Source organism: Chanos chanos, chromosome 13 (assembly GCF_902362185.1).
Source record: "Chanos chanos chromosome 13, fChaCha1.1, whole genome shotgun sequence".
Taxonomy (NCBI): Eukaryota; Metazoa; Chordata; class Actinopteri; order Gonorynchiformes; family Chanidae; genus Chanos; species Chanos chanos.
In genome coordinates this window covers 18,012,727-18,077,043 of record NC_044507.1, presented here as the reverse complement: position 1 = coordinate 18,077,043, position 64,317 = coordinate 18,012,727, and the positions used below count along the sequence as shown (strand labels likewise).

General features: G+C 40.0%; 1 protein-coding gene across 1 annotated transcript; it reads right to left on the bottom strand.

Moving 5' to 3' along the window:
- Positions 1-17,922: 17,922 nt before the first annotated feature.
- Positions 17,923-42,579, bottom strand: shisa9b (shisa family member 9b). The gene is given in 5 exon segments (XM_030790932.1): positions 17,923-18,317; positions 24,173-24,319; positions 40,322-40,443; positions 41,953-42,507; positions 42,509-42,579. Coding segments are annotated over 5 exon segments (1,290 nt in total).
- Between the last annotated feature and the right edge of the window lie 21,738 nt (positions 42,580-64,317).

Genomic DNA, 64,317 nt, shown 5'->3' with positions numbered 1-64,317 from the left:
AATCCGCTCCTCCCGCGAGCACGCAACATGCATTGCACCTTGACGTACAAAGAAACATGTGGAGAAGCTTTGCCTTCAGAGTCGATCTCTATCTGAGTAATCTGGCTGCTCTCCTTCCATTGAAGGGAGACTTTGAGATGCTTAGCCGCTTAATCCTTCAAAAGGTCCCGCGATTGGATGATCAGACTTCCATCTGACTCTGTCTACCTTGTATTCTACCCACCCACCCCCACTCCCCCCACCTCCCCAGGGATTATTCTCCTTCTCACTCTTCACAGCCGTCTCTGTGTGATGTAGTTTGCCCTCCTCTTCATGTCTGAGGCTGGAGATCCATCAGTGTTCCCATTCTAGAAGAAACACACCGAAACGACCTCGGAGAATCAACGCTGGGAATAACTGACAAGTGGTCATAAACCCAGAGAGATCTTCACTCGCACGAGGGGAAGTGAGAAAGAGCTTTTCACCAGTTGACCAATCTGTCTTCTTTGGACAGTTTAAAAACGATTTACTTACCTCAAAGGGAATGTCCTGGGGAACACGCGCGTCACCTCTGTTTACGACGAGCAAGTTAACGTATTTTAGCATTTTAGTACGGCTTCGCTCCTGAGAATTCTACTAGGTGCCTCATAGTAGACTGAGTGTTTTGTGAATGTCACCATGGCACATCTGAATAATTACACCCATTAAATGTTTCTGCAGTCTTAACAACTGTAATTAGTGCTGTAGGTACCAGAAGTCTTCATCAGATGATTTAGCGCTAGCCGACACTCTGACTGTCATTAATGACAGCTCATAATTGCATTCTGTGGGGGGAAAAAAAAGAGAAAAGAAATGCTTTTAGTGCTTGCTGCTATACTTGTCAATTTCATTTGTTTTGATTAGTACTTACATTATTCGTTGATTATCACTTGGAAGTGCATTGCAAAGGGCTTGGTACCCAGGGACCCAATTACTTACCCAGGGACTACTACTTTGTGTTACTGATCATCTCTGTACCACGTCAGTGTAATTAATAAAGATACATCTTTGATCTTCATAAAATTATGATAATCCTTTGATCAGATACTAATGGTGAGGAATCAGAATATGTCAACCTGAGATGAACTGACCATTTACAACCAGTCTCTCAACACCTGGAACAATTTGAGGTGATATGCGAGCCAGTTATGGTATCATTTGATTGGAGTGAAATCCAACACACTGATTGTTCCGTGAACATTTCACTGCCGTCTTCCTTTGGTGACAAGAATTTTTTTTCCCTCAGTGTCATTTTTTTCCCTTTGACTTTTCGCTTTGGCTCAGATCCTCCCAACACCACCTGTCCCCTTTCAGTCCCATGCACACATTTGATCATAATTTCTGTCATCGTATTATCTTATGATTCAGACGTGACGGTTTCTGATCGTGTTTCGTTTTTATGATTTTAAAGCTTCTCCCCCCCCCCCCCCCCCCCCTCTTTGCCTGTGTCACCATTCATCTCCACCTCTGTTATCAAAACTACTTTTTCCCGCGACCCACCGATAGCTAAAGTATCATTCCGCTGTTGACACCGCTTCCACGCGTCTGTGTTGTGATCTTTTGCCTTTAGGCTGAGCATTCAACTCCTGGATCTTAAAACCGCTCATCCAAGGAATCCTCCCTCCCGGAGTAGTCTCGGAGGATGTCCCTGAAGGTGGCGTGTGGAAGTGGTTGAGCTCAGATGAAATGATAGATGTCACTTAGGAATGTCAGTTACATGGGATGGGGCTTCCAATGTGTGCATTAAATGGAGCAGAACGCCCATCTCGCTCTGAATCAGACGCTGGCCGTGCACGAGTGCGTTTTGGGCAGGGGCTGGGCCCACCAAGCATGTGGGAGCTTGGGAGGTGGTCTCTGGGGAGCCTGCCAAAAAAACTATTTCTCTCTCTTTATCTCTCTCCATATCTCTCTCTCTCTCTCTCTCTCTCTCTCTGTGTATATGTGTGTGTGTGTGTGTGTGCACGCGTGAATGTGAGTATTGTGTGTGTATTATTATGTCAGTTACTATCCTAGATACTCTCTGGCACTGAATTAGCTTGAAATCTCTGGTTTTTCCATTGCCTATGTGCATTTACATCAACAGCTGAAAGAGACCCGCTTTGTGATGACATTGTGATAAAACTGTACATATATTTCTGTTGTTTCCCCTCTCCCGTTTTTTTCAAGTGTGATGTTGGCGTGAGCTGAGGATTGAATCCTCTCTCATACTTTGGTACCACATAAGGTTACCATAGCGCTGAGATCTCCAATCAAATCTCCTATTAAGCAGGAGAAACAGGGGAAATGACAGATCCAGAACGCCAATGATGATAATTAGACTCCACACACTGATACACTCACTCCTCAGCATGTGCAACCATGAAAGAAACTGTGATCATGATACACCATACCCAGTGAACACAATGAAATATTTTAAATATACTCTTTAAATTATTTAACATATACTTTTAAATTTCAAAATATACTCTTTGTATAGTTTTGATTACGCCTTCCCCTTATGCTAGTATGATATTGAAACATACTTATACTATAATGGAATTACAGAAATATTCATAATGTGACCGTGATATGCCTCTAGAAACATATAAGTAACTTTCTGAAACTACATCTCAAGACAGTACAAACATGTAAAAGGGAGTATATCTATATGCACTCCTTGATTCTAATTAGGGATAAGGTGATATGAAAAAGGCGATACCAAAACTACACACACTATGCATAGGCACATTTCTGTAGTCTATCCATTTTATTTCACTCTGAGAAAACAGCTCTACTGTATACAGATGTACTTATTTCCCAAACCACATTATGTAAAAAATACCTACAAGCTGCACCCATTATACTGTGATACGTTATGAAGCCGTTTCTGTGGAGGATTAAAAAAAGAGAGAGAGAGAGAGAGAGAGAGAGAGAGAGAGAGAGAGAAAGAGTCTTGGGACACATTTATATGATAAAATGTTATAAAATGGGAAAGAAAAATGGAGCAGAGAAGACGAGACAGGACCTGATGTCAGTTTCTCCATATGACTCATTTGTGGTGTACAAGAAATGCTCCATCGCATATCAGAGCAGGACCTTGTGCAATCAACAGTGAAGGGCAGTTAATGGGGTCTCACAGAGAGGGGCAGTACAAAGATCGAGGGTCGCAATACACTCACATTTTTATTAATTGACCACCTGGGGAGATTGTGACCTCCTTGTCCAGTTGTCACAAACCAGTTCATTTAATCTGTGACACATCCTCGGGCCTTCAATCAGGTCTCTCAGCAGTAGTCCAGACTTCTAACAGCCAGGAGTAGTCAGCGAGCCAACTACTGACAGCGGATAGGATGCCAGCTGTAGCCATTAAGTTATAAAAACATGAGAACAATGAAGTCTCCTGTGTGAGCGGTCCAATCACACCGTTGTCAAAACCTGACTGATTCCACCCTCAACTCCCAACTCAGGGTGAAAAATGTTTTCTCCCTCTCCCCATTACACTGTGAGTTTCTTTCTCTCTTTCTTTCTTTCTTTCTTTCTTTCTTTCTTTCCTTTTTTCTCTCTTTCTTTCTTTCTGTTCTCCCTTCCTTCCTTCCTGGCTTCCTTACTTCCATTTTCTTTTCTTTTCTTTACTTTTCTTTGTGCAGATTTGGGTAATGGTGCTTTATTTTTTGCCTTTGATGTCCAATTTTGTTTTCCCTTGAACGTCCAGATTAAATCTCATTTGTCTCTTCCCTCAGGGTTATGTGTGCATATCTAAACTCGCAAATATGTTTGGATATACATTACTATGTCTGTTTGTGTGTAAGAGATTTTTTCTTTTCTTTTTCGTAACAATATTGGGAGAGCAGGCGTGTATAACATGGGTACAAATTGCAAATAAGATAAGAATGCATGCTATATCAAATGCTGATTTTTTCCCCCAAGTTGTTTAGTCCACAAAAAGCACAGAAGAGCACACAAGAAACGTCACACTGAATACAGTGAGTGTTGTATGACACAAAAGGAGTATGGCTCAAAAGTTAAACAAACATTCGCATCCACATACACACACGCGCACGCACACACACACACACACACACACACACACACACACACATACACACACACACACAAACACACAAAGACATGATGCAAACACATACACAAACACCACATATACCACCTCTGTGATGTACTCCTTTCACAAAAGATCCTTTAAGAGAAAATAAGCAGATGCGGAGGGAATCATACATAGTGTTTCCCAGTCCTAACATGGAAACCTGCAACTCTGACCATATTAGGACTTCCCTGCTCTGCTCTAACACACATCATTCCACTCATCAGCTAATTACCCAGTGCCTCATTACCTGAATCAGGTGTGTTGCAGCAGGGGGAGACTTCTTAAACGTGCAGCCCCATGGGAACTCAGGAGCCCAAGAGACGCTGCTCTATATTTTGACTGGTGTCAGTACAGATAACAGTTTAAAGAATTCACCTGTGTTTTGATGCATTTTTTACTGAGTCTTTTACACGGCTTTGCGGAGGCTCTGATGGCTGACTTTTTTCCTAGATGCGTACAGATACTGCACACACATACATGCACACATGCACGCACATGCCTGCACACAAACACACACACACACAGACAAACACACACACACACACACACACACACACACACACACACACAAACACAGGCACAGAGAGTTGTAGTGGAAAGTGGGTTTTTTTTCCGACCACACACACACACACACACACACACACACACACACACACACACACGCTCACCAGAGCATTAAATGGATATTGGAAGACTCTGAGGTTCTGCTGGGTCGTGCTCTTTCCTGTTCATGAAAAGGTGCTGTACTTTCGTCTGTCAGCAGTCAGTGAGATGTGTTTCTACATGACTGGGTAGTCAGTGGGCCTGATAAATGATCAGTGTTCACACTGATGACTCTCCCATCATCATCGTTCCTTCGAGATAGCCACAGAACACACAGGTCCTTCAGATGGTCTGCCGCTTTCCGGAACAAACCCTCTTCAGTGGCTCTCACAGGGCAGGGGATAAAAGAGTAATATATACATTTTAAAAAAGAGCACGAAAAATTTGAGCTCGACTCATTTTTCATCTTTTCCGGGAACATTAGCGTCTCTTTGGGGCCATTGAGAATCTGTGCCCTCAGCTCAGTTCCACACACTTATGGTTGGAAATGGGTTGCAATTCATCCTCTCTTAATGATAATGACCAGTGTAATGACATTCTCCTCACTTCCTCCTGTGCCCTATGCCCTTCAGCTATCAGCGCACCATATGTTTGGAAGATTTTCCAATCAAGACAATATTCATTCGATATTACAGTTTTTATTTTTGTTAAGTAGAACAGTTCAGATCTGTACTGTTGTAAAAATGGAAGTTGTGTGACATTAACCTTCAAAACAAAATGCATCATTTTTATTTATTTTATTTATTATTTTCAAAGCCTGTTTTGGGACAATTTATGTCTTTAATAATCATGTTATGTATATATATTAATCAAGTTATGTCTTTAATGTCTTTTTTTATATTGTACTAATTGCATCACTTGTGTAAACATATTAAGCAAATAGATAAAGATCTGGATTTCACCTATGTTATGATATCTGTAGGAAAATTCTGAGACAGTCGGTGCAGTCAAATAGTCTTTTTTGCTTAGGAAGGTTCCCAACTGAGTGAAATGGCCCGGAAGTATCTAAGTGGCAGCCACGATAAGAGCTGGTCCAATTCTCTAAATGTTAAGAAAAGGTGCTTCAATGCTTCCTTTCTTATCTCCTTTAGCATAGGGTACACTGTGACCATCCTTAACCGAAGGAAAGGAGATAATGCCTTCTCACAATTCCTTGCGGCAGCAACATTTAAAGCGACGCACCGTTCGGCCGTTCACGAAAACAAACGATCAACATTACCGACAAGGGACGCAACACCGATAAGGGGCGTCCCTCTCTGTGTTCAAGGACCTCTCGAAGACTCACCTTTTCCGAGAGCACCTCCTCTCCTAACAACTAACACCTCTAACACCCCTAACACGTCTTACTCACACCTAAGGTGATCTTCTGTACCTACTCTCCTGCCGCTATCTTGAAGGAAACTTGCACTTATTACGTATCACTTATTGCTCATGCTTGGCGCCTACTCTCAGGTCTCTCACTGTCCTGGAGCTTGAATCGTTCTTCCCATTTGTAAGTCGCTTTGGATAAACGCGTCAGCTAAATAAATGTAATGTAAGTGTAAATGTAAACCCAGAGGGCTGTCTTTCAAGAAAAAGGGATATGAGATGTTTTTAGCCAGATGATGTTTTTGATTCAACATGTTTTAAACTTAAGAATGATGATATGTACAGTGGTAGATCTGTAGGCCTGGCATGTTATGTCTGTCTTGCATAAATTTAACAATTACTTTCATACAATCATAATAACTGGGATTCATGTCGATAAATATGAATGGACAGAAGGGTGAGCGTGAGCAACCATTCTCAATGCGACAACATTTCATTTCTTTTCAGTTTTCTGACTGGTAGCTTATGTTCCTTTTTTTGTTTCAATTCCAACCTTGGTACAGTAGTAAAATTTTTCACCAGGTTGTCCACGTTTATATAGCCTGTATGCAACAGCACTGTAAAAATGCATGGGGTGAAGTATCTAAGATGTACTATTAGTGGTCCATCTTCAGAACATTGTAGTTTCACCACGGCAAAACCCACGTCAATAACATCCGACATCCCATAATTACGTAGCCTAGTGTAAGTGCAATTGGATTCTCTTAGCATCACGGTTGTCTTTTCCTAAGTCCTGACAAATTCTCCTTCACATCTTTCCTTGACCTCATGACGTTTTCCATCGAGGTCAAGGGAGAGTGGTTAAGAGAAGCCATAGGACGTAATTTCTTTGACTATTCGACCGCAGCCGGTGAGTGACACAAAGCAAGGAACGCGGAACAGACTGACGTCGAGTCACCAAAATAACCGTAAACCTAGCAAAACATGGCTAAAAAGGCTCGGAGTGTATTTATAATTCATTTAACACTCAAGTAGCAGCTTGTCCTCCCACCCATCCATCTGCTCCCTGGCCCCAAGCCCTCTCCTCAGGGCAGCCGGCACGACCAGGTCTGCCCACCAGCACTGTGGGAATCTCGGGCTCCTCAGCCAGCCACACGCTGACTCCACACAAAATGGCATGTGCTGTTTGTTTCCCTTTTCAGTTTTTCTTCGAACGTGTTACGGACGTAATGAAGTGTTTGCACGGTTTTGCACCTCTTATGGCACAAGAGGTCTAATCTTCACCAAACTTGTAGATTATAAGAGGCCCTCTGATGAAAAGAGGCGGATTTGATATGAAAGATGAAAGTAAAAAAAAAAGACCAGAAGCTCTACAGAAGCTCTACAGAAAGGTTGAAGGGGTTTTTGAAAGGTTTGACTGAAATATGTTGATGTGTCCATATTCATTGAGGATTTCAAAACACAACACTAATGCTCTGGTACCTTTGGGAAAAAGCTTTTTAAAAAAGAAGAAGAAGAAAAAAAAAGGCAAATCCATACAGCGCTAGATCTGTTGCATCTCACTGTTGAAGCTTTACTGGCAGGCTATTGTCAGCCCAGTCTCAAAGTGCATGTCAAATCCTCTGGTGATGACACTCTGGCTGACCTGCCATCGGGGGATTGTGTTTTGATGAGGGATGAAATGTTCTGAAATACCAAAAATAGAAGCCTGAGGTTCTTGTAGGTTTTTTTTGTTTTGTTTTGTTTTGTTTCGTTTTTTTTGTCTTGCCTCGCGCCACGCAATAGACTTCAGAGTCGCTATCTGATTCACTTCATGAGTTTGGATTATGCTTAAACTGGAGATCGGTCTAAAATAGATAAATAACATGCCAAAAGATCTTCAAAGACAAAATGGCCTATTTAAGTCAATCCCTCTCTTTCTTTAAAGCTTCAACAATCACTGTACCAGTTTTGCCAGTGTGATAAGATTGTATCTAATTTTAGTCGTCCAAACAGATCACTTGTTCAGACCCTGTTTGGAATATGAGTGACATGCCATACATATTTCTCCTAAGCTCTGCTGAATTTGCCAGCTAACTTGGACATCTCTGTTATGTTTAGAAAAGACCTGACACAACAAAGAGTTTCGATTACAATGAATATTACATTTTTTTTTTTAAAAAAAAAAAAAGGGAAAAAAAAATGAAACCGCCCTCAAGTTTGTAAAGAAGATGGTGCTCACTCTTTATGGCTCTTCCTTTTTGGAAATGATTTTTGTTGTCAGCACTCATAGCCAGAAAGGCAGATTTGACATTGAAACACAGATAAATACACACACTCTTCCTCAAACACGGCAACATTTGCTTTCACAGTGTCTTTGGAGTCCTCTCTCTAAAATAGTATGTGACCTATTTCTTAGCACACAGAGTGCAATAACATTTTGTCCATACAATGACATTGCCACGTGGGATATTCTTTAATGTAAGCCTGAAAGATTTCAATACACTCTAATTCACTGATTTTTTTTTTTACTTAGGTTTGTCATACAGAGAAACAGTTTCCTCACACTTTAATGGTGAACATAGAGTGCACTTTTCAGTTTGATGTTGACAAGATCTTTAAAATAAGATACCACTTCTAGACCTATGCATCACGAACCATTGTTTTTCAGTCTGACATTCTTTTGTGAACATCAGACCGAACATGTACCAGGATCCCATGTATGCTTGAGACTGTGCATTCTTGCTTGGACCTAAACAGTTCTTCATTTTTGTCATCTCTCTCTCTTTCTCCTTCTCTCCCTCTCACTCTGTCTCCCTCTAAACATACTGGACTGATGAGACTGTCACAGGGAAAGAAAAATAATTTTAAAGAAATGGATGACTGTTTTTCTTATGACATGAGATTCCAGCGTTGGCACTTTGCACCTGTGGACACGCTCTGTCAGATGCTGGGGAATGTATGTTCTCTCCCTCCTTTGAGTTGTGTCTCTGTCTACGCAGCTGTCAAGGGGGGGAAAAAAAGATTTTCCTTAACGAGCTGTTTCAAATTGTCAGTGTCAACACTGTCTGCATTTGCTTCATCTCAAAAGACAATTTGAAAATCTCAAATTCAGTCTTTAAACTGACCCATGTTGAACCTTAATTATTATTAGGGTGGGGTTTTTTTTTCCTTCAGTTTTTGGTTGTGTTGTATGATGGTCAATGTGTGCAAACTGACTGAGTATCCTGACTCTGCCCCATTAGCCCCAGTAAATTCTATTCTGAGGTGCAGAGCATGTGAAAATTGTGCTCCATGGGGAGGTCCTGTCTGCAACAGCAGTGGTAAATTATCATAATTTTTAAACAGCTTTGCTCTGGCCTTAATTACTGAAGGGCTTTAATCAGCTACAGTAATGAGGCCATGCCCTAGGCAGGTGAGACAGACTTTGACAGCTGCAGCAAAGTACCATGAGAGAAGTGGGTTTCTGTCATGTCCTTGTCACTGACGAGAATAAAATAAAATAAAAAAAAAAATTACAACAGGCGGTCATACTGTTGATCCACAGTTTTACCTTAGTTTCTAGGTTAATACTCAAGTGGCTGAGGCAGAAAATAGCATTGCTTTGGGACAAAAAAGTTTCTTTACTTATTAAAAATGGGGGATGCATTTGCACACATTCTGTCTGTCTCTCCAGAATGAAATGACTTGAGGATATGAATGTTTGTGACATGAATTTAGAGAAGACAAAGTCTTGCATTAAGCTCATACACTGTATATTGACCACAGTGGTTATGTGACAGAGGTGTAAGACAGAAGATCACATATATTTATTTGACCATACCCAGGAAGACATCCTTCCTATTAATAACTCCATTGCTCATCTGTTGCCTATTACCTTAGTTTACTTATACTATGAAAATGATCAAAATTAAAGTAATGGTTGAACAAAAACAAAAACAAAAACGCGCATTAAATTGCAACCCATCTTGTCAAGGGTACATGATAACTGAGAATAAATTTGATAAGACTGTAAAATATTTACGATATCAATATATTTATGACATAAATATTTATTATGGGATTAAGGAAGCACATGAAGTCAAAACAAATCAATGCTCAGTATGCTTCCTTACATATTTACAAAAAAGTTTAAAGTTGGAATTCCAGTTCTGAGCCAAATATTTCCCCAGTTAAAACAACTGTTCTGTTGTCTGTCTTACATTGTTGTCTCACTGCGCTGCCTTGATTCGTCGGAAGCCAAGGACGGAAGGGGATCACTTTAAACATGCAGTGGTACAAAGCTGTCTGCTGATACGATTACTCAGGGAAGGTGTGCTACTTTAGACTGAAGGACTCTACATCCATCTCCTGTGTGACCACCAAGGCCAAGCCAAAGAACGGGGAAGCATGTGAATTTACTCCACAGCACCACAGATCAGTTATTGCACCACCCTCTCAAAGTCGAGAGACAAAACGTCCAGAGGGTCCTTCAGAATAAAGGACAAATCTTTAACTCTTTCTTTCAGGATCTTTCTTTCCAATTCGGTCCCATGAAAGGAACGACCCGACAATCGAACACCTCTGTTACCGGATTAAAATCAAACCATTTTCCCAGGCCTCCTCCATTTTAAATTGTTCTAGCTGCAGAGAAAGATAAGCCTATATTGACTACATCCTCTGAGTCTCCCCTATCTAACAGTCAGGTAAGAGAGCTGGACTCTCTCTGCATTGAGATTCCAGTCAGTATGTCAATAGGTTAATCCCCTTGCACCATCTTTCGCTTTGTTGCTTGGTTAAAAATATGCCCAAAGCCCTCTCATCTCCCAATACACTGTTTACACAGAGGGAAGTAAGAAGTGTCCTTTTTTTGTGTAATATTTGAGTCTGAGATTAGAAGTACAATATATTGTATTCGCTAAAGGATTAAGTTTAGGCAGAGAGTCACAAATAAAAACATTTTGTTGGTAACATTTATCTCAGGTTTAAGGTGTGACATTTAGGAGATATTACTTTTTTTTTTTTTAATTCTAACAGAAGAAAACAATATCAGGGCAGATTTCAGTTCATTTTCACTGAGCCACAGACTGTGAAATCTCAACATGGGTGTGAATATTTTGACCCTGTCGTGTCCACTCAGAGATACAGATTTGATGATTCTTTCGATGCTCATTGTGTGTCATATTCATTAGGGCTGCACTTCAAAACTGTCTTGCGGCTAAACAGTAAATTTGGGCTCTAATGGTGAATTTAACCAAAAAAAAAAAAAAAGAACCAAGGAAAGAAAGAACTTATACACAGCTGACTGATGTCTTTTGGTTCAGAGTTTGAAAGCAGAGCTTTTAAATCTGCCCTCATAAAATTCCATTTCGTGTCAGGATTACAGAGCGGACACTTCTGCTTGAAACCCCTTAAAAGCCCACTTTGAATTTCAGACCAATGTCTAAATGACATGTCTTCAAATCCAACGAACATAAGTTTGACATGTTTTTTGTGTATCTTCCAGAAAAGAGCAGTTCTCCATTTCTAAACAGCGCTCTCTTTTTGCCCCTTTTGAATTGTTGTGTCATTAAAAAAAAAAAAAAAAGCACTTCCGTTCCCTCCTGTTTGTCTGTGTAAACATTTGCAGTAACATGTTTGTGGACAAAGCACTGATGAATTAGGTTAACGGAGGCAAGAACAATTTCCCTTAAAGGTCAGTGGAGCACCCTCTTCATAAAACGGCTAGAGACAAATGTAACTTTAATTAAAGGCCTTTGCCTGTGGGAGAGAAAGGCCACTCCGGTGAGAGAGTTGACACATATGCTAAAGGATTCTTCTGGACCCGCAGGTTATCTCTCATTACGAGGAACATGTGACAGAGCTGACAGTTTTTATTCTCTGATTGTGACCACAGTCAGATCTGGAGAATGTTTCGTATGTTGTCTTAAGAACAATCACACAGAGGGGAAAATTCAGGGTTGATTTCACCTGGAAACATTCAGAACAGTAAGCTGCGAGTACACCTGGACCTGTTCCCTTTTGACCTTACTTCTGTAACAAAACTGGTACTTACATCCACAACTGTACAGCCTTACATTCACACACACACACACACACACACACACACACACACACACACACACACACAAAAAAACCCTCCAATAAAATATACTGTATTTGATTTAATTGAAATCTAGATCTTATATTTTTAAAGAAAATCTGCCCTTACCTGAGGATTAATTACATAAGGAAGCATTACATGAGCACTTTCTCTACTTCATGAACTGTTCCCAGTGAGGTGTGGAAGCTCAATAAGAGGGATATTTTTCTTTCACTGAAATCATTTTAATCTGTCAGGTTAAACCCAGGAACCCAGCTGAGGAACCCAACACTCCCCTAAATAACAATTAAACAATTCCACCAACTCTTTGGTCAAGTTACCTGTATTTCAGATATAGCTGTTACAATCATATGTTGTCTGTTAAGGATCTGATTTGTAACAATATGACTGGCAGATTTTGACTTCATTTAGGCTATGGTTGGCCATATTCCCTCAAAGACTTCAGAAGGTGAAATTTAATGTTGAGGGTCAAGACTTACTCGTCTTGTCTAAGGCTAACCACTCTGTGTTGTGCTTGTTGTTTCTATAGTCAATTTAAGGGTCTCAGTTGGACCCAGTCTGTACTGAAAAGATGACATTTGAATTTCTTTAATTCACATGCTCCTCCTGGATACTGCGTGGGCTTTTGGACATCACAAAATCTGTTAAAATGTTTCTTAATCTTAAACTCTTCATCTTCCAAAATCGTGTAGGTTGAGGTACTTAGAATTTATGACAAGGCAAACGAACTGCTTCCCCAAGGCCCTGGGCAGGGTTTGTAATCACTGGATGCTTTGTTATCTTTGACCTGATAGAAATCACCCCAGGTTCAGTCCTGGGTCCTTTCTTTCATTCAGCCTGTGTAAAATCCCATTGAGATCAATCATTGAGTTTCACAGCTCTCAAAACCACTGTTTGGTCAGGATTATACAATTCCCCTTTTTTTATTTTTACCAGCTCTAAAGCTACTCTCTTTTGTTTTAAAAATCCAACAAGTTGTACATTTAATGTCCATCATTATGCCCAAGTAATGCCTCACACGTGGCAAGATTTAATCTGTTGCTGGGAATAGATAGTCAACCAGTATTGGAAAAACAAACAAACAAAAACACATTTTTGTTCATTTACAGAACAAAGACCTTTGTCCCATTTCCTGTGTTCTAATGTTTTCATTAACGCGGTCCATGTCATCAGGTTCTCCCATGACTCAGATGCATGTCACCGGAGTACCCACAAATAGATTCACAATCACCGGGTTATTCTCTTGGACCTTTTTAGCCTTCTTTCTCTCTCTAATTAAATAAAGGGATACAAAACCTGTTTCAACACATCATGGTCCCTATGCAACACTAACCCTATTTTTTGTTGACAATAGTTCCTGGCCCAGTCACGCAGCCATCTACCAGCTGAACTAATTTTCTCTGAGCACCCACTGGGCTTCCCATACTGTGCTCTGAGCAAGCAATGCTTTAATTTCAGTCTTTTGAAAAGGTGCGTTACGTTGATAGTCAAACAAGTAGACCATCTTCTTTACTTGCATGTGCACTTTAACAGTCATTTGTTATGACTGGTTCAAATGACAGCCAAACGGTTGTTTTGGATGTCTACTGTGAGTCAAATCGATATAACAGTAGAGAATGGTAAGCAGAACTCTTTGGATCATGCTCTAAAGAGAAGTGCTTGTATAATGACTGCAAATCTTCATGGATAAGTAATGCACAAAAGATATTTATTGTAAATAAGTATTTTGATGAACAATACAAGGGTGCTTCATTTTTCAACTCTCACATATAGAAACATGACAAGTGCTATCTCAGTTGAAAAGGAAAAAAAAAAAAAAATCCGTCATTCGGTGTGAGAAAGGTGCTCCAGAGCCATCAGACAGAGCGGAGGACTCTGTCTGTCATCCGGTCTTTGTCATTTCTCCTTTATTTCTGACTCTGCGCCAGTTCTGAACAGTTGGCTTGGTTTTATTTCAGGTGATTTAGCAAATAAAAATCACAGCACAAACCTTGAGTAGATGGCCAGCAGAACACTGTATGGAACAAATTAAATTACCATAGAGACTTTGATTTAGGGCCTGTCTACTTAAGCCTGGTAATATATATTTATATATGTATGTTCAAAGCTTTTGTGTACCCAGCCACGATGGGATCAGCTTCATGAATGATATAGTCATTTGAGATATGTCAATTCACAACAGACAACTTAAACTTGACTCTTTACACTTGTCTGCAGCTACTATTTAAGGATATATAGATAGTGTGTCATCATATTAGCTTATTTGAGAATATCACATTCTAGTCCCATAGAGGAATGTGAATGATCCATATGATTTCCGCATATCAGACAGCACAAAGACTTTGTTTTTTTTTTGTTTGTTTTTGTTTTTGTTTTTGTATTTCTTGAGGTATACATTTTTGCAAAATGAAAGAAGTAAAATAAAACATCAGTAACAGATTTATGCATTTAAAATGAAGAAAAACTGACAGTTTAATGAATTCACATGCATTACAAATACAAACATGTTCAAATAATTCATTTTACAATACATATTGAATGAGGTCTCAATATCTGTCAGAACAGAAGAGAAACACACACACAAAAAAAAACAACAGGGTCTGTGGAGAAAAAAAAGCCTTTGCAACATGAAATCAAGGGCAGTTTCATGTGAAGATGTTAGCCTAACACCGAGTAACTCATTGACTGATCCAATGTACTAAATATTCTGCTTGGTGATACACTGCCACCCCTCTCCCCCCCCGCCCCATGGGCAGTCCAGTCTACTGCAATGAAAATTAGATATCTTTTTTTTTTTTTGACATCTTTTAACTGCACTTTGATTTTTTTCAAGAGACGGTCACATCTCTGTAGTGTTTCAGTACATGTCAGCCCTTCGTATGCAACAAAATATTCATAAAAGATGAAAATTGCATTGATAATGTTCTTGTACATATTTTGAATTAAGACAGTATGCTGTTGGGAGAAGATGGAAATTCTGCATCGGTACCCTTCATTAATGTTCAGCTCAAATAAAAATTTTTCCAATAGTATAAAAGATTTGATTCACACGGGCTAAACATGTCTAAATAATGTTGACCTTTTATTTTATTTATCCTTTTTTTTTCATTTTTTACTGAAAATAGAGTTGATCAGAGTGACGGTACTTAATGAATACTAAAACGTCAAGACACAGTGAAACACTTAAACTATAAACAGCATCGTCACAAGATGTCATTGGTATAAGTTTATGTCACACATATTTTAACACAGTTTACAGTTGTTTACTTCATTATTTAGTCAGAAGAAGAGCTAGCACACTTTTATTTTATAACACGTGCCGGTGCTTATTTCCATTTGAAATTCATAGCATTTTACACTTTGCAGGATGGAATCCAAGTGCTGAGCATTACAAGGGCTTGAAATGGCGAGTCAGTACCAGGTTCTGTGGAGTTAACAGTACATTAGTATAATTACCTGCTCTGAGTAGTGCATGCTTAAGGACTTGTAATGCATTGTTCATTTTGACTCAAGGAAATTTAACTCTTTTCTAAAGTGAATGTCTGAAGTTCTTTGGGGAGTAACCAGGGGTCATCTATGATGTAGTTGTTTTTTTTTTCTCTCTAATGGTAGTGGTAATTTGTCTCTCATTTCTCTGAAACATAAGCGCTTGAGCAAGTGAGTGGCTGACGTTTCGCTGTGAGTCACTAGGTCACCTGTCGGAGGAGACTGATTTTTAATGGACATGGAATGAGTAACAAGCCAGCTTTCCATTATTTTGGTCTTTTCAGTGCTACTTTGTCCCAGGTTCCTTGTGCTGTGACGCACAAAGCTAAGCCATGATGGAGCCGTATGAAGGCATGCAGTCAAATGCGTGGGCTTGACTTGCATCATTTTGGCATGTGAAGAAACACAACACATGGCAAATACTTATATATATATATATATATATATATATATATATATATATATTTATGCATTGCAGACTGCTAATGTGCTATTTAAGTAAACCTCTGACAAGAGAAGGGGACTCTAATCAAAAACTGCCTCTGTATGATGCTGTAGAGCCTGTTAATAATTAATAAAACTATGTGCTTTTTTGTCTGATCATATGGAATTTGTCATCAGAGACACCATGTGTTCAAATACAAAATCCATATCATTAATTACCCTAATAATTTAACCATAATTTTTTCACAGTACCATAAATTTGACACAGTTGCTTTAGACAGTGACTGTGGATAGGCACTCTTTAGGAAGAATTGCTGGGAGATTGAATACTTGGCTCAGTCCTGACTGTTTTTCTTTCTTCTTTTTTTTTCAAATAAATTTCAAGCGTTTCCTCATTGGAACTTTCATAGTAAACCGATCACTCTTATTTTTGACCCATACTGATTTTCAGAAATAAATATATATACATAAAAAAAATCCATCTCCACTGGGACGTTGTTTCAGTTTCAGAAGTGCTAAGGGTGTTTTAGAGCAGGGATTCTGACGGTCCTCCTTCATAAAATTACATAAACACACACACACACACACACGCTTTTATATATATATATATATATATATATATATATATATATATATATATATATATATATATATATGTGTGTGTGTGTGTGTGTGTGTGTGTGTGTACAGACACACACACAAATAAGTGTTTAAAAAGTTTTAGGTGTTAGGTATCAACTAACAGACAGAATGGGTGGAGTGCTGTCAAGTAGCTAAATAATAACCTGTAAGATTCAGTAGCAACAGGACGTGAATAACCATCTTCCTTTTACAGCTCCTGCCACGGAAAAGCAAGAATCTCCACTTCGCTGACAAACAGCGGGACACGCCCACAGTTCCACATATTCCACACAGTCAACAGAGTTTGTTCTTTCATCTCAGGCATCCCACTCAAGTTTGATATGAATGTGGTAAAGACAAAATTGCATTTCATATTCAATGAATTATTGGGGAAAACTGTGCTGTTTTATTAGCCACAGTACTTAAAAATGCTTTTAATACCAAGCTATGGTTTGAACAGAAAGGCACCAGCCACTGGATGGTCAGAATGGACTGTCACACATTGTTACAGAAAACGTCTGATGCACAAACTTTAGATGAGTCAGCCTAGCCACTCCCACATCGTCAGTGTAAAAGACACTGAATTAGAAGCAATTATGAATGGTACTGTGTATAAATGTATTGTATCCACTAGAGAATTACGCATCCTCTGGCCTCTTAGCACAATGTTTTGACAAGGTCGTAACAGTCCTCAGAAATATTCCATTACCTTTCAAGGTTTTGACCTTACATTCCGTGTTGACGACTGTATATTGTCATTTCTAAGTACAGTTATTGTTGTGTTTGATTCTTAGCTCTTCAAAGTACTGCTTGTATGTTTTACGTGTTGTGTGTTCGTTTACGTTAATTTTCCAGTCAGTGTATTACCGTCATGAGAGACGTCACTCTCAGCACATGGCCTTTTTAGTCACAATGACCTCATTCAGCTTTTCAATCATTGCATTTGTGACGATCACTAGGTCATTGGGTCCTAACTATAACTGGTATTTTACACTGCATCGTTATGCAAAGACGATGGGCACAGAGAGAACGTCTTTGCTGATGTTATGGTTTCTACCCTTCGTTCTCAGTAGTCCCGTGCATGCCTGTGCCACGTTCAACCTCTCCCAGACAAAACAAACAGACGAACTGCAGCCTCTGAAGTGTCATGCCACAGGGACAGAGTCCTAGTCCTTGTGCCTAGAGTAGGACCTTGATGCACACCCCTCCACTTTGTCTCATTCTATCTCACATTCTCTCATTCAGGTCCACATTTAGTTTCCTGTCAGGTTTGGTAGGTTTAATTTTGTCTCAGAGACCATTACACAGTCACCTCTGTTTTGCTGCTGCTGACAAAGTACGGCTGTGGTGGTAGGTAATGCTGGCTGTGAGCTGAGGTCAATTCACTGACCTGCTCCACAGTGCAGTGTTTCTTTGGGCCGTAAGTGTGTCGGCGACCCATCGTCTCTGTCCCATCCCAGCCTTTCAGCATGCCCGGGGCAGCGATCGTGTTGGATCCATAAGCCAGTGTGTGGGAGCTGTGGATCTTGGTGCTTTTGGACCTGTGTCCGTTCTGCTTTTGGCAGGTCATCTCAGGGCTGTAGGGGTTACTGGGCTCCGGCTCCAGACGCACTGGGTGAAGTGGGAGGGTGCCTTTAGCAGCCAGCTCTGCCATGTGTCGTCGGTTGGTATAAAAGTTCTCATTGGCTTTTTCAGCTAAAAAAAAAACAAAAAAAAAACATCAGCAATAGACACATGTAAATGCTGTGAAGACAGTCCAAGATTACAAAAGGCAAGACTGAAAGGCATTTCTAGATAATGAAAAGCTAGACTGAAAAGCAGCTCTAGATAATGAGAAGCAAGATTGAAAGGCAGTTCTAGAAATGTTCTAGTTCTCGGCAGTTCTTTTTCTAGAATGAAAGGAAGGCTGCCTCATTTTAATTCATCACAGTGTGTTTGGAGTGTGTGACTTTGACATTTTAGACATTCAAGTGTACCAAATTTGATAATCAGTGTGAAGAGAGCAGCTATATGATATGTTTTGTTCTCCTCTCTCTCTCTCTCTCTCTCTCTCTCTCTCTCTCTCTTTCACTCTCTCTCCATCTCTCTCTGATACATTTTTGTTCTTGAAAGCTAAAAATTTGAAGCGTGCCAGTCTTCCACAGGGAGTTCTGTTTTGTCCTCTTAAGGGTGCCCTATTTTAAAAGGTTTAACATGTTAACACACGTGGACATTTTTAGCAAGTCCTTCAAAAGCACCTACAAATCAAATTCACTATGAAAGAACTACAGTTCAATACTGAACTTTAATACGGTGATGCACATTCCATCAGCATGAATTTTACACTGTTTAATGTATCCTTAATCTAACTCCCATATATGTGTGTTAAATCAAAAATCAAATCAAATTTGTTGCAGTATATATAAGGATAAAGACAAGGGAGGACATACAACATGGCGAGTGGTTTTGTGCTAAAGTGTGTGTTTAAACGTCTTGCCCCATTTTTTCTATCATTCATTCGAATGCAATTTAGAAAACCAACCCTAAACACGTGGGTAGACAAAATGACATGAATTCAAATTTTAGCCCATTTCTTGGAGGAAATTAGAACATTCCAGAAGCAGTAAAGCATGTAGGTCTTTCAGAGATGAAAGTGTTGAAAATGTACTCTACAGTGTGCATTCCAGAACTTTCCTTAAAGGTACAGGGATTTTTGGTTAGAGAAGCCATGGAATGTATTTGACGTCATATGACTAATCCTGAAACAAAACTTTAACAGTATGCGGTGTGCTCGTCCTCGGCACACAAAAGTATCCTCAGCAAACCATGCTTGCACCGCAGGGTGGAATATTTACCAAAAACTGTTGGTGGGCATACCTAACAGTTGTACTAAAGTTGCTTTGTATTATTTGGTTGTATGTGTCTAATACAGCATAAAAACCATGCCCTGTGACTCTCAGCAGAAGGTGTCCCATTCTTCAACCACTTTACCACAATAACCTCCTTTGAGCCTCCTTTGTCTCCCTTCAAACAATAAACCCATACAGATGTGATAAAACTACATGTAAAACACAACTTATTGGAACATTCTAGTTTCTTTCCCTGTTCAGGAGTTCAGTTTTTCATTCTCATTGCACCAAATTATGTGTTATTGTGTACTGACCCTCGAGTGGTTTTCAAAATAGCTGCCCTACCATAAATATCAGCTTTGTCAAGCTTGGGGGAGGTGTGTGTCTCAAGTAAGCTGTGTTTTTTTTTCAGTTGGGTTTTTTTTTTGTTTTTTTTTTTTTTAGTTTTTTTTAAACCAGGTTCTTACTTGTGATTTTAGTTTCTTCAAAATACGAACCCTTTTTCATTAGGTGTTGTCATTATTTTGTCTCTCGGCACTATGTATTCGGTGGTCATTTTTTTTAGGTCGTTGCTAACTGCTCTTTTAATTGTCCATCGTTCCCTGTTGGTAAGCTTTGACTTGTGATCACTGCTCCTCTGCCACAGTTTTCAACACCGCTCTCCTTGACGAATTAAGATTTAATTAAGCCTTCCCGGTGACTGACACACCTGTAATGCAGGCAACTATTTGACCTCTTTCAAAACCTCTTTGATCTCTCTTACTGCATTAGAAATTCAGATATTAAAGTGCTTTATCGTGTTTTTTCTTAGAGCAGAAACATATTGGTGATTAGCATAGAAATGAATATAAAACGAGTAGAGCCCCCCCCCCCCCAACCAGATTTGTAATGTTCTATTACCTGTAATATATCCACATTGAGAGCTGAGTATTAGGAAGGGGGAGAGTGACTCCAGCCCACACACCTGCCCAAGGGAACCAGTCTAGTAACTTTCCCTTGAATGTTTGGTCACAGTGAACAGGTACATCACAGCTTTGATCTCAGCTACAAAACCTCAGATAGAAGCAGCTGGCATCATTTTTAAACCGTGGTTTTGTTTGAAATACAAGCTCTTTTTTTGTTACATGTTGCAGCTTCTTTGTCCACACCCTCTGTTGCCCTGGTTAATAAGACTGTCCTGGTTAATAAGACTGTCCTGGTGCAAAAAAAGGCTATATTGTGTCATTGATCATTTGCTCCAACACGAGATTTCGTTTTATTAACATCCGCACAACCAGTACTTTCATCATTTGGAAGCTGCTGCTGAACTCTAATCGGGACCGAACACAGACTGCTTGAAGTCTCCATCATTTCACCATGACATTTTAGACTTTTTAATTAAATATCCTTCAGGTGACCTTTCGGCAGTCAAACACCCCCCCCCCCCCCCCCCCCCCCCTCCAAGACCCCGCCCTCAGATGTTTCCCATCTCAAAGCCGCTCTGCTGCGAGAGCTGCTACAAACGACACAGTCACCTAAGCAGCTGACGCCTGTGAACAAGAATCCCTCATATATATCAACACGCCGAGATTACCATACATCACAGGCATAGACCCCGCGAGCGGCTCAGCCCAAACGGTTTTCAGTTTCATAGCCTCGGGATGCTCTGATGTCTCTGCCTTGTCTCCTGAGCTTGTTTATCGTTTTGTAAAAAGACCTCCCATCTTTGTTTTTCTAATGATCGTTCCGCGCAAACGACACTTCAGTCGATTTACCGGCTGAGAAGTTTCAGCTGGGTTGTTTTTTTTATCAGAGAGAGACGTTCTGCCGTCGCGTTTTAGCAGCGTTTTTAGCTTTGAGCGACTGCGTCCCCACCTTGCTGACGGCCGTCATCCAAACTAAAGCCTTTTTCTGGATATGGCTTTGATGCTAGATTAATTGATTGGGGCAGAAGCCACGAGAGACCAGCCAATATTTCGTTTTATAATTATATGCTATTAAAAATGATTCATCGATGATTTTATTCCCATTCCAACACAGCTTTTTTTTCTTTTTTTTTTTTGGGTGACTCTTCTTTTTCACCATCTAATACTTAATCAAACTACTCCAAAGCCCCATCGGGCTTTGAACTCTATGGTATGAAAAACAAAAAACCTTCTTTATTTCAATTTGCTTCAGTGTTTATTCATGTAAAAAAAATCACACTGCTGTGACTTTACTAAAGCTATCAGGGTTCAGAAATCACACGGTTTAATTACACAAGTGATTCAGTGTAAACAGTTCTACAGCACTTCTTCATCTACACCTACCTCTGACAGGCTTCCTGAAACACTTTCAGTCATGCGGTCAGCACTAACCCGACAGACCAAGAGACATCTTTGTTGTCAAATAAACTGTGAGGAAACATCTGCTCAAGTAAGATGTATTGTGAATGGTATTAACTGACAGAAGACAGAAATTCATATTTAACTGTAGGCTTTCTTTAGTGCCGCACTTATCATATGATGAGTTTTCCTCTCCTCTGTTTTTCGGCAAATCTTGGTTGAATCAGCAGGGGCAGGTGACTGAGATTTCACACAGTTAAGCCCCTTCAATGAGCCGTAGCAGAGGCAAAATGATATCCTCTGGCACATACTGAACATTTTGAGATCAAAGCTCCCAGTGAAATTGCACTGAAGATTTCATTCAGACCAGACCTGAATGAATTCATTGAGATTTGCTCATCATTGTCACGTTGATTCTGTGATTACAGCCTTTTTGGGGGAGTGACATTTAAATCGTTAGTCAAAATCTGGAGATGGAAAAACGATCTTGAGAAAAGCAAATATGCCCTGGCGTACGCGCCAGTCCTTTTCTCCTTTGTTAAAAAGCGATTTCTGCTGGTCAGTGCTCAGCAACAAACTCCATATGTGACCTCACAGGAGCTTTGGGGGAAGGGCAAATTAAAGAACTGACTCATTGGCCTGTGGGCAATCATGTCTAAGCTCATGGGTCTCACATCTCCCTGAGACTGTTCAGACGATGTAACTACAACAATAAAGACTTAAAACTAAGGCAGACAACAGCATGCCTCCTGGTATGCTGTATCATACATATCATATGTTGTGTCTGTCTCTTTTGTTGTCTTATTTTGTTTCAGTGTTTTTCCCATTTTAAACATTGGTAATCACATGGTTATATGTTTAAAGCTTTTTAGTTTGTGTACATACTCCATTTATTAGAAAATATTATTGGTTGTGTACAGTTCTATTCAGTTGCAAAATTTTTAGGCAAAAGTCAAATCAAATTTATGAATTACAGTAATGAATAATTATGCCCAATGATTCCACTGTAAATAGACATTTACAGAGAGTGAGAGACATAATATCCCTGTTGCAATAGCTAATGCATTGTTTATGTAGTGAATTACTGTGTATGGTAGAGGTTATCTATGGGCAGATCACTCCAATCTATCTCCACAAACAACCATTTGCATGTTTTAAATAAATTCAAACAGAAAACACTGCATGGAGGCTAAGTGATAATTACCGTACAGTCACAAAACCGTTCCTACCTGTTTTCACTCATTTCAACAGCAAAAGAAAAAGAAAAAGAAAAAGAAAAAAAAAAACATGAGCCTAGCAATAATTCCTACATGGATGATGCAATTTTTGCAATCATTACCAAAGTTTTATTTCAAAAGCATTTGAATGTGTCTGTGCACATATGTCTGCCTTGTCAGCCTTTGTGTTTCAGAGGAATCCTTTCTCTGTATTACCGTACACACAGACCAGGTTTCATTTGGGAAAAATGCAGTAACTCAAAGGGTATCTGAAGAGAGTGAAGATCACATGGTGTCCTTGCTGCTGAGGCCTGTGAGCTGATGAAGTGGTTCTAAGATGAATAGGAGGCTGTACCATTTAATACCTGCATTTCCTTCTGAATAGGACTGTTAAGACTTCGCATTTGGTTAGATCGTTTTTACAAGGCATTAGTTTCAATGAAACATTTAACTCTAAATATTTAATATTTAAGTTCCGTGAAAATTGGAGTGTTCACCATTTCCCTATGATATCTGTGTGACTACCTGTGTCTTATCGTTGTACAATTAGTGTTATGGGGAAAGATTATGCTCCGGATTTGTTATCATGTCTGCATTTCCCCCCTCCCTGTCTTCTGACCAATGAATGCTCTGTTCTTTAATCACTGTGTTACCAGCTCATTGTGTGATCATCTAGTACATCTGTTTCTTGTTCATTAAATCAGTAGGTCTCGTGTATGTATACCCCTGTGTTTTCAGTCATTGTGAAGTCTCTCACATAGCTGAGTGTGTCAAACCATGTATTCCTTGCCCCTGTTAGCATACCTGGTTACCGTTAGCTTACTTTCTTCACTGTTAGCCTAACTGTTCTTGACTAGCTTTCTGTTCTGGTTGGCTTCTCTGTTCCTGGGTAGCCTGTTCTCTGATTACTGATTTAGTGTCAGCCCATAGTAAATTGTTTATTGTGTACTGAATTCTGCCCATTTCTGATTTTGAATTTGGATTGCATTTGGAAATAAATTTAGCCTGCACTTGTATCTTGCCTCTCTGAATTTGTGGTATTTCTTACTTGTAAATGCTAAAAGTGTCTGCAAAACATTGTATCCACAACAGTGAAACAATTTTAAAACAAGAACACAGAACTGTTTAAGGTTCAAACTAGGCCAAGGCATGATAAGATCTCACTAATGGTCACGTGTTAGGAGGGGGTTTGGCAGTCTTACCCACAGCTTTGAGCGAGGCGTATTTGTTGAGCTCCTTGCCGAGCTGCGGTTGCTCATAGGTGTGTGGTACCTGTCCGATGGCAGGGTACGGTGTCATAGCTTGCATCAGGGCTGGGCCCGGACCCACGCTGTTCATTTGGGCCCCCTCTGAGAAATAAACCAAGTCAGAAATTAGGGCAGTGAGGGGCATTCTCTCAGCATTTGAGCAAATTTAATATACTGAAATACACAGTTTATGGTTTATGCTTCACTCAGGACCCAGGAAATAATTTGATTTGTGTTGTTTATCTCTCGTAGGATTTTAAAGGGACATTATATTTAATGAAAGCAGAGATCCAGCTCAGCACTGTTTCAGATCTCCCCCCCTCAACGTTTTATGAGTGGTACCTCATTTGTTCACAGTCACTTGTGACTGCCATTTTCTCATGCATAAATTTCTAGTAAAGCACAACCTTAAAAACGGGCTCATTTGAGCGGGGTCTGGTTGTTTAAACCCATTCGCTTCATTTCTCCGTTCTTTGTTACTCATTTCTTTTTTTTTTTTCTCCTGACACCCCCAGGATGCTAATCATTAACCATGGATTGCTTAGAGCTCTAGTCAAACACCACTGTGCTAATCGAATCCTTTTCAACTGCTTATGGAAAATCATGTTAAAATCAAAAAAAGCAAAAAGCAGGTTTGGCAAAGCTCTTGCCACATTAGCACGTTGCACACAATACAGAAATTTAGTTTAATTAATGGGCGACAATAGAGTATGGACAACAATATAACTGATATATTTTCTAATATATATAGATTTTTCGTAAAATTACTGTGGTTTTTGCTCGACAAGACATATTGTCTTTTGAGACACAGCTGTTAAAAAAGGTGCTTAAAAAATAAATAACTAAATAAAAAGCTTTTTTGGAGATTGCACTGGCATAGCCATAGACATCTGGTCAATTGAAGGGTGCACAGCAGCACGGCAAATCGTCTGGGCTCTCTGCCGTCTGGCAGCACCAACCAACCAGATGTTATGGCCGTTATTTCTAACTGCTCTGATGAATCACAAGAGGCAGGTCTGAACATAAGTAAACCAAACGATACCTCAGTCTGCAGACATGCACAGAAACTGAAATTTTTTTAAAAAAAAAATTGGGTAACATGATCTCGTCTTGCTTTCTTTTTCACTAGAATTCTTCTGGAATTTTCCAGAATTCTAGTGGATAACTTTTCCTGAGCCAGGAGTCTAGGGTCTGTCTAGGGTGAAATCCCACTCTGTACTGTGTAGGATGATGCAAAAACTCTTTTCAAAGTTAAACAAGAAAAGAAGGAATAATTTAATATCTAAGATCTGCTAATTAAAAACAACAACAACAACAACAAAAAAAAACATTTAAATTACAAGCATAAAAAAATGAATACTGAAATCAAGTTCCTAAAATAACAGGAAATTATGGCTAGATCAAAATGTAGTGGCAAAAATTATTTTCTACATTATTTTTATACTATGCTTTATATTGTATGCAGATCATTTCTATATCTCTATAGAAATGTTTCAGGTTTGTAACTTGAGAGAGTCTAAAAGTGTTCATTTAGATACTGTAGCTTTAGGCATAGTAGTATGTAATGGTTTTTCATATCCTCTGACATTGATGTATCATCTGTCTGACACAATCATTATTCAGATAGATGGATGATACAGTATCCTGCATATTAGAATTGATGCAGAGAGAGAGAGAGAGAGACCCCCCCTTGGCTTTTACACAAGAAACCATTCTGATTAATCACTGAGCTGGTAGCATTAAGCCAAAGAACCTTGGGGAACTTTTAGCAGGCATACGTAATAATACGTCTGCATTAGAACAGTTATGTATCGTAATGAGCATTGATTAGTAGTATTTGCCTATGGTTCTGCACATGAAGAACATTCAAACTGCTCGTCTTCTCTTGGAAATGGAGATGTATAAACTTCATGGATCTGTTTAAAGGATATTAATGTGGAAAGTACATGATCACCATTATTCCTACCTCAATCAAACCCAACATTTCACATAACTGTGGCACATTTCTGTATTGCAAATATAATGACTATAGTCTGAATAGATATAGTGATATCATCATCATCAAAAAAAATAAAAAAATCAGAGAGAATAATGTGGTCTAGAGTTTCCTGATATATGCTGTGATTCCCGATCTGAGGCAATGTCTCTTCTTAGAATTCAATTTTGTTTGGGATGTTTCCCATTATAGCGTTGCCATGCAACATCCAATCAACCGTACAGTAAGCTGTAGTATGAATACAGGAGAGCCCCTCCACCACCACCCCCGGCCCACCTCCACACACATACACACAGACACCGCTTTCTTTTCATTTCACCAAGTATAGTCTCAGGCAACTTTTACAGTGCTGCTTTGGATACCTTATTGTTCTTGAGGGCTGTAACTGCAAATGGTTTTACTCTAAATGACTAATCACCTACAGCACTTTGGTGTGGCGCTTGATGCGAATGCACCCTGAAGTTCAACAACAGTCTTAGAGGAGGGGGGTGAAAGGTGGATAAAGGGGTTAAAATCATTTTTACTAAAGAGGAAACCCAAATGCCAGACTGACAGAAATTGCAATAATTTGTGACCATACCGAGAGGGAATGACCATTTGTCTGGGAGAGGACACCGGCTATTGCCCAAATGTCACAGTGCCTTTGGTTTTCAGCATTTTTTTCCCCCCTTTGATTAGATTTTATTCCATTTTTGCAGACAGCAACCTAATGAATACGCCAGTCTTAGTTACACATGCTTCCTGGACTGTGACTAAGCAACCTCTCGACAGTATTTCTCAAACAGCTGATAACCATGACGATATTCAAGAAAACAGTGCCAGGACCTTGATGTGAAGGCCTCGTCTGGCTACACAGACATTAATCACACAGGAAGGGCACGTAAAGGGCCATTTTTTTCCTTAACCAAAGTTAAACAAAACCTCCATCATAGAATGTTTGAGTTGAAGAGACGGCATAGGATTTAATTTGGTCGAGACTGCGAGACATATCATAACACGTATAATTATAGCATCCAGGGTTTTTTTTTTTTCTGTGAAAGTGGGAGTCGGCGTTTGACGAGATACGGTATAGTCTTAGGAACAGCCCTGCTGTTTCTGGAAAAATCCTTAGAGATGCGCAATAATATGTCCAGAATGGCTCAGTGAAGGTAAAAAAAAACACTGATGCCCGGGAGAAAAAACCTGGTGAAAAGCTGTAGTAAGCAGCAGGGGAGCACAGCTTTTCCAAGAGGCAAGAGGGAGTCAGATAGAAAGCCCCATAAATTAATAATGATCACCACAGTGTGAGTATAAGGAGGAAGCAAACACCTACAATAGAATTAACCTCCTTGAAAAAAATGATGGCAGGGATTTTCAAGGGAGAAAATGTATCTTTTTTTTTTTCACCTGAAACTATAATTAAAGATTTGGTTGCCATGCACCACAAAAGAGGGTGGTGACCAGGGAGACATTGAGATCAGACACTACAGGAGTTCAGTGTTTTAAGACATGAGGAAACTTTAGGAGCGAGATCAAAAGGACATTTCTAAGATGCCAAAAATGTCTACAAGTGGTGTAGTTGTTGGGTGTCCAGTATTCCATTGTTCTGTATCTGTATTAATACAGAAATTAGGCTAATTAGGAACTAATTTCCCTATGGTCGAAGACAGATATCAGAGCCATTCTAATTACTCTGGAAAGGACTATGAAATGGTATCTTCTAGAAAGAATCTTCAGATTCAAGGCCCTTGCCACTCACTGGCCATTGAACTAATGCCCCCTCATTCAATAAATCTACGGTTTTCAGTGAAGATCAATAGAGTTAAACTGTTTGCAGTACATGTCAGAACATACCTTAGGAAAATAGAAATTCATCTTAGTGTTTCCTCTTTGCCACAGACAGCAAAAGTACAAACAAATCAATAATGCATAACTGAAATACACCTGTTTTCTCTTCCTTTATCACAATATGAAAAAAATGGCACTCGGGCTGTCTTATTGAACATCATCACTGTCTCACCGGAAGTGACACCCAGCATCTTAATACACATGAAGTAAAGCTCATGAATGACCACACCAGTCAGTTCTAGATCATTCCCTCAGGTTCATTGTCTTAAATGACATGCTATGTAATGCAGAGCTATTTTAGTTCCTCTGGTGAACTGCAAACATGCTTAGTGGTCGACCATCCCAAACGTAAGAGCCAACTTCTCATGTCTATCCAAGCTTAAGGTTAAAGACTTAAAGGTTGTCTCAAGCAACTGAGAGGAGCTCCAGCTGCATCAAAAACAGATACAGATACCTTTCAGGAGCTCATTAAAAATGAAAAAAGAGTATTTTGGGACGTTGATGTTCAGGTGGAATCGCCCTACAAGAAGGGCACTCTATTTACAGACCCGCTGAAAGTGAAACTGACAGCGCTCTGAACTTCTCTCTCTCTCTCTCTCTCTCTCTCTCTCTCTCTCTCTCTCTCTCTCTGCCTCTCAACCGCATGCTAAGCAGTCTTGCAAAATTTCTGGTATAATAAAAGCTGATTACACCTTAAATTGCAGAACACCTCAAATTCTCAGTCCCCATGCTATGCACCAGACCTGAAAAAAATAGCTGTATTTGACAACATTGACCGTTTCCAAGCAGCTCAAACAGTCACACAGAGGCTCTTTGAAGCAATTATGTCTTCTTTAACTGAAATTTCAGCGTGCCAGAAAAAAATAATTACAAAACTATATGCATGTTTGGAAAACACCATAAGGCACAAATACTTTTGAGTGTGTTAAAAGCAAGTAAGTCAAATGTCAAATCTTAAAGTCTCAATTTTAGATGTATTGAATCTTACATACAACTGTTAGTTTGAAATAACTGTATATAGATTAATTTTACTTCCATCCTGGTAAGCAGGGGTCCACTGTGCAATCATATGTTTGATTTTATATATGTGTTTTTCAAATGACTTGCTGATATTGAATGCTCATATATACAGTATATACATGCACTCTTTGTATTAGTGTACTGGTGAATAGTACTGATGAATTTGCTGTGTGTCTTGAAATACTTTAACTGAGAGATATTTCATATTTAAGTGACATTCAAAATAAAAGTTCCTCTCCATTTAGCATATCTATGTATTCATCTCAGGTGTCTTTGTGGATGTGGATCTGCACAGACTTTTCAATACCTGACTGATGTCTGTTTGCTATGAGTTCTTTAAGTAATGTAGTGACCTTGAAGCTCTCTCATCACAGATGACAACTAAACGTCAGGCTTAGTAGAGATCCAGACGTATCTCTCTGCTTTTCACAGGACCTTGTCATTTCTGAGCCACGAACAAGTAACAATACTCTAAGAAGAGCTCATTCAACTGGGTCTTGTAAGGAAGTTAAGGGATTTTAATTTTATATGCTCTCGTGCTCTGTATACATTAAATGCCCCGTGTTTCTCTACAACACCATGTAGAAATAGTTTAAACTAGAGATGAGAATGGGTTTAAATTAAGTCCTATTACAGCATGCCCTGTCATTTACATAGAACTATGTTGCATAGTCACTGAGAGTGAGAGAGAGAGAGAGACAGACAGACAGACAGACTGCTTTGGTTTTGTGGACTTTTTTTTTTTTTTTTTGTGGTGGTGGTGGTGGGTTGTGTCACCCATGCAGTGGATAATAGTGCAATAATACTGCAATAATTGCAAAATGCTGAACCCGCAACATTTTCTGCTCTTTGAGGAGGGATAATGGATTATGGCCCGGGGCAAATCAAATCATGAAAGGAATCTATAAATAAATAACTGTAGTTTTGTTTTGATGTTAAGATTAATAAGGGAAGTGTTGAGTTTGAAGTTGTCAAGCGATTTCTTTTTTTTTTTTTTAAATCACGTGAACACTCGATATTTTCAAAACAACATCATTGTCCCCTGTGCAACTGAATGGTACAGATCATAGCCTATCTTGCATCCTCTTTTTTTCTTTTCTTTTTTTTTTTTAAGAAACTGATCAAAAATGATATCTGTCAGGGGCGTGTTTATTGATTAATTCTCTGGTTTTCTGCACATTCGTCAGTGTGTAACAATTCTCAGCGTGCCTACTGGTTATAAATATTCAATTTTCCATATGCGTCTCAAATGTAATAAATATTGACCGGGGCCCACAGAGCATTGTCCACTACCACAGTCTAAAACATTTCTTCAGATTATTACTCAGTAGCACTGTCTGCTGCCCAGGCGTATAAGGTAGAGCAGTGTTCTCAGACAGACCATCAATATGCATGAAATATTGGATACAGCCAAGAGGAAAGCTTTATTAGATAACAGGAAGTGTGAAATCGATAGCCAGCAGAACAACACTGCGATGAGAAGACAAGAAGATTCTGAATGTCCTGGCACATTCTACAGACTTTAGTTAGTTTGGCTGTGTTATATAAAAGCAATAAATGATTTATTCACTTACAAAAATGTTATGGCTCCAAAAAAACAAAACTACAGAAGATACTTCTGACCAGACATTTCTGTAAAGTTAAAGAGGATTTGTTAACATGCTAAATTCATCTATGTGAACATTAAAGATGTCTTTAGTCACTCAATATTAAAGAGATCCTCCAGATATTTAGTGTGATTATTAAAGGCTATTTAAGAGGTATTGATGTGATTTCATTCATTGACAAGCTAACAGGATTTTCAAGAGACTGATGTCTGTCTGTCCAGCCAAGGTCTTCCCAAATAAAAACAGTCTGTCCCTGTCTTCATTTATTAAACATAAGTCCCAACCCACATGAAAAACTCATGCTCCCATTATTAATCCATTCATGTGGAGTAGGCCACAGTTTTGTTAATAAAAAAAGCTTTATGATATTAACATTTCATAATGTGCATGTTAATGACTATATGCTTTCTATGTTTAATGTTAGGTTATGCCTTTTTCTGCCATTGACTTTTCACAGCACTAAACGAAGAGTCTGTTAACTCCATAAAAAATGCATTAAATGGAATAACTCAGAATTACAGCATCTGCTGAGTACACAGTGGTCTTACATAAATGGAGCAAAACAGAAAGAACAAACACATGCGTGAGCAGACACAATCTGATGTCATGTATCTGAGACATTATGGCAGTGTAAGGTATCTGCAATACTGATGCTTTTCAGCTGGGCTCAGAATGGACGTTGTGAAAGTTCTGATCATTTGGGTCACAGACCACTGCACACAGAAGTCTTTATAATGCATGTCAAGCAGAAGTGGATACACTCTGTCCTGATACACCTGTTGACAGAAAAGTCAACCACAGTCCACTTCTCTCAACCTGAAAACGCTGCCATCGCGGTGAGAGATGATGGCAGTACTCAAGTAAAACTGATTTAATGGTTTATGAAAAATATAACAGTTGCCATTTGCCAATTCATGATTGAAACACAGTGGACTGAATTAAATCAAAAGTAAATAAACACAAGATGATTAAATCATTTAGCTTGCTGAAACTTTGCTTTATTCTTTAGAGATTTTAGTATTCTCATGAGGCCAAACCGTGTTATATTCTCCAGAATGGTGCTGTGGGCCCACTCCCAGTACACAGGATGCCTCAGCAGCTCTGATAGCACTGGCAGCTAATATTGATCCTTCATGGGGCTATTCGAACACATTCGTGCCCAGGCAAATGAAACTGAACCACGGCTAAATCACTGTGCCTAAGTGGGCAGAGCAAGTGATTAGCAAACTGCCTTGAACTGCAGCGTACAAAAAAAAAAAACAAACAAAAACAAACAAACAAAAACTTCCATCTGTGAAATGAAAGTGGTGGCAAATGGAATTACAAGACATCAGATGAAAAGCAGTCTCAAACTGAAAGGCAAACCACTTGAATTAAGGATGTTATATAAGCTTGTAATTTAGTATTACCATGTTAAGTTTAAAGGCTCAATACTCATTAAAATTAGCTAGCTTGTTTTCCCTTTTGCTTCGATCTGTATCCACGACAACAGTCAATGCAAAACTACCATTAAGAAAATGTATCTCAGCTCAGACCAATATATGAGTACATAACTGCCATATTTAAAATTGATGTGTTGGTCATGTGAATTATTGGGCTTGTCAAATATCACATGTTGGCTTGACAATCTGAGGTGAAATACTCAAGAGAGTCCTTGATGAGAGTGTTTCAAGGTTCAGTTCAAAATGCTCTTTGTTCCCTCCTGAAGTATGTACAACGGACGTCACCTGACTGCAGGTTTTTAACTTTGCATCAGTTGTTTCATTCAATTTAACTTATTTCAGTCATGAATTTATTTTAAAAATAACCTTTTACTTATGTTGTTGTGTTTTTTTAATGTAATTTTGACCCCGATACAAACCGCAAAACAACTTTAAATATATTTTACACAAAATTCACCTTTTGCTCAGAATGCAGTTAGATATAATGAGTAAACATTGCTACACTCTATACTGCAGCTTTTTTATTTAGGCAAGTTGCTCAACTTTTCAAAAAGCACTCCATTTTTATAGCTGTGTAAGTGAGAGTCTTCAAATAAGGTTAACATTAGTATCAGACCTGAGTACTTCACATTTCAAAATGAGTGGAAGTACACCCCTATTCAAATGCACTGACCAAGGATAGAGTTCACCACATCTCTGAGTGAAATTTTTAATGATGCTTGTAAAATGCTGCTATTCAAGAAAATGCATTAAAAACAACCCTCCTGCCAGAGGAGTATGGAGGTGTTAACCTATTTTCCCAAAAGAGGTCTTCCACTCAAGCCTCATTCACGCTCACATCTCTAAATGGTAAAGTATGGATTAGAAAACATAATCACAATCAAACGGGGAAATCATAAACATGTGCATTTAGATTCTAAGAAGGGCACAGGAGAGAATAATCTGAGAGGTGCAGACTGGCATTGTGGATGTGCTGATCTGTCCAAATGACAAATTCCATTGTCTTGCACTGTCAAGATAGGTCTGTACTGTGGTCTGAAAGATGGATTCAGACGCATACTCAATTTCTCTCTCTTTCTCTATTTCTTTCTTTCTTTCTTTTTTTCTTTCTTTCTGTGTTTCTGGTAGGTCAGTTTGTTAAACATGTAAAAAAAAAATCTTAATATTGAACTAATTTTTACATAATAAGTCACAGCTCATCAGTTATGCTTATAGGTGTACAGGTTTTGAGTAATAACATTGTCTCGCATTTCTTCTGTATCATGACCAACTTCACTCATGTAAAGTTTGAGCCCAAAACTGAGTATAAGTCAGTGAAGAATCATTTTCATAATTTGGTTTGAACACCTACTTTGTCTGCTGAATCTGAGGAAAGTTACAAGTAAAATTTTCAGGGCAGCACTTGGAAAGAAATCTATTGTCTTCCACCTAACTACTACACCATCTCTTTCTCTCAATCATGGTTTAAGCAAAAGGAACACAGTAAAGTCAGATATTAAATATTAATGGCTCCCCCTTGTCTATGCTGCTTCAAGTAAGCACACCACAGCACACATTTTACAAAGTCAAGAAACTTTTCCCAAACTTTAGACTGGTACAGTTCTGTCATGTCACTCAACAGGTATGGTGTTAAATTCCAGATGAATTTATGTTTGACCTACTTCTGTAGTGGACAGCAGCGCTATAGCATGAGCGAAAGGAAACTGACAGTCCTGTTCCTGCGAGAGAAGAGTTTTACTTCCCTTGGCTGACCAGTGTCAGGTTAAAAGAAGGCCATCCCGCCAAAAGTATCTCGGTACATGAGGACATGTTTGCCAGAGGGAAATGACAGTACAAGCGGTAGCACTTGTCTAGCGCGTAGCCAGCTGTCCGCATGTCGGCACTGAGCTATAGACCGAGCCCTGTCTGAGTGGATTGTGTTGTTTATGAAAAGGTGAACGTGTATGGGTGAAAGCTTTCCCCTGGACCATTGCAATGGGAAAGAGCTGTTATCAAAACATAACAATGGCCAACATTTATTTCATCTTAGTCGTGGGTAGGAACTTGAAAACTGGATTGCCAAAAAGTCCAATCACATTCTTTTTCAGCAGACAATGTTTTGACTGATGATGTTTTCCCATTGTTTTCGAAACCCACAACTGCCTTTGTTCGGGTTAATCACCGAGTGATTTTGAAAATCTATATCAGCCTATTCATATTGTCCATATAACAAAAGAAAAACCAATCGTGTTATTCATTTCCTGTTTTGGTCTTTTATGTATGAGTGGTTATAGCACAGGTTGACAACAATCACAGTTCTTCAAACTTGCTGCTTTAAAAGCAAAACTGTGCAGTTTTAAAGTTGCAGCACGTACACAAACCCATGCAACAGTTTGAAACAATTTAATTTAATGAAGTGTCACAGCAGGACATAGCCCTGAGTTTCTTGAGAGCTACGTGTGATGTGAATTACTTGTAGCACAACATGCATCCTCTCTAGAATAATAAAAGTAATTGAAGAGGATTTTTTTTGCATATATTATCAAGATATTACCATATTGGTCATGAAATGTTAATTAAAATGAGCCAATTTGTTTGATAAAATCATAAATCATTTAATTTAAAAACTAACTTGTGTTTTTCTACCTGAAAGTGTGATTCCACCTCTGTTCAATGCCGTTCACACTTCTCTCGCTTCATGAATTGTTTTATTGAGGGGTGTAAAGCAAAAAAAAAAAAAAAAAAAAAGAAAAGAAAGAAAGAAAAAAACTTAACAGTGGTGTTAGTGCTAAGCTGCATCAGCATGCCCTGTTTCGCAGGAGATTTCTGTTAGACTGTTCTAGAAAGACAAATAGACAATATGCTCTTATATCCAATGCCAGGAAAGTCACAGCATAATGTAATGCACCTTGATAAACATACCCTCCCATTTCCAGGACAACACAAAGAACACACAATCAAGACAATATGACAAGTATAGCAACAGGTACCATTACAATACCATAGCTTTCTTTTTTTTTTCTTTTTTACACAGGAAGCATTGCTCTTCACAGGTCCAAAGAGCATTAATGTTACATTCAAGAGGAGGGTGCCCTCTACAAGTACACATGGATTCTTTGGGCTGAGTATATTTGATGGTGTTGTTGTTGTTGTTGTTGTTGTTGTTGTTTATAAAAGGTCTGAGGCATCCACCCCCTGCTATGCCACTGCTCTCAGAGATCGAATAAGGAAGGAGCAAAGCTGATCTTATCTGATTACTTTGATTTAGCTCTTTGAGAGCTTTTTTCCTTCTGTAGAGTAAGGCTTACTCACCACAGTCACAGTGATAATTAGAGCTTATTTATATGTTTTGGGTGTTTTTTGATGATATGTGTTTCTTCTAATTATTATGTGCTAAGTTGGCAACTACCACCCTTGGCGACATACTATCTGTGAAGTATAGTCCACATATCTGAATCTCAACAGTGCCCAGTGCCTGTTTTTGAGTCTCTGATTTCCACAACCACCTACCTGCCAACACGTCGACAGGCAGGAAATGAACCGATAATTATTCCAGGAGGGGGCCACAAGAGAAAAGAGGGCTCTGTTTAAGATGTGAGAAATAATTTGCCTGTCAAGGTTGTACCTAGTCATTGCCTAAATTTATTAATATGAATAATAATGACAAAGATGGAGGGGGGACTTTCAGCCTTTTACATCTTTACCTCAGGTACCTTTAGGCAGAGTTCTGTACACATGTGACAGACAAGGTTGTAAGGGGGTGTTGAACAAGAGAGGAACATCTTGCATTGCCCGGGCTTTGCTTAGAGCTCTCAAGGAGTAGAGCGGCTCTCTACTGTGCTAGAGGGAACGGGTGTAAAACCAACAACAGTTTCTTTTATCATTCATCAGCTGAGAATTCAACTCATGGGCTCTGTCTCACTCTCCTACCCAGCAACACACAATTACAAATAAAATGGCCAGGCTATGGCAGAAATTTAAAACAAGAAAAAGAAAAAAACTGAACTGAATGCTGAACGATGCTCAGCCTTCCTTTTCTCACTGAATTCTTCTAATTAAGGATGACGTGATAGCACTGTATGTGTTGGGAAGAGCGTGAAAATGACAGCACAACTTATGCTGAATCGTGGCTTTATCTGACACAAGCGGAGGACCCAGTAAATCGTTATCTACAAGGTGATAGAGCGCTTTCTTTACTGACTTGCAAATAGAAAAAACAGCACATTTTGAATTGTTTGAAACATATAATCGTTTTCAGTAAATTTGCTAGGGTTTCTTTGTTGTTTGTTTTGTTTTGTTTATCTTTTTGTCAGCTCAGTCTTATTCTGAAAGGAGGGAGGAACAGATAGAAAAACAATGGTCAGCAAAATCTTGTGATATCGCCATGGAAACAGCAGTGCTCTCTGCAAACCATGTAAACCTGTCTGTTTAACTTTACTGCCAGAGAACTGAATGATTCGGTATCACAATAATATTTTAGATTCTGATAAAATGCAACGCAACATGTTGGAAAGACAATAATTCCATTCCTACAGGCAACAAACCAAGGCCATATACAGCCTGAGGTAGAACAATGGCTGTTACCATAGAGATATTATAGAAAAGATAGTTTCTCTGATTATTGGAAGGTACAGTTACCTCAGAATACTCAGGAAATGGCTTGAACATATTGTTTAGGGACTGCACAGAGTGTAGAATTACAATTAGAATTAGAATTAGAATTAGCCCATGAATTCACTATTTGTGCAGTTTTGACATGCTGGTAAACACATTCTGAATCAACTAACAAAATCATTTTATCATACACCATGAAGGGCCTTATACAAAGCGTTTGTTTTGTCATTTGATCAAAGATTCTTTTTTTTTTTTTTCTTTTAGAGCTGAATTTTTTTTTCATAATCTTAGATTAACAGCCTGATGTTGACAGACATCAGCTTGATTACGCATGTTCATGAATCACCTCCAACCAAAGCAGCACTATGGGCCCAGTGGATGCCCAGCCTTAGCAGACTGATAAGAGAGAAACCGCACTAAGCAAACACTACTCCTCAATAAATTAATCATGTATCATTACTGTCACCCACTCTGAAAGGCCACTCTTCTCCCAGTCAGACACTCACCCTCTGAAGCTAAAATATATGCGATGCAGTGTGATATTTGCACTGCAGCTTTAGAGCAGAAATCTGTTGACTTAATGTGTTTGTTTTATACGTATGGTAATGGGATTATTTCAGTGGGGCAACATACCTCAGAAGCAGAGTTTCTGCTGAGGATTTACACATGTGTGTATGATACAATCACTGTGTGCATTATGTTTAGTACCAACACTGCCCAGTCTAGTTGTTCTGACTGACCTAAATTGAAGCAATCACTCCAAAATCTACCCTGTGCTGTGAGTATCTGCCACCAGCCAGCACTAGTGCTGGAAACACTTTAATAGGTTTTCAACTGAAGGGCCCTAGTGATGGGAGGCAGTTGTTTCTCTACCGAACGCCCGACCCCCCCCCCCCCCCCCCCCAACACACACCATGTTCTGTGAAATGGCTCAGTTCCCAGCAGACAGCCACACAATTCTGTAAAGTTATTTCTCCCCTCCTTGCATGGAGACAGCTCTTTAGTGAAGCAATACCTGCATGTGTATACCTCCGTACCACTAAGCCATCGCAAATCTCCAGCAGTGAGCCTACTCGCTAAAGCAGTTCAAGCTGTTTTCCCCATTGCCTCTAAAGTGTCATCATAGAAAAAACAAGGTTCTGCACCATGGATTTCTTCAGCATGAGAGGACGCTAAGGGAGTGGTCTAGAAATGGTCATTTATTTGAAATGGAGCATTTTGGGGGGGTGGGGGGGGGGGGGGTGGGGGAGGTTCAGTTTCAGTAAAAAAAGGCACAAAAAGATAGGACCAATCATAGTATATGCATTCTGACAACATGGTTTAATTTCACAACATGGTGCTTTTCACTTTTGTTATAATTGTGTAAATATTCTTTGGCAGACAGCATTCATTTCATTGAACGAACTGTTCTTGTTTTATCCTGAAATACCACTAAGACTTCAGTACAGGCATGTTACAGCACAAAAAACCCACATAAAGAGTACATTCTGTACAAACTCAAACAGAAATCTCTCAAGCTTTTTGAAAATGCCATTCCATTCACCTGATAAACTTTGTTTGAAATTGAAAAGTACACTTTGTGTATTGGTAAGGCCTCTAATAGTTCTTGTCCTTCAATGTTCTTTGATGGACAGTTGGACATTCTTATTAGATTTAGACTCATACAAGAGAAAGTGACATTTATCAATTTGTCATCACCACTCGCCAAACTACCACAGCAGTCTTTCTTTCCAGCACAAAATCATACAAACGCTGAATGACTCACTAATGAAAAATACTCTGAGATATGGTCACCATCATTGCCCTACCCACATTTCAAACTCTGTTTCTGGCTTCGGTCAAACCAAAAAGCTACTTCAACGTTTCTAGAGCCACCTGAACAAAAAGCTGTCCTGAGCAATGAAATGACAGTGGTGTAAACTTGTCCTTGCTAGTCTCACACAATAACTATTTTCATATGTCTTCATATCCCATCCAAGGACAGTCTGAAATGGTACTGCAAGAAAACATTAGCGAGGGCCCTTTCATCACCGAAGCTAACTAAACGTTGGTGCAATGCAGTTATGACAAATGTCCACTCATAAAACTGGTTATGATATATTCTTTATTCTAAAACTTTATGAAGCAGTCTTGTCAGTGTCTGAATGGAAGGGTCAAGTAATATCTGGCTTGCTGAAGAACATGCTAATAAGAGAACCAGCAGTCAGTATTATGAAGCAGCTGAGAAAATCCTAAACTTCCATGGCAACCCAGAGTTTTGTCACAACACTCTGGGTGACAGGCAGCCCAGAAGAAATCCTCTGTATTGATAAGATACTCTGTGATTCTCAGTTTTCATCATTACCAAACCAACATCCATCCTCTCTGATCTCTCGCAAATAGATACTTTAAGGACTCTGTTTTTTTCAACTGACGTTGAAAACCTTTGGTCACCAGCGAACCCCCCCACCCCCCAACCAGCGTTCTTGTGGTAAAAACAGTACATCACATACAAAACCACACCAGCAGGAGTGACTTATCACATCATTTGTCGACTAGACAAATAGGGATGTCCATACATCAACAAGATTAGCTAGGAGCTAGCTGTTCTCACAGTGATTAAAGCTAAGATAATACGTGAGTGAAAGCGTGTTTGCGCAAGCATTTGCCTGCCTAGCTGTGCATGTGTGTGTGTGTGCGCGCGCGTGCGCGCGCGCGCGTGTGTGTGTGCGTGTGTATATGTGTGTGTGTGTGTGTTTACTGTCTATATTAGTCAGCCACTGAGTCTAGGGTAATTGCTATGCCAGCTTGTTCAATGATCACCACAGATGTAACTGATGCCCCAGCCCACCGGACTTGCCAAAAATGGACTGCCTTAACAACTTCCTCTCCTCTCTGTGGGAGCCAAATCAAGCAGGCAAGGATCTGTAGAGCGATGAATAGCCACAAGATCTCACAGCTGCCTCTCCGGAGTGAATAAAGTCCATCTGTTTCTATTTACGTTTGAGAGGGATGACTATGCTCCTAACTTATGACATTTGCACCACACACGCTTAACATCAGCTGTAAGTTGATGTAACTGTGCTCCTTTCTCAGGGTTAAACATCTCAAACAGATCTTACAGTGTTTCAAGAACTGGTCATCAGAACTCAAAACCTGTCATCTGAATCTTAAAAATCATCTTCATACCTACTGCCTGCCACACTTAGATTCTGTCTTAGCAGAATCTTGTCTTGTCTTATCTTTTTGTAAGTAATATTGTCCAGAGGAAACACAGAACAAAAAACATTTCATGATGAAACTTTGTCCATTGGTCCTCTATGAGAATCAATTTCTCTGTAGTTTTTCAAGCATGTTTGTCAGTGAACCATTGTCCTACCGCATGATCCAGAGAAATTACATTCTTACAGTGTGACCAATATGCATCCACAAGAGTTTAGCAAACACATCCAGACAAATACATGCCTTTGCAGTTTCCTCCAGATTTAATCCTGTTGTTACAGCAATTCAAATGATTTATTTATTTCTGATAAGCACCTAACAGAGTCAAAATGCGCATCATAGGATGGGAGAAGCTTTGTAACTCTGAATGGGAAAGGGAACAGGAATGGCCTTTGAATGGGAGAAGGTTTGTACTTACGGAGGTTGTTTCCTGTTGCCCTGGCTGCTATGTTTTCGTAATGCTGTCCGTGTGTTAGCAGGCCCTCTTCACGCTCCTGCAGCTCTCCGGGGCCTGCCTGGCGCATCACTTGGGCCAACGCTCTGTGGAGATAAACAACTCTTAGAGAGCTGACATCTACAGATACAAAAAAAAACAAAAAAAACAAACTCCCTACTGTACTGCATCACAACCTCTCTCCTAAATCAGCTTATTCAAAACAAAACAAAAGTCCCTGTTTTACACAGCCAGTGAGAGAATTTAGAGCCGAAGAGATCTTGTTGCCCCAACAGTTTGTAGGCCATTTTTTTTTTTTTTTTATGTTAGTAGGTTCATTTTTATTTTACACATGAGACACAACACTCAGCAAAAACATGTAGACATAAGAAATCTCTATAATCTTAATGATAGGATGATTTTATATCTGAGGACAGTGAAGAATGTAGATGCTTCATAGACATGGCTTCAAAAAGGCAAGGTGTGGATGGCAGAGGCGATTACCAAATGAATATAATGTGTTATACCATTCATGTAGGGTGGCTTAAACAGTGCTATGTCAAAGTCCAAACAGAATACCTTTGTAACATAATGATCATGGTGATGTACACACTGTGGATATTAAATAATCAGTATGATCAAATATGAAAATGTGTTCAGCCAAATGATCTACTGAGACATAAAATATCTGTCAGACTGTTTTTAGTCTTTGTTTGAAAGACTTTTATCATTTTTTATAACCAGTAACGTCTGAACTATGTGCAGTGAACGTTTAGAAGAAACTGTGAGACGATATTTTGAATGAAGTACTATAGAAAAACACATACATGCGTGTGCGCCCGCACGCACACACGCATACACGCACACACACTCACACACGCTCTCTCTCTCTCTCTCTCTCCCTCACACTCACACACACGCACGCCCGCGCGCGCGCGCACACACACACACACGCACAGGCAGAACAAATTGTAGGCTACAAGTCTTAATTTTCAAACTGAGTAAGATCTGAGATTTGCAAGGTCTTATTCCTTTCTAACTGTAATGGTATTCTCTTGAACAAAGGTATGGTAAGGAACTGTCCACATTTCGGAGCTAAACAAACATTTGCAGCGCTGTTTTTCTTGAGGAATAGGCTCTTTCACAGCATCCTGCTACCTCTTGCTCGCGGCTGTACAGCGAGACAGGTAAACAATCGAAGTGGTGCGCCCAATTTACATGATACAGTCAGCACCAGACACTTCTGTTAATTTTGTTTATTCAGCCTGAGAACCTGTGTTTTCCGTCGTTATTGTGTATGGAGGAGCCCAACTTTCAGAAGCTGTGCTGAGCAGTGTGACTTTTCAGCTCCAAGTATTTGCTCTCAGCAGCAATAGAACTAGTCCAACACGCACCCTTACGTGTAACCTTCAGTTACACGCCTGTTAAAATAAGCGGTTCATAGAAATGAGACTTTGGGTGCTCTTAGTTCTTTAAAAAATCTATTTTTAAGTATATAATTAGGACGGGTGCTCAACTGTACTATGCGTACGTTAGTCCATCACCATTCCATCACCATACAAAGCATCTGGCTCGTTCTTTATTCTTGGATCAAGAAACAAACACTCGCTATTTACCTGGACATGTTTTCTCTGTGAGGTCGGTGCGCCTTTTCCAGACCAAGCTTCGTGAATATCCCAACCAGAGCCATAATAGCCACAACTCCACAGATGATGTAAACAATTAAATTTGTTTTATCCTTCGTTGGATCGTGAGTTGGGTCGTTTTTCTTTGGCGGTGGTCTGCCAGTCATCATCCACGGTGGTGTATCGTAGTTTTTACAGGTGGTCTGATCCAGCCGCGAGTTCTTAAACTCGCAACAAAACCTGAAGCCACAGGTCCCGCAGCAGTATATGTAACTGCCCGTCCTGCAAACAAACGGCGGATCCCACTGACCCATAACATCATAATATCCCCGGCATTTGTCCTCCGTATGAGAGGTTTCCGATATACTGTTTTCACCATCTTTAGACTCGTTGGATCCCGAAACCATCACTTGGCCGTCAACATTCTTGCCAGGTTCTCCCTCTGCGTCGCACACAAGAACTTTCACTAAAAAGTAACCAAGCAACAGCCCTGTGCTTTTCATTGTGCTCCCCTCTTTCCGCTGCTTTTCCACAGGTGATCTGAGTGGACAATGAATTTGTAGGTCTCGCCTCATAAAAAACCAAGACGCATACATCCAAAAGGCAAGTTACCGCCATCCGCTGTGATTGTCATGTTTGTGGATACTTCTGGGCGCAATTGTCGGTACACCAAGCTGTGTTGTAATATATAGGCTACTGATATTGAAGATCTATGTGGGAACATTTGAGTGGGTTGTTATCACTACCACTGCTACAGTGTACAAATTACAACAGCTTTCTCGCTCGTCATCGGTATCTTGACTACTACAGCATCATTTCGTTCAAGACTGCGGAGTGGTCATTGGCAGTTCATTCCAAAGGCAGTAGCAACGCTGCTGACGAACGCAGCAACGAAAAGAACCGATGAGCAATAATGAGAGACGAAGGGACAGACCCAAGTAGTGTGGGTAGGTGTGTGTGAGAAAGAAACAGACAAGGGGGAGAGAGAGGGAGAGAGAGAGAGAGAGAGAGAGAGAGAGAGAGAGATTTTCTTTGTATGTGTAGAAAGTTTAAAGCTTCATTCCTGTTGAACTGAATCTCATATCTATGTGAAACTTAGTAGATAAACATCTCTCTCGTGACAGTTGATATTGAATACAGTGGATAATTAGTTTGCGGGCATTTTACATTTGAAATAATTTGTTGTCCTTTGGGACTGTTTCTCTGTCACAAATGACATTGTGCTGTTAAAATAAATGTACTTGACAAAAATGTCTATTGGCAAAACACGATGAAATCATTTGTGTCTGTATATAAAACTGCAGTGGAAATGCATTTGAGAAATGTATTGAGAGTCCTTTCTTCCCTATTTTAAACCTAAAACGACAGTGTTTTGTGCAGCCTTACAATTCTCCTGCTCAACATACAAATGTTGGGTTGGACTACAAAAATCATGGAAACAGGACAGACTTTTTTTGAGTTTAGATTTACACAAAGACTCTTAATTCTGACGTGTTTCAACCTGTACCCACCTATTTTGATGTTTGAATTATTTACAATAACCTTAGAACTGTCTGGTCGGCTATGCGTGTTTCAGAAGGCAGAGGTTTGTTGTGAGTGGCCAATGCTGTGTGCTTTGTGTTTTGTTTAAACGAATCAGTTTGTTCAGATGGGAAAGTGGCCGAAAATTCGCCTTCTCGCCAGCTGCGAAAGGCACTACGACAGCTTATCCTGTCTCGCCCCCCCCCCCGTCTTTCTATCCCTCCCAGTCACTCAGATGCTCTATTTCTGGTCACCTACTCATTCCCAGATCCAACCTCCACAGCTCTGCAGACTGAGCCGTTTGGACTCCATCTCTCGATCTGTTAAAAACTCTTAATCCATCTCCGTCATTCAAGGCCTCCTCTTCTCCCTGCTCTATATCTAACCATTCTGTTTGGACTTTTTCTTCTTCTTTTTTTTTGTAGCCACACGTTCTATCTGTTCCTATTGTGTGTGCCATCTTTGGCTTTCTGAACAGTGCTTCTAACCTTTTCTTCTTTTAAAGAATTTGAATGAAGATGTTACAAGGCTTTAAGTTAGAAAATCAAACACACAAGTACTAACTCACTGCAGAGATAAGGAAGTAACTGCAAACATACCGAGGTAGTATTTAAGGTTTCGTTTTTCGGTCAACCCTATTAAAAATGTTTTTTTTAAAAAAAACTGATGTTTAGAACATTACTTTTTTGTGCTCTGTCAACAGCTGTATGGCAGTGATGCCTCTTCCCAAGACAAGACAACGCCCTGTAATTCAACACAATGCCACACAGGCAGGATAGAGGACTAATAAGGACAACAGGTCAATGGAACCTGTTAACTTTAAAAATGCAATAGAAATCGCCAGGTCTAATTATTGCTGTAGAAATCACATTAGAAAATATTGTCTCATAGGTTGTTCTAATTGTTCACTGCATGTTACCTGTAATCCAAAATGATAAAAAGCCTTTCACACAGCGACCAAAACCAGAAAATACCTTGCAAGATAATTTGAGCAACTCACTTCCATAGAGCTGTTTTTTGTTTTATGTTGATTATACTTGTCTGATTTGTTTGTGAGGTGTTATGTGAAGAATGAACAATGGAGAAACTCATTAAACTATATTTTAAGCTGGGATGACAAGGGTTGCTTGTCACACTTTTTTTTTAAACAGCAGTTTCATTACAATGTATTATGGATAACAACATCAAATCATCTGAAACAGTGAAAGGGATTACTTAAAGTAAAACAGACAGTCAACTTCAAAGTCTGTCTGCTTCAAACTATATCAGGAGCAGCGGTGGCCAACCATAGGATGTGAATCACAAGTTGTAAATCAGTTCCAACTGAAATTTCCACATTTCAGTTGGAAGTACTCTCATTACTAGGTACAACAAAAATCATTTTCAGTGACAATCCGGCCCGAAGCAATGAAAAAACATCACCAGTGCATCCTTCTGAGCTAAATTTTCACACCAGCAACCACATTTCTTGACATAGTGGCTCAAACCTAGCCTTAAATGAAAGGTTTTGAAGGCACTTATTAATATACAAACATGTATTACAAAAACACACATGAACACACTCACACTCTCTCTCTCTCACACACACACACACACACACACACACACACACACACACATTTACTTTGATCCATGAAAAATTTCACTTCATCTCAATGCTTTGTGTGGGTACCTGTATGGGTACATTTATCAGGTATATGACCTGATAAATGTGTTCCAAACACGAGTGACATATTTGATATACAAATATAATAAGCAAGGTAAGAAGGAACCCAGGGGACAAGCGTCTTGGTTTTAACTCATTGCATTTCTTAAAAAGATATGCATCTTCGACGACTAATTGCCTTACTCTTTAGCCTTCTATTAACAAAATGATGAAGAAGGGACCTTGACAAAGATGACTTTGCAAAAAAAACAAGCATAGTTAATCATTTATTTTTAGAGGGACTACTTTAATGTAGAATTTTGAATAGTTTCTTTTGAAAAGCACCATCTGCCACCTGAGAAATCCTTCTCATTTGTGTTTGAAGTTTGTCAGACCCATGGAAAACTGCTTTAATTTACAATTAGCTGTCTGGAGAATAATGGTGGTTCTTTACTCCTGTATTTAAGAAAAGGCTGTAAATACTTCAGGCACTCCCCAGGGATGTAACTTCTAAAGTTTATACCGAGAGTTAGAAAACTCAGCATGAGTGCACCTCTGAGTTCTTCTGGCTGCTCCTGATGCAGACTGGCTCAATGAAAAGAGTTATTACTGCCGTTCTTTGAAATAAAAAACCAAGTTATTATTGGGCAATGACATAAAAGGTTCAAAATTATTTTGGAACAAATCGTTCTGCCTGTAAATTTTGCTTTAGATATTTTTAATGGAAGCAGAGCACGCCTAGTCTCAATCTATCCCTTGCTATGTCTGCATGTGGCTCGCTTACCAAGTACGGTATCAGGCAAGTATTAGTGCAGCCGAAAGGATTGCGTCTTTGATGCTTGATCTTATGCACTTTTCCTGAGCTATCTTGTGAACGTTCTTTCATTTATGCTGGTTTAAATATGTGTTGTAGCTTTTTTTTTTTTTTTTTTTCTCAAACTCTTAATGATTCACCAGACACTTTTACTCATCATCAAAAGGTTTTGTTTTCTTTTGTGGATTTGAATGGCTCTGTAAATATGTGGTTTTTTTCTTTGGGTCTCACATTCCAACCAGTCTTCTTTTTGCTGCCTTTCATTTTACTTCTGCTGTATCCATGCCCTCCTGTGCAAAGAAGAGATTTACCATAAATCCATTTGTTCTGAATAATTGTAGTGCAGGTTTAACTCTCAAGAGGCAGGAGAGAGAGCTTCATTGGTCCACTGTGATGAGTAATTCAGTGAACCGCACAATGCACTATTTTCTCTAAACAAGACAGACAGAAAGAGAGAGATGGAGACAGAGAGAGAGAGAGAGTTAGAACGAGAGGATTGAGGGCTGTTAATAAAAAACAGAAATATGGAAATATGGTGATGGCATTGCGTATTCCATTGTGATGGAAAGGTTACTATCACAGTTGGTAATTATGTCTTACAGCGGGGACTGAAATGATGCCATTTTTTATGGACAGACTGGTGAGATTACCCTGGGTTAATAGTGTTTGTCAAAACAGGATTAAATAAGGCTTATCAAATAAATATCACTGACAGCAGCACATTTTTTACATATCAAATGCTACTTTTTTCTGCACACATCGAGTGCCAAAGTAGGTTCACACAATACAACTCAGATCTGTCAACTCAGCCTAAATCCCCACTCACAACAGTAAAATCCACGAGACAGATCCCCAGTACGGCTTACGCCTCTGCCCAGTCTGTCTGTCCTGGCTCTCTGGCCTCGGCCGTGTGGAGCGTGATGTGAGCTCTTCGCTGGCTCGTTTCTTGTCAGATATTGACGGCATATTTGGTGTGACTCTCTGCTGTGAGGAGGAACGAGACAGTCATTGAGTGTGACATAGTAATGTAAGGATACCTCTGAGCCTCCCACAGGAAGACTATTTTAGGGAAGAGACAGGAAAGGCTTCAGTAGGAGATTGTTGGGTACGGTAAATGAGTGTGTGTATATGTGTGTGTGTGTGTGTGTGTGTGTGTGTGTGTGTGTTTGGGGGGGTAATGTGCTTTTTATCACTTTGTATCTAACACAATTCACCTATCTTTTGGCTTCTGCCATGTGAAGAGGTTTTTTTTTTCTCATAAACCTATGAATTTATGATGGTATTACTAAATAAAGAACAGAGGTTGAGAACAAAAGGAAACTCATATCAGTTTCACTCCAGAATAACCAGCGCGCTAAACGACAGGTTTTATTAAGCGCTGAAAAGGAGAACGATAAATCAAAACTTTATATGTGTCTTTAAAGAACAGGTACAATTGACAGAGAGATATATACAGTGAAGAGACCAGAAATAAAACTCAGGTGTAATTAATGCTAATGACTGAGTGAGGCTCATGATCAAATGTTGTCCCCACAACCTCCTTCAGCGGTGACAGCACCCTACCCTACAGCACTTATACCACACACTCCAACCTCTCATCTGTAAAATAAAACAGAGCTACTTCCATCTGTGCAATGGCTAATTAGGTTCTTAATGCAGTATTATCCTCAACACGATGTAGATAACCGAATCACAAGCGTTTTAAATCTCACAGATTCAGTCTGCAGAGAAACAGAAATAGATTGTTCCGTTTATCTCAATCAGATGCTACAAAAGCCCCTTCTGAAGACGTCTCTGCAACCTGAGCTGTAGATCTTAAACTAATCCCATACCGATTAATGTAAATGCAAGCTTTGCGGTTATTGTGTCAGAAGTATTAATAAAATAATTCATTTGTGTAAATGAATGCATTGGAATTCAAGTTTAAATGGAATTTTTTTTTTTTTTTTTGACTGCAGGTCATCTCTACACACCACCTAAAAATCCTTCATACCTACTAGTCTAGACTTTCCTACAACCTAAGTGAGAACAATCTAATTAAAAAAAAGAAGAAGAAGAATACAACTATTACAACTATACAACTATAATACAACGATAATTTTTGTTCATTACAGGCTCCTTAAAGTGATTACAACTGAAACTCCATGTGTCTTGTTAAACAGCGATATCAAAATGGTTTCATTTATACTTTTTTTTTATTCAGTTTTAGGTAAAGTATTGCTTTGGCAAGCATTCTGTCACCACATAAAGCAGCAATCACTCTGAAACAGATTTTTTTTCTTTCTTTTCTTTTCTTTTTTGTCAGAGGGGAGGAATAAATCTGAGAATAGCATTTGTTCCTCAATTCCCATATCCAGTGTTGCTATACCATCTGGCTTCTCAAGATAAAAAAAAACAAAACAATATACCGCGATATCAAAGAGCTTCACACTGAACGTTAGGCACACAGGCCAAATATCACATATACTCAACCACACAATGACATTAGCCAGGCTGAAAGATCTACTACAGCTTCAAGCCTCTGCTGAAAAATCAATCAGTCCTCCTTGATAAAGAAAGAAAGGCCACAGACACGGATCCAAAGTATTCACATTCAGCACCAAAAAAAAGTGACTGACCGAAAAAGGGCTCTGAGGGAGGCTAGAGTGCATATGGACAAAGAGAAAAATGTTGTTTGAAGAGGAGTTTGGCTTTTTGTATAGGGTCCCTTTTAACCCGTATTTGGGTGTTTGTCAACATCTTGAATGATTTTTCATCAAAAATGCTTATTTTTCATAATGACGTGAAATACATTTGAATGGTGTAGAATGCATTTTTACTAGTAATCTTTAAGGCATGATGAAAACTTTTTCTGTTCAGTCACCTGCAAATGATACGTACACTGATCTGCTTACTTGATTTCAGAATGTGAACAGTAAAAAACATCGGTAAATTGTCATAGGAACTGAGCCAAATATCTAAGTATAAGGAGACGCTTGTATAATTGGCCTTTAGGTCATGAAGGATCACGGCTGCCATATGAAATGTGTTTGTTTTAGTTAACTGCTTTGGCGAAATAAAGGGCTCCTAGATTAGGAACAAATACGAGAAAATCCTGCGCTGTGTGGATTAAAACTATTCGGATGAAAAACGTTGTGTGCCTCTGTAGTTGGTCTCTGTGGATTCTCAAATAATCGTGCTTTGTCTGAAAAACCCTGAGTTTCCCAGCCTCTAACTGTGACACTAATAAACAAGCAAGGTTCCTCTCTTTTTGCAATTTTTGGAATGTTTTTGCACAAGATGCTGCAACTAACAGTTTTATGTGGGAACAAGGTACTTCACAAATTCCTAATACCATGTCTCAAGAGACTAATATCTCCATATCTCTATTTGTGAGCGAGATTTCATAATTCATGCTAAAGACCGGGGCTTATTCCAGCTCCTACCTCACTAATAAATGGCATCTGTGATCAACTCAGATAAAAATCTGCCTTTGAACCATTCAGTTAATATATTCCATCCAAGCTTTCACCATAACCTTTCCCTTACTTTCTCATCCTCAATTATAATTCTGCTCATCAACCATTATTTGATGTACTATTTCACTATTCACCTGGTGTGACAAGGTTGCTAGGAGCCGTCATCTCGGAAGCTCTTCCTGTAAGGGCACAGACAAACACTGCCCTCGGCTGCTACCTATTAACACTGGCCAGAGTAACCAGTTTTAGTAATACACACAACCTCAGTGTAATTGTGGTAGTGTTTCATTCAGTATTAGGAAGTCCTCAGTGGTCAAGGCATCCAGCAATAAAAACCAACAGCTCTTTTATTGATGAAGAATGTGTTTAAGTTTGGTGTGTGGTGACAACTCTGACCATAACAGCAGGACATCCATTGAGTGTGTTTAAATGCTTTTGTTTGCTCTTGATTTTTTTTTTCCCCTTGCATGGTTATCTGCCACAGAGTTCAAACTTTCTCTTTCTCCAATAAGAACAATGTGCCTTCTTTTTTTCTCCTCTCTTGTTTTTTTTTCTCTCCTTGTATTCTGTCACTTAATCACAATTCTTAAATGCAGCATACCTGCTGACATCATTCTAGAGTTGCAGAAAAAAAAAACACTTCTACAGTTCTTTGATTTTCTCTCTCCACTTTTTAGAGCACAACTCTAGCATTTGAGGAGTCATTAGTATGTTTCATCTGGCATGCTACCTACTCCTCTCCCACTTCCAGCCACCTCTGATTGATCTGCCAAACCACATCATCAGTGATACCCTCCTCTCACCAGGGCTCAGGACCATGGCCGCCCGCCTGGTAATTGAAAAAGGAAATGAAATGTGATTCCTGGTCTGCATGAGTCCACATGCTCACCTGAAGGTTTTTTTCTTTTTCCTTTTTTTTTTTCGTATGGAGACTATCGTACTGATGAAGGTTCCGCCGAGGTCTCCAGCAGTTTCAAATCAAGGCTTAGCAAGGAAAAGCAAATGGCTGTGCAAAGGAGTCTGAGGAATAGATTTGTGAGTGTGAGTGTGAGTCTGTGTGAGTCTGTGTGAGTCTGAGAGAGAGAGAGAGGGGTGCAATCCATTAAGAGTTGCATTAAGAACAATTTGGTTTAGCTTTTGGACCCCCGAGGGGCACACAGTTCTGAACCTTTGAGATCTCTGTTCTAACACACCTCACTCAGCTAATCAAGGGCTTGGGAATCGGCTGTGTCAGAGCCAGGAGAGGCCTACAATGTGCAGAGCTGTTGGACCTTAGGAACAGGACTGGGAAATGTCGGCTTAAGTCATACAACACGTCGGAAAAAGAGGTTCATCACGACGTGAGGATCCTCCAGAACTAAAGGACCACGGTTGATTGGTCAAACCAACTGTGTCAACTCCAGGCAAGGCAACAAGATGGGTTTGGTGTGCCAGGTCTGTAGTGGACACCAGGTCTCCTATCATCATTGGATTTCAGTGACATAAAAAGTACAGCATTCTATCGAGACTCGAATGGTTTGCAAATGAGTGGGAAGCTTGAGGGAACCACTGGAGTCTTTAATGTTAGAGCCAGACACACGGATAGCATACCTCCCTGCTGGTGAGATGAAATAAAAGCATACAAAATGTATTGACGTCAAAGATCATGCACGCTGATATATTGGCATTGCCAGGATCATGTGGTAAAGTTGTGTCCACTGAACACGAAGTGATGCAGGATACCTTTGTTTGACCAACTAAACAATCTATGAAACTGGAAATGTTTTCATCGTAATAGGAATCTGAGGAACCTGCATGGAGAATATTTTGACGCCTACATGTTATATTTGCATTATATTTTCACATGACCAAGCACTTGAGATTGCATCTAAATAATTCATTTGCCTCGCTGCTCAACCGGTGATTATTCTCCAGAAAACCTGGTGACCTCACCACAAAGTAAACCACGAGTAGACCATGGCTTGTTCACGCCGTGCCGGCTCTTTCATGGTCCAGAGCACACGATTACATGCTGGTAACATTCAGTGGAACCATCAGATTCAGTTGAAATTATATTCCATAGAGATGCTGTGTTTAGAGAAATGGAACTCTGCGTGACTGAATCCTTAGGGTTTTGTTTGTGTGTGTGTGTGTGTATGTGTGTGTGTGTGTGTGTGTGTGTGTGTGTGTGTGTGTGTCTGTATATGCACAAAAGTGCACCCCAGAGTGGTTTTGAATGTGTGAGTGAATGTGTGAGTTTGTTTTGATCGTTCTCTTTTGGCCCAAAGCCTTGTGCTAAATTACGGCGCACTTCGGTGTGGATGTTCCAGGTGTGCCAAGAGCCTAATTCCATCTTAATGACTGCATGAACACAGCTGATTTCTCTCTCTCTCTCTCTTTTTTTTTTTTTACTGTTTCGAACTGTTGCCAATCTCAGAATCAGAGAAGGGAAGCAGGACGGGCAGAGAATGTATGCATGGCATTATGGGTCTCTGCATCAGTGTATGTGCACCTGTTTAAAGCCATAATTCAAATATTTCTCATGAAATACAGTCCATTTTTCCCCCAACGTGCTGTCAGTTTAACCCTCAGTTTAAAATCTCCATTGGGGAAAGATTCAGACAGAGAGCTGCAGTCTTGGCTGTTGTGACTTGGAGTCTACGAGAACCATCTGACAATGGAACCAGATCTCAGCCTTTAAGAAAATGCTACATATGATTCAACAATGATGGGGTAGTCAAAATAAAAATGTGTGTGTAATAAAATCATTATGTGTTTCTGTCACTCGCAATGTAAGTGCTACTTAAAATCACTTTGAGTTCCAAGCATTTATTTAATCGTGTGATTGTTTTAAAGAAAATTCTGTGGAATGGCATACGCGGTTTTATATATTCATTGAAGCAGTAATCAGTTGTGACCTGAAGTTTGACCTCATCTTATCTAACAGCGTTTTTGTTTTTTTGTGTGTGCTTTGCTCTGAAACGCAGATGGAGGTTTGACCCAAGCAGAACACTCTGCACGAGTAAGCCACACATGACCTTTCCCCAAATGGAGGTCATGACCTCATGCACAGGAAAAGAGGTAGAGCATGTCGTGGACCACTATGCCTCCGACAGTCATGCATTTAAATAAACAATTACACTTCACATATTGGTTTAAAATGTTGGCTTACGTGTAGTCGAGCTTACCTACATATCTCTGTCATATAGAAAACCTTAACTAGATTGATGGTCATGTAGATGTTAATAGAAGTAAAAGAATACTTATGTAGAGATCACTGGGACCAGAATAATGCTTATGTAGACATTACCAGAACGAGAGTATGGCTTGTATAAACACTGCCAGAACTAGAGTAATGGCAATATAGATATAAACATGAGTAGTACTTCTATTGACATTGACTGAATGATAGTAAATGTTTTCAAACATCTTTTTGGAACTAGACTTAGGTATGATTATGAATGACTCCTAGTTTTCTAAAGTGATGTTCTGACCTCTTTACTTAGCCAAATGTGTCAATTAATGCAATTGTCAAGTAAGGCAATCAATCAGACTGAAGGGAAGAGAAACTCTTTTTCTCTCAAGCCTGGGAAAAAAAAATGTTTCACAGAACAAAAAGTGTGTGCATTGGGCATGAGATCAATCCGGTGTTGATTGCTTTTGCTGGATTCTGTTTGATATCCACCCAGGTGGTAGAGCTGATCTCGTGCGCCGTGCGGCTCCGGGCGCTGGGATTTCAGAGGCGCCAGATGATGGAGTGGCCGCTGGAGCGACGGGGCTTCTGCTCATCCAAAAGTGTCATGAATTGCCCTCATCTGCTTCCTCATCAAATCGTCTCACAACCAACAGTTCAACTGCAGGGCCTGCTACTTCGCACCAAGAGAACAACACCGCTCTGTGATCAAATGGCGATCTCTCTCTCTCTCGTCTCTCTTGCCTCTTTCTCACTCACTCTCCCTTTATCTCTACTCTTTTTCTCTTTGCTTCTCCTTTTGTTCTGTGAGCGGAGTGGAGCCGGAAGGGGAGATGGCTGCTGTCCAAGTCTCTATGCTATTTTATTAGTGAGGGAGGATTTGACGCAATAACGGTCACACTATTTACGTGTCATCAGGAAAAGAGGGAGAGCACCATAATTTCGAAAGGTGTTTTTTTTTTCTAGCTATGTTCGAATCCGTATGTCCTTGAATTTCACTTTTTTTTTTTTTTTCACTGGTCTGAGAAAGAGGAGATGCCGCTGTTGGCTTTACTCCCAGTTGCTTTTCCGAACTGGTAAGTCAGGTTTGACTCAATTTTGTCATCTGAGGCCACCGTGCCAAATCACTTACTGTAAAAACCCGCCCGCCTGCCCAGTGGCACACACACACACACGCAGATGCTAAAGTGTGACCAGCGAGAAATGGACACTACCCCTCCCCCACCCTCCTGACCGTTTTGTCACAGAAGGGAATCGTCCTGCGTGACTTCATGAACATACATGTTTGTGCCTGAGGAGATAAAACAGGCCTGCATGCCTGGATCAGGACACACTGGGACAGCCACAGATTACCCACAGTCAAGGTGTTAGCTTGAGATTAAAGCTCTTCTTTAGCTACAGTGATATGTGCACCTACTCCACCTGACGTGAAAGAAGGTCCTGATGGAGAGCAATGACATTGAAGAACGATAAACATGGGTGATGTAGTGCTTAAAAAACAAGGGGGGGGGGGGTTTCAGTCCATTTTGAAGATCTTGTGAGGCTTCAAGATGAATGGCCCTGAGAACTGAACACAAAAAGACGTGATTTTGATCAAAGTTATCGATATGAAGAACAAAGCTCCCTTTGTTTCTTGTTATCACACATTTTGATGTATATGTGTATATATACATGCATAGAGACATGCATGCTGTAGTTCTCAAACATTTGAGAAATATCAGTCTCACTGATTGGTGAGGAAAAATATTTGGGGGGGGGGGGCACTATACTATCCAGAACTGTTCTGTAACCACAGCCAGACTTACGCTCTTGGAAAATCAGATGGTTAAGCCTTCCTTTCCCTTAGAATGTCACTGAGTACTTACAATTCACGCTTCATTCCTCTCTCCCATCCAAAACCCTCATCCACATGAAACGAGCTGGCAGCCGTCCCCCCGGAGACGTCGTCAACGGAAACCAAGCTCTCCCATACGTTTCCTTAAGACTGCCACTGGCCTTTCTTCAACAAGAGATGAAAGAGAGATTGTAACCTCAGCGGACAAGACCTGGATGACAAGCACTCAGCGGATGATTGTCAGGCAAGATTACATGGGAAAACCTTCCACATTCTGTACGCATTAATATTTCGGTCAGGGACAAGAATGGGGTGTATGGTATAGTATGATATACGGCAGAGATAACCGGTTCTATTTCTGTTTATTTAAGAAGTTTCAGCTCCACATCTCCCCCGTACTCTACAGTTCAGAAAAGCCTGTTAAGAAGTGCAGTGCAACAGGATAACCATAATCTGCCCTCCATTGTGTATTACTATTCATTTCATGGCATCAAATTAGTTCATTAAATTTTGATTGATGATGCACAATCACGGTGACACCTCACCTTCACAGACATAAATTACGTCTGATTGTAGAGGTGATCTTGACAACAGATGTCTTGAGAGAGAGAGAGAGAGAGAGAGAGAGAGAGAGAGAGAGAGAGAAAAAAAAAAACGGCATGAATTAATCAGTTTCCCTGGTCACCATTCTCTTCATTAAACATGGACTGTCACATGCTCCAAAAGGTCTGTATGTGCTAAGACTAATTTAATTCAAATCTGCTTTGTATGACACGTCCGTCCTTCTGATGCTGTGCCTTTTGAACACGCACTGTCTGCAAATCATCCCTTAGCGATTAGAGGAACAGTTGCATCACTTCTATCAAAGTTTTCAAGACTTTTTCTCAAAGACTCTTTCTTTTTATTTCTGGTTGTTGTTTTTTTTTTAATCATTTGTTAATGTATCGAATTTTACTGTCGTGTTCTGTCATTGAGGGGGTATACACGGCATGTCACTTCTGCTTTTGTTAGTTTGTAATTTTATTTATTTCCTTTTTTTTTTTTTCTCATGCGCTCCACCGAAGTGGACTTCATGTTTAAAAGAGATTGATGACACGTTTTAAACAGAATGCGTGCAGGAATGATCTGGAATTATTGATGAGATTTCAAAAGTGGACTACCGCCCGGTTTTCTGATGTTTGTAACGCACATACTGTTTTCCCCGCTCGCTTCAGCATCACGCCGAGGTCAAGTACATGAGCACGCGCACTTTCTCCATATTTCATCCAACTTCTTCACACAGCAGTAATGTAGATTGATGAGGTGTTTTCACAAGCAGGAAAAATGGGATGTGATAGTTTTGATTTATTGGTATGTCAGTGGGGTGAAATACAAACACAACCAAGAGGGAACACTACTTGCACCCTGTGAGCAATAGTGTGTGTGCGTGTGTGTGCGCGCGCGTGTGTGTCTTTTGCCACAGAAGTTACGGCTCTATTCTCTTCCGATCAGCCGCGGTCACACTCCGCTGCCACGGAATCTTGTGTCTCTGCCCCATCTCATACTCTGTGGAGTAAAATAACTGATTGACTGAGGACCAGAGGCTTTGATTCAGGAACTGCATGCTGGCTGAGACAGAGTGGAATTGTCTTGGCATGAGAGATGTTGCTCTCTTTTGTGTGTAACGTACAACAGTCACCATTAAATCAGATTGACTCTAATAGCTCAATTTCTTGATTCTTGGTTTTAGTGCTAATCTTAGATTGAAATAAAACCACTCTATTAGTCACAGTGTTTTTCAGATATGAAATCATCTTTTGGTTTGTGTTCTGGCGAGTTTTTTTTTTTTTTGTTTTTTTTTGTAGAGCATTTGTTCTGTCTGATGGTCGTGCTGGAATACCGGTACAGACCTTCCTGGCATTTTTTATCCGCCCTGTGTGCTTCGAGACAGTGTCAAGTGATTACTTCAATCTGCCTCTGATTAAGATGCCATAATTCATCTTGAGTAATTATGTTTTGCAGCAAACACAAATGAACTCTGCACTGTCTAATGCCAAATGAACATCTCTCATTCGAAAAGCACAAAACAATAATGATTAGGCTACAAATCAAGGTATTAAGCTTTTTGTTTTTCCAGCTTGCCTGTGTCTGGAGGATAATCCAGAAAATGTCTTGGACGTCTTTGGCAGTCTGGCCGTGCCTTCTGAGTGCCCTGTCGTTTGCCGCTTTTATTGCCATACACTGAAAATCCTTTACAATTGACATACAGCCAATCAAATGCAATTCCCACAATTCCTCTGGTTTTTCCAACTTAACTTAGTTTGCACGTACTGAAGTTTTTTTGTTTTTTTTTCCACTGTGGTGTTAGAAGGGATAAGTGAGCCTACAGGGATGTGGAGGTGCCATCTGTCTCTATCCCCTGCTCCCCTCCATTTTGAGTTTTTACAGTCAGAACGTAAGGCGTTGGGTCTGAGAGGCTTGTGAGTTAATCCTGCCTTCATCCTAAAGGACAACGCTTCACAGGTGCCTGGACCCAAAAAAAAAAAAAAAAAAAAGGAAGAAAGAAAAAAACGACTTGCAAAATCAATCAGGGATTTGCCCCCTCCTTTCTTCTTCCTTTTCTCTCTCTCTCACTCTCTCTCTCTCTCTCTCCCTCTCTCTCTCTCTCTCTCTCTCTCCCTCTCTCTCTCTCTCTCTCACTCCTGCTTATGCCTAAAATGTACTAACCCCCCCTCTTCCCTCTTGCTGTCTTTCTTTCTCTCTTCTCTCACAAATTGTCTTGTGTCGTGTTGCGATTTGCGTAGGACACGTGCTGTTTCTCTCTCAAAGCCCCCCCTCTATTCTCTCTCTCTCTCTCTTTCTCTCTCTCTCTTTCTCTCTCAGCACCAACAACAAAAGGTATCAAGCCTGAAATGTTGTCTCTATCAAACTTGTCCATAATATTTTCACTTTGACAAATTAATCTCTCATGCTGACACTCTTTAAAGCTTCATTACATGCTCTTTCCCTCAGCCGCTCACATAAGCTGACCTATTGGGCTTCTCAGACTCTAACAATGGGCCTGTCTTGTCAGGGGAAAATACCGGATTCCTGGGGAATGGACCGTCTGGTGACACCTTCTATTCAACACGGCGGCTTCCGAAACTCATCATGGGATTCTTGCTTTGTGACAGATTATATTAATGTCTGGAGACTTTGATGGATTCGCTTTTGCTGTGAGGGGCGAGCTTCGCCCTTTTTCCATGACAAATTACAGATATCAATCAAAGACCGTCCCTTAATGAAAAATGTAGTCTTTTAACACTTTCAATGCAAAAAGAAAAAATGCACATTCTAAATTTCCAAGGATGGAATGGCTACAGGGAGGTGAAAATTGGACTAAGCTAATTTTGCTTTAATGGAGGTGTGTGATTTAGCCGAGCTGAGCGCGAGAGCCGCTCTGATAACATGAGTGGTGTTTTATATAACCCATATGTGGGAGGCTCATCCTCTTTGGGCCCTGAGCCCTAGAGGCTTCTACTGCTGCTGCTACCCAGCATTCTCTAGAGTCTTTTATCAGAGAAGGGGGTGCTGGAATTGCTTTCACCTGCTGATCAGCAAGTTCAAATTCCATTTCTCTTTCATGAAATTGTTTCTTCTGTCTCTTCAAGTTCATCTAACCTGCTTATTTTTGGCACCGCGCCTCATGATTATACTTCTTTCTCTCACTCTCTCTCTCTCTCTCTCTTTCCGTTTCTCCATGTAACGCATGTAAAATGACAGGTGATTGTTTAGATGAAAGTTTCTAATGTGAGGATATGGAAGATATGCATACAGAGCTTGAAAACATGAGTAGTTTTTTTTTTTCTTTAGCTTGAAAATATATCATGAAACTAAGTATCAGATTTTGTCCTTATTGAGCTTTTAGCACATTAGATTGGAATGATGGTAAATTAAAATGTCGTTACCGTTACTATCTCAGTTGTTAATATACTTTGGGATTTTGCTATGTGATATCCTCTCTGTACATCACGTGATATGACCCTCTTGCTACGGAACGTCGTAATGGCTATCTGTGAGGTGGAAATTTATTTCCTGTTTCTTCGTATCGAACATATTTACTACGACTTATCACTTGCCTGGATCACTGAGTCAACGTGATCGCTTAGAGGAACTTTTTTCTTCATCAATTTCAGCAAGTGCGCTGTAATTACAGACTATTAAGCCGTGCGGCTATCTGGAATGCCAAAGCAAATTAACAGGTTTTGAAACCCATTTCCATGTGCCAGTATGGAGACAAGCTGTTCTTTGAGCTTGGTGCACCCACTGAGAAAAATATGGAATGTGTGTGTGAAAATTGTATGGTTGTGATACCCACCAACCCCCCCACCCCCCTTTCCCACCCCCCCCAAACCCCATTCTTGATGTGAATGTTTCTTGAGCATGTTGAATGACTATATACATAGACTCACAGAACTATTTTTTTCCAGGCCACACTGGCCTGTGAAGTTTGCTCCACAGTAGGTACAGCAAGCCCTTTCCTGGGCTTGGGTACAGTTTGCTGTCATTACGAGTGTGCTCTCATAACCCGAAACAATATAGTTCTTTGAGCTCTCTGAGAAATGCCAACTGCCTCCCCAAAAAACTATAGATTAATGCTCAACAGCCCATCAGTTTCACTTCACATGTATTTTGTTGTACTGCTCGCTTCATGTGAATTTAAATTCTCCCCTCTCTGTGGAGTCTCAACCTGTGCCGATTAAATGTTAATGAACTCGAGTGGGAACTGGAGCTACGTTCCATTCACTTTTGAATATCATAACAACCTTTTCATGAGAATGGGGCACAGACTGCCATTTTTCCATTGTTCTCTCGGGTTCTGTCCTCCAGGTTATGCCTAGCTGACACTGTCACAGACAGAATGCCAGCTATCAATGCTTTTTAAACCTGTGCAAGGAACGCTGATAACCGCGTGGAGCAAGTATTTCTTTGCTTCATTGCAAAAGACAAAATACGCAGGTACAGATATAACAACTCCACTCTAAGCCTTATTTTTCACAGAAAATGTTGTTATTGTTGTTCTCTTTTTTTTCCAGGCTGTATAAACATGTTTTTGGCTCTGAGTTTTTTTTCTTCTTTGGGGGGATTGAGGGGGGTGGGGGCCTCGCATTGATGGTAGAGGAATTCTGCACTTGCTTTGCCTTTCACTCTCTAGAACTCTTTAGATTTTCCAAAGTGCAAACAATAAGCGGTGTTTAATGGTTCTGCCGAGACAAAATTGTCCAGCAGCCATTGAACTGTAACAAAGACTCCAGCAATCATGACCCTCCCTTCCCTTTGTGCGGCCTCAGCCCTCTGTCCTGCAGAAAAAAATAAAAAAAAAATCAAATCAGAGCAAGTTAGCAGCGAGCCAGCTAAGATGAAACTCTTTGATGTATTAATCGTAAGCGTTCTTCAAAAGTATTTAGGGCCCCGTTCTGTCTGTGGAATTTATGAATCGCAGCGTCTTTGTACAGAGTGTACTGCTGACTCCGACTGCTCTGACTCCTCAGCGCTATTTTGAATCCCTAAATTTTATTTAGTTTCTGTTAGCTAATCAGTTTTTTTTTTTTAATCATGCCATCTATCTTTCCCAGACTTATTATCTTCTCTCTAGCTGACCTGCTCTGTGTCTGGCACTGGTTCTATAATTAGTCCTTCAAACTTATTGAAGAACGCCATTCCCTGGCTTTTGACATCTCAGTGAGAACAAACATACTATAGTGGTGTGCAGCAATATTTTATGCGAATGGTAACGCTCCCTCTCCGTTATTTGGTAGCTGAGGAAGACTTCCAGAGAAAAAAAAAAAAAACAAAGATTAAGAGGAAGAAAACAGAGCTGGATCTGGTCAACCACTTTGTCGTTGTTCTTGTTTGCCGTGAGAGTTGTACGGAGTGTGGGTTTAACACGCATGACACATTTTGGACACAAGTGGGTGTTCATCCCACGTGGTGTGAGATGCGGTGGAGAGCCTTTGAAAGAGCCAGGCTTTTGTTACTCCAAGTGCCTGCCTCTTTGTTGTATGACTCTCAGTGTTTACCAAGGTTAGAATGAATTTCGCCAACATCGTAGCTATGCGTAGACAGAACCTTGAGCTACTTATAGATACAGGACCTTTGGTCTAATATTCATCCAAGGTAAGGATAAGTAAAGCTCAGACCATAATCCATTTTATGTTAATTTCTCTAGACCGGCTGAGTGCAATATTTCAGGCTAGCTCCTTTGCAACTCCAATCTACCGCTACTCAGTAGGTATAATCCCAAATGTACCCAGTAATGTAATTACCACTTATAACGGTTAGCGTATAAAGTACGGCAGTATTAGTGTCCTTCCTGGGCAGAGGCAGATGTAATTCAAATCCAAGACTTACCAATAGACAAGCATCAAGCCATAATGGTTCCACCCGTTTGCCTCTTTGTGAAATTGCCAAATTGCAATATTAAATGTGAGGTCTATACAGAGGGGGAGGGAAATAAATAAATAAATAAATAAATGAACATAAAAATTCAGCCTCTGTCTTCAGCACTTTCACAGTGCGGGGAGAGGAAAGAGTTGTCGCCATGGTAACAGCTGAAAAACAGTCTGGATGACCATGAATGAGGAGGGCTTGACAGGGTAGCACATTGTGAAATGCATTTCATGACCTGATTTTGCACCGCACTGCATCACTCTGGCTATTACCAACCATAGCTCCTGTTTCAAAAAGGCTGGAGAAACCAATGGACCCCAATGGGGGCCAAATTAGGACAGCAGCAATAGAGCAGTCACTAAAAGCACCAAGAGTGCACCAGCCTCAGGTGGCGCACACACACACACACACACACACACACACACACACACACACACACACGCACGCACGCACGTACACAAGCACACGCACACACACACACATACACACGCGCGCGTGCACACACGCACACACACACATGCATACACACACACACACACACGCACACACACACACTAAAAAACTATGGTTCGTTATGTTTTGATGGGGACTGACATTCTTTTGACAGTGTTTTAGCTGCTATAATGGTGATACTGTTGCATTTTATCCATCTGTGTCTCCCTCATCACAAGTTTCATAAACGTTTGAGTCCTTTTAGATAAGATCAAATTGCCTTGTAGTGACTCTCAGATGCGAGGAGCCAGTTTAAAAAATGACTGCATAAAGTTTGTGATGATCGTAGTACCAGTCTGTCAAACTGACCTAATTTTCCCCAGCAACCGCTTGTCTCCTACCATCTGCCATAAGAGCCCATATACCCCCTTTAGCAGTACTGTGCACAGAGACCATTAGGATGTAAAACAAGGTATTGTCTCGTACTATCAGAGTAAAAAAGAAAAAAAAAAAAAAAAGTAAAAGAAAAAAACATTTGAAGGCAATTTGCCGTGGAGCAAGCTGTAAAAGAATTGGATTCAGACTCTAAGGCTTCGGTGACATAGTTGTACTTCTGGGGGGATTTTGTTCTGATTCGTTTTGTCTCATTAAAGTTGAGATGTAAAACATCTGTCAGCTTTATCCCACAACAAACAGCAGAGACTCCTCTGTGCGCCCTGCTTGAAGATTCCATTTGAATTGATTTCCGGTGGGGAGGGGTGGATTGGAACGCTGTCTGCTGGGTAATGCATGGGCTATGGTTTGAGACTTAGACCGGTAAAAAAAAAAAAAAAAAACGCTCACAATTGTCTCCAGTAATGCGTGACTCCGGAGAATAACAGTGTGAATTCGGTAAAGCTGGAGACAAAAAAAAAAGAAAAGAAAAGAAAAAAAAGAAAGAAAAAGGAGAGCATTAGCAAACTCAACGTTTTGATGCTTTGTCGTAAATGGGCTCGTCTCCAAAGCGACTTCTTAGTTTTCCTGAAGACAGAAGTGAAAGGGAAAAAAAAAAAAAAAAGCTTGGGGAGTTCTGACAATTTTGCTTTGGATATTTATGATGCTCATTTTGCCAAGCCTAAACATGGCAACCCACTGCTTTTTCCCTTTGTGTGACTGATAAGTGATCAGTGTGGGAAGAAATGTCAGGAAAACAACCTGTGTGTTCAAATACACTTTGGGAAATTGGGACCCAGGTTTTATGAGAAACAGAATAGTCTGATTTCCAACTCTTTGTTTTCTTGTGGCTAAAACACTTCAGTTTGAACTTTACAAAACACTCAGTAAATTAATCCCCCCCCCCCTTCCCCCCCAAAAATGTGGGTATGCTTCCCACAGCTGCAGCATCAGCAGTGCTGAATGTGAAGCAAAGGGAACAGCGTTATGAAAATTTCATATCCAGTCGGTATGGCTTCACTTGTATAAAGCCACTACGAGGTTCTAACCACTGGGCTTAGAGACTTCCAAAGAGGGAGTGACCGGCGTGCTAAAGAGACACAGGTCTCAGCTGGAGATCTCCTCTCAGACTCCAGAGAGACAAACTCTCCGTAACAGTGTGAATGTGAACACGGGCACAGAGTGTCCCCTCTCATCACCACCGCGTGAGCAAAAGGTCAAGAGAGGACCAATCTGTCTTAAAATAAAATACTAACCAGAGCCTGAGAGGGGGGGGGGGGGGGGGGCAGGCAACGCAATGTTTTTTACCCTGATCTGATCAATAACCACATTAAATTAAATCATATGATGTTTTTAGCTGCACTTTTGAACAGATAATAATGTAAATGCTCCTCAATAAGTTTTTTTGAATTTTTTAATGAATTCTGTTCTATATCTCCACTACTATCAAACACTGTCATAATTAAATGTTTTATTAAATTTAGTCAGGGCAGCATTCCTCGGAATTTTAATGAGCTAATTACCTGATGGATGTCAGACATTATATCTAATTATCAAGTGAATTTTTCAACCACTTGTCAATGTTTTCCCTTTTTCTTTTTTTTTTTCTTTTTTTTTTCTTTTTTTTTTTGGTAAATTTATTTTGGTAAATGTGTGCTCTAGAACCTTTCTCACGTTTTGTCACACCGTACCACTTCTAATCTGCTAGAACACTAACAGAGATAGATAGCAGTGGTTTACGGGGCCTGGGTGGAAGTGACAGAAACAGCTATTTAACAACCAATATACCTAGAGCAGAATGATAGACTGTTAAATTGGGATTTGGTCATTCGAAAGATTTACAGCCGATATGCGTACGTGTACCGGATGCTTTCATTTATCAGTATTGTTCCAAGTGTGAGGGGTGGCAGATGTGTTTTTTTATTGAGTCGTTCCCAAATGAAGTTTTCTTTTTTTTTTCTTTTTTTGTTATGACATTTTTGTCAGTGTGGAGAGGGATGGCTCGTGACTTTAGTGATCTCAGGACCAGCAGGTTGTCTTAGCTTCACACCACCCCAAACACTGGCCTCCTGCGTGTCACCTCACTCATTTAGAGGGATGTGAGTTCAACCCCAAGCTTTGGAGAAGCTAATGAGCCACCTGTCTGCCAGGAGTAAACACTCATCACTCTCTGCTCTTGCTCTGTAGGGGTTGAAAAGCTCTCCCAATCTCCCCTTCTCTCTTTCCCGTCTGTCTGCAGGGGAAGCGCTCTGTCAGGCAAAGACCTTTTTGTGCCAGATTTCAAGGATAGCTGGGGGTAGAGCCATACAGGCTTAGAGATCATCATCATCATCATCATTTGGTTCTTATACTTGCATTCAGGAGAGCTTGGTGTTGGTATGATTACAGCAAAGAGAGGAGGGTTGGATTGCTTCAGTGCGTTAGAGGATTTTTATAGACCTTTATAATTCAATTCAGGAATGGAATAAATCTTCTACATGTTTGTGGCTAATGCATGCTGATGTAAAGCATTCTTCTTGCACTGCCTCTCCTGCCTCGAAAGCTAAAAATGAATGCGTAATAGAATGAAGGAGGAAAAAATATCGATGCCACAATAGAAGTGAGGGAACCTACGAAAATAGCGGTAAAAGCACAGATGCT